The 71,045-nt window shown below is 46.0% G+C and overlaps 2 protein-coding genes, 1 long non-coding RNA gene and 2 pseudogenes across 28 annotated transcripts; 2 read left to right on the top strand and 3 right to left on the bottom strand.

Moving 5' to 3' along the window:
* Positions 1–17,022: 17,022 nt before the first annotated feature.
* LOC123088562 (dihydrolipoyllysine-residue acetyltransferase component 2 of pyruvate dehydrogenase complex, mitochondrial) lies at positions 17,023–22,183 on the bottom strand. Of its 4 annotated transcripts, none has more exons than XM_044510764.1 (19): positions 22,031–22,183; positions 21,406–21,487; positions 20,656–20,756; positions 20,480–20,562; positions 20,332–20,372; positions 20,111–20,166; positions 19,915–19,989; positions 19,740–19,832; positions 19,399–19,635; positions 19,248–19,320; positions 18,886–18,971; positions 18,715–18,800; positions 18,467–18,542; positions 18,220–18,287; positions 18,067–18,133; positions 17,891–17,986; positions 17,707–17,809; positions 17,511–17,606; positions 17,023–17,402 (listed from the first exon to the last, which is right to left on the bottom strand). In XM_044510764.1, the coding sequence occupies exons 1-19, from the start codon at positions 22,058–22,060 to the stop codon at positions 17,332–17,334; spliced, it is 1,620 nt and encodes a 539-aa protein (XP_044366699.1). In that variant the 5' UTR covers positions 22,061–22,183; the 3' UTR covers positions 17,023–17,331. The 4 variants fall into 4 exon arrangements, with proteins under 4 accessions (XP_044366699.1, XP_044366700.1, XP_044366701.1 ...); XM_044510765.1 differs by having other exon boundaries at positions 18,886–18,962; XM_044510766.1 differs by having other exon boundaries at positions 19,299–19,320.
* A 1,317-nt stretch (positions 22,184–23,500) lies between these two features.
* Positions 23,501–24,196, bottom strand: LOC123083589 (uncharacterized; annotated as a pseudogene).
* Positions 24,197–42,657: 18,461 nt separating this feature from the next.
* Positions 42,658–48,943, top strand: LOC123088560 (protein arginine N-methyltransferase 7). The gene is made up of 14 exons (XM_044510763.1): positions 42,658–43,062; positions 43,222–43,444; positions 43,871–43,996; positions 44,100–44,264; positions 44,335–44,453; positions 44,539–44,639; positions 45,498–45,757; positions 46,258–46,494; positions 46,597–46,670; positions 47,509–47,602; positions 47,690–47,839; positions 47,924–47,998; positions 48,482–48,578; positions 48,706–48,943. Exons 1-14 carry the CDS (start codon positions 42,740–42,742, stop codon positions 48,843–48,845), a joined length of 2,184 nt encoding a protein of 727 aa, XP_044366698.1. The 5' UTR covers positions 42,658–42,739; the 3' UTR covers positions 48,846–48,943.
* Positions 48,944–49,315: 372 nt separating this feature from the next.
* Positions 49,316–55,877, top strand: LOC123088559 (uncharacterized). 23 transcript variants are annotated; one of them, XR_006441948.1, is made up of 13 exons: positions 49,321–49,841; positions 49,975–50,143; positions 50,261–50,382; positions 50,541–50,614; positions 50,975–51,026; positions 51,247–51,383; positions 51,484–51,576; positions 51,767–51,863; positions 52,219–52,311; positions 52,413–53,318; positions 53,416–53,581; positions 54,222–54,491; positions 55,052–55,877. It is a non-coding gene; the product is annotated as an uncharacterized lncRNA (long non-coding RNA). The 23 variants fall into 23 exon arrangements; XR_006441944.1 differs by having other exon boundaries at positions 49,323–49,914; positions 50,121–50,143; XR_006441945.1 differs by lacking the exon at positions 50,975–51,026 and having other exon boundaries at positions 49,320–49,841; positions 51,083–51,383.
* Positions 55,878–58,522: 2,645 nt separating this feature from the next.
* Positions 58,523–67,055, bottom strand: LOC123084564 (dual specificity protein kinase zak2-like; annotated as a pseudogene).
* Between the last annotated feature and the right edge of the window lie 3,990 nt (positions 67,056–71,045).

The following is a 71,045-nucleotide window of genomic DNA, read 5'->3' as shown; positions in this document are numbered from 1 at the left end:
CCGGCTCCCGGAGGTGTCGGTGGCCGAAACCGTTCGCCGTTGGCCGTCGCCTGGGTATCTCTCCGCCATGGTTTCTCTCGTCGGATGGTGGGGAAGTGGTGGGAGAGCTCGCCGGCGGGGAGAAGGCTTTTCGCTGGAGGGAGAGGGGGAGGCTGTGGCGGTCACCGGCAGGGAGGGGCGCCTTTTATAGCCGAAGCGGGATGGCAGGGGCGGCATGCAGGCGGGACGCGCGTCGGCGCCGCCTTCACTGCGCCGCCTGTGAGGCATCAATGGAGGCTGACCAGCGCGGCAGCGCGGCAGCCTTCGCATTGATTCCCGCGGGAACCGAGGCGATGAGGTCGACGAAGCGGCCGTCTCGCTGACTCGGCGGGCCCGCGCGAAGAACCGAGGCGATGAGGTCGATGAAGCGTTCTGGGGGCGCGGCTGAAGATGCTCTAAGAAGAAGGATGTGAGACGCCAAGTTTTTAAATCCATGAAATAAATTCCGCCTCACAGGATTCGAACTTGCACACAACAATGCTCTTGCCACTGGGCTAGGTGCCCATCCACGATAAATAGGTTAAACATCTTGTGCCGAGTATGATCTGTTTGTTTGCTCTGTGTTTCCAGCCCTCATTGCCAAAAAAATGAGGTGTGGTTATTGTAGTCTTTATTTATGACAGCCTACACAAAAAACTGCTCTCATCATCTTCATTTAAAGCAGAGAAAAAGGACTACTACAGCAGCATGGTCGCCAGGTTCTCAAGATAGCCATGCCTTGAGAAATTCCGCACCCATGGCACCTAGCCTAGTGGGTGTAGCGGGAAACTAGTTGCTGCACCCAAGTTTGGTGCACGAACGCAATGAACAATAAAATCAAAATAAATAAAAAACAATTCAACAAATTTGAACGCTTGGTGTGTCTTTCGTCGGGGCCACGATCGACCTCCCCGGTGGTCCGAAGCGCAGGTCACCTCGTTCACACCCGAACAGCACCTGCTACTATGTCGGTTGAACGCAGGTACTTCTCACAGCAATATGCATGCATGGGCTCAACGCCCGAGGTACGTCGGGGGGAGGGGGGCCTTGGCCCCCCGGTCAAAACAAATTTCCTATCTATGCTTGTATATGCTATACTAGCAGCACACGAGGTCGATGACATTCACCTTCAACCGGTTGATGGCACCTTCCCAGTTTAGCAATGCCATATTGTGATGAAATTAACAATATGGGGACCGAACCTAATGTGTCAGGAGCTTGCATTGATGGATTTTCTGAAACTGGTTGATTTTCTGATCAGTTATAGTGAACACAATCCTCTCCCATTATATCCAATCAATAAACTAACATGAAACCGATGACGGCTGCGGGGTAGCGCCAAGGGCAACGTAGAGGATCACGTGAGGCACATTCTCGAACTTGAGGTCGAACCGAGTCTCGGCAGCGGTAGGTGAGAGCTCGGTGTGGACTGTGTTGGGTATGGCTGGAAGGCACCCCGGCGCACGTCGGCGCTGACGGCCAGGAGGAGGAGGAAGAAGAATAGGGTTGGCTTAGCTGCCAATGCCATGGCGTGGGGTGGCGCCGGAGGTTTTGTGTTACGATCAAGGTGTAGATCAAAATGACTGAGAATGGACGATCTCTATTACGGTCGAGAATGCACGTATTTATAGGCATCAAACTTCCATGTAGTAGCTCTCCCATTACATTGTGGCCTCTGATTGCAAACAGGTTGTAGAAGACATTGCTAAAGGGAGTCAGGGAGTATATGAAGTCATCATCACAGAAATCAGATTAAGATCACCTACTACTTGTAAATTTACTTTTGAAAGGCGTGAGGCAAATGTTGAAGCTCATAAGCTAGCTAAACATGCATTGTCTTTACTGCCAGGCCAGCCACATGATCAAATTTGTATCCCACATCTTTTGGACTTTGAGTAATAAAAGGTCTTTTTCCTCAAAAGAAAAAAAGCTCTCCCATTGCTTTTCTTGACACTATTTGTTTTGAGGTTGCTTGTTTGCAATTCCTTGGTCTCTGAAACACATGGTTCCTTATTTGGAATAAAAGAAACAACTAACGTCGTTGTATTAAAAGGAAGACTAATTACCGTGCCTCAGCTTTAAGCAAGCATCATAAATTTCCCCTTAGTTCTTAAGTGTTTCAAGTATCTTAAACACGCATTTACAAAGAGTTGACAAAAAGATTGGGTTCAAAAGATCAAATTACGATGAACGTGTAGATGATGAGGAGAGTGAGGTTTTGGACTTGCAGGCCGAAGCGTAGCTGCAGCAGCGGCAGGTGGGGGCTCGGGATCGATGGGGTTGGGCGTGGCTGGAAGGGAACACGCACTAGTAGAAAAGGGGGCAATGGTCCAGGCCGGGTCAGCCCATTAGTCCCGGTTCAATCCAGAACCGGGACCAATGGGGGCATTGGACCCGGTTCGTGAGCCCCGGGGGCCGGCCGGGCCACGTGGGCCATTGGTCCCGGTTCGTCTGGACCTTTTGGTCCCGGTTGGCGGGACGAACCGGGACCAATGTGCCTTGGTCCGGGCCCATCACCATTGGTCCCGGTTGGTGGCCTGAACCGGGACCAAAGGCTTCCCTTTAGTCCCGGTTCAAGCCACGAACCGGGACCAATTAATTGCCTATATATACGCCCTCGAGCAGAGCACTCTCACTGCTCTGTTTTTCGTGGCCGGCGAGGAGAGAGCTTTGTGGTGCTCTAGCTCACCTTCTATGCACACGAGGTGTTCGATGGAATGCCCGAGCCACACTACTTAAGCTTTCTCCTCTCCAAGCTCGACCTCCAAGCTCCATTTTCCTCAATATTTGTCTAGGTTTAGCGGTCCGTCACGTCCCGTCCCCGTCTTCACCGCCGTCGATCGCCCGCGCCGATCTCGTCGCCGGCACCACCGTGGTGAGCCTCTTGTTCTTATCTTCTTTCTGAAAGGAAAAAAATTCTTACTTGTATGTTTATATAGATACTTGTATAATTTTCTTACTTTTATTATTGCATCTTATATAGTGCGATGGTTTTGGTATCCGCCCCCGTCGGCCCTCGTCCTGTCTATGATTCGGATGTGGTATATATTATCTTTTCATAACTATTGGTTCATCTATTGTTTATGACAATTATGCCGACCAACGTGACATAGATTTTATTTATCTAGGAGGTTGTTGAACCGGAAATTCCAACCGACCCTATTGTCGAGAGGTTAAATTTAGTTGAAGAAGAAAACAATTTCTTGAAGGAAAAAATTAGAAAAATTGAGGAGGAGAAGATGATATTGGAGTTGCATGTTGCGGATGTCGTGGATGATCACAAGATCAAGATGGATGCAATGCGCTTGAAGATTAGAAAGATTAGAAAATATGCCATTCATACCGAGGCTTGGTATCATTATGCCGTTGGATCAGTTGTTACATTGGTTGCGATTATGATCGCATTTGTTTTCGCATTGAAATGTTTTACATAGTTTCAATGTATGGTTTAATTAATTTAGATGCTCTGCAGAGCTTTATGTTGTTAGATGAGAACTATGTATGTACTTTGGTTTTAATGTGATGATGAACTTCTATTAATTTGGTCACTTAATTATCTATTCATGATGTTCTGTAATGATTTTTGACACACTTAATTATATATAATGCACGCAGATGAACCGGCAATGGATGTACGGTTCAAGACACACCTCCGAGTACATTAAGGGCGTGCATGAATTTCTCGAAGTGGCTGAGGCAAACAAGCAGAATGGTTTTATGTGTTGTCCATGCCCTATATGTGGGAATACGAAGTCTTACTCTGACCGGAAAATCCTTCACACCCACCTGCTTTACAAGGGTTTCATGCCACACTATAATGTTTGGACGAGGCACGGAGAAATAGGGGTTATGATGGAAGACGGCGAAGAAGAAAAGTACGATGACAACTATGTGCCCCCTGAATACGGTGATGCTACTGAAGATCAAGAGGAACCAGACGATGTGCACGATGATGCTGCAACAGGCGAAGCTGCTGAAGATCAAGAGGAACCAGACGATGTGCCCGATGATGATGATCTCCGCCGGGTCATTGTCGATGCAAGGACGCAATGCGAAAGTCAAAAGGAGAAGCTGAAGTTCGATCGCATGTTAGAGGACCACAAAAAAGGGTTGTACCCCAATTGCGAAGATGGCAACACAAAGCTCGGTACCGTACTGGAATTGCTGCAGTGGAAGGCAGAGAATGCTGTGCCTGACAAAGGATTTGAGAAGCTACTGAAAATATTGAAGAAGAAGCTTCCAAAGGATAACGAATTGCCCGACAGTACATACGCAGCAAAGAAGGTCGTATGCCCTCTAGGATTGGAGGTGCAGAAGATACATGCATGCCCTAATGACTGCATCCTCTACCGCGGTGCGTACAAGGATCTGAACGCATGCCCGGTATGCGGTGCATTACGGTATAAGATCAGACGAGATGACCCTGGTGATGTTGACGGCGAGCCCCCCAGGAAGAGGGTTCCTGCGAAGGTGATGTGGTATGCTCCTATAATACCACGGTTGAAACGTCTGTTCAGAAACGGAGAGCATGCCAAGTTGATGCGATGGCACAGTGAGGACCGTAAGAAAGACGGGAAGTTGAGAGCACCCGCTGACGGGTCGCAGTGGAGAAAAATCGAGAGAAAGTACTGGGATGAGTTTGCAAGTGACCCAAGGAACGTATGGTTTGCTTTAAGTGCGGATGGCATTAATCCTTTCGGGGAGCAGAGCAGCAATCACAGCACCTGGCCCGTGACTCTATGTATGTATAACCTTCCTCCTTGGATGTGCATGAAGCGGAAGTTCATTATGATGCCAGTTCTCATCCAAGGCCCTAAGCAACCCGGCAACGACATTGATGTGTACCTAAGGCCATTAGTTGAAGAACTTTTACAGCTGTGGAATGGAAACGGTGTACGTACGTGGGATGAGCACAAACAGGAGGAATTTCACCTAAAGGCGTTGCTGTTCGTGACCATCAACGATTGGCCCGCTCTCAGTAACCTTTCAGGACAGACAAACAAGGGATACCACGCATGCACGCACTGTTTACTTGACACCGATAGTATATACCTGGGAAGCTGCAGGAAGAATGTGTACCTGGGCCATCGTCGATTTCTTCCGACCAACCATCAATGTCGAAAGAAAGGCAAGCATTTCAAAGGCGAGGCAGATCACCGGAGGAAGCCCGCCATGCGTACCGGTGATCACGTACTTGCTATGGTCAATGATTTACACGTAATCTTTGGAAAGGGTCCCGGCGGACTAGCTGTTCCGAGTGACGCTGGGGGACACGCACCCATGTGGAAGAAGAAATCTATATTTTGGGACCTACCCTACTGGAAAGACCTAGAGGTCCGCTCTTCGATCGACGTGATGCACGTGACGAAGAACCTTTGCGTGAACCTGCTAGGCTTCTTGGGCGTGTATGGGAAGACAAAAGATACAGCTGAGGCACGGGAGGACCTGCAACGTTTGCACGAAAAAGACGGCATGCCTCCAAAGCAGTATGAAGGTCCTGCCAGCTATGCTCTTACCAAAGAAGAGAAGGAAATCTTCTTTGAATGCCTGCTTAGTATGAAGGTCCCGACTGGCTTCTCGTCGAATATAAAAGGAATAATAAATATGTCAGAGAAAAAGTTTCAGAACCTAAAGTCTCATGACTGCCACGTGATTATGACGCAACTGCTTCCGGTTGCATTGAGGGGGCTTCTACCGGAAAACGTCCGATTAGCCATTGTGAAGCTATGTGCATTCCTCAATGCAATCTCTCAGAAGGTGATCGATCCAGAAATCATACCAAGGCTAAGGAGTGATGTGGTGCAATGTCTTGTCAGTTTCGAGCTGGTGTTCCCACCATCCTTCTTCAATATCATGACGCACGTCCTAGTTCATCTAGTTGACGAGATTGTCATTCTGGGCCCCGTATTTCTACACAATATGTACCCCTTTGAGAGGTTCATGGGAGTCCTAAAGAAATATGTCCGTAACCGCGCTAGGCCAGAAGGAAGCATCTCCATGGGCCATCAAACAGAGGATGTCATCGGGTTTTGTGTTGACTTCATTCCTGGCCTTAAGAAGATAGGTCTCCCTCAATCGCGGTATGAGGGGAGACTGACTGGAAAAGGCACGCTTGGAAGGGACTCAATAATATGCAGGGACGGATATTCTTGGTCTCAAGCACGCTACACAGTTCTACAGAACTCTACCTTGGTGACCCCGTATGTCGATGAACACAAGAACAGTCTGCGCTCCAAACACCCGGAGCAGTGCGACGACTGGATTACATGTGAACATCAGGACTTTCAGCAGTTGGTTGGAAGCACGTCTCAGAGGTGACAACACTGTTTGTGATGAGCTGTACTTGTTGTCCAGGGGACCATCTTCGACTGTTACGATTTGGAAAGGATACGAGATAAATGGGAATACATTTTACACGATTGACCAAGATCAAAAGAGCACCAACCAAAACAGCGGTGTCCGCTTTGATGCAACAACCGAGAGGGGAAAGGACACATATTATGGTTACATAGTGGACATATGGGAACTTGACTACGGACATGATTTTAAGGTCCCTTTGTTTAAGTGCAAATGGGTCAATCTGTCAGGAGGCGGGGTACAGGTAGACCCACAGTACGGAATGACAACAGTGGATCTGAAAAATCTTGGGTACACTGACGAACCGTTCGTCCTAGCCAATGATGTGGCACAGGTTATCTATGTGAAGGACATGTCTACCAGACCGAGAAAAAGAAAAGATAAGGAAGCGAATACATCATACGATGAGCCAAAGCGCCACATAGTTCTTTCAGGAAAAAGGGACATCATGGGAGTGGAGGGAAAGACAGACATGTCTGAAGATTATGAAAAGTTTCATGAAATTCCTCCCTTCAAAGTCAAGGCTGACCCCAGCATCCTGATAAGCGATGAAGATTATCCATGGTTACGGCGCAATAAGCAAATGACACAAGTGAAGAAAAAGGTGAAGACTTTCTCCCGCAACTATTATGATGATACCATGCCAACTTTGTAACACACGAGTATGATACCATTGTCCGTTTTGTACATGCACATGCTATATGTGGGTGAATTTATGATACCATGCCAACTTTCAACTTTTTCATAGTTCATTTGAAATGCTTTAATGTCTTATGGTTCGGCCCTCGTAATAATTAAAAATAGCAACAATAAGTATTTTGTTGTAAGTAGAAACAAAATAAAATAAATAAAGCAAGAAAGAAAACAAAAAAACAAAAAAGTGTTTTCAAATTTGAAAACTAATGGCACTAACAGAAAGTTTATAATTTTTCTAAACTAAAAGCAAAAAGAATTAAAAATAAAGCAAAAAACAAAAGAAAATAAATAATGCAGAAAACAAAACAAAAAACAATTAAAAATAGCAACAATAAGTATTTTGTTGTAAGTAGAAACAAAATAAAATAAATAAAGCAAGAAAGAAAACAAAAAACAAAAAAGTGTTTTCAAATTTGAAAACTAATGGCACTAACAGAAAGTTTATAATTTTTCTAAAACTAAAAGCAAAAGGAATTAAAAAATAAAGCAAAAAACAAAAGAAAATAAATAATGCAGAAAACAAAACAAAAAAACAATTAAAAATAGCAACAATAAGTATTTGTTGTAAGTACAAACAAAATAAAATAAATAAAGCAAGAAAGAAAACAAAAAAACAAAAAAGTGTTTTCAAATTTGAAAACTAATGGCACTAACAGAAAGTTTATAATTTTTCTAAAACTAAAAGCAAAAATAATTAAAAAATAAAGCAAAAAACAAAAGAAAATAAATAATGCAGAAAACAAAACAAAAAAACTGGAAAATAATTAAAATAGCAACAATAAGTATTTTGTTGTAAGTACAAACAAAATAAAAAAATAAAGCAAGAAAGAAAACAAAAAAATGCCTCCTACTGGGCCCCCACGGCCTGAATACGACTAGAAACCCTACCATGGGCCAGGATTCAGGCCCGCAGTAGGCCCAGAAGGCCCATCAGGAAAAGCAGTAGCAATTAGGCCCGCAAGCCTACGGTGGAGACGAGCTCGAGAGGGGTGCTGCAGTGGGGCTTATAAACCACTGCGCGCCCCTCTCAACAAGCGAGGTGGGACTAAACTTTGGCCCCGACGCGGGCAACACAGGGTCCTTTGGTCCCGGTTGGTGGCACTAACCGGGACTAAAGGGGGGGCATTAGTCCCGGTTGGTGCCACCAACAGGGACCAAAGGTCGCCGCTTCCTGCCCTTTGGGCTGCTGAAAAGAGACCTTTGGTCCCTGTTGGTGGTAGCAACCGGGACTAAAGGGGGCATTAGTCCCGGTTGGTCTCACGAACCGGGACCAATGTTGTTGCTATATATACAGCACTTAGGAAAATTGGACGAACACATCGCCAGTTGCCTCCAGCCCGCCCGACGACGCCGAGCTCATCGACGACGCCGAGCTCATCGACGCCGCCAGGCTGCCCAGATCGACGTCGTCCGTGCGCCCCCGTCGTCGCCCCTGCCCCGTCGCCGCCAGGCGCTGCCCCGACGCCGCCCGTCGGCCGCCCCCGTCGACGCCGTCGTCGTCTCCCGCGCCCGTCGTCGCCGTCCCCGTCGCCGTCGTTGCCGGCCACGCCCCTGCCTCGGCCCGCCGTGCTCGTCGCCGACGCCCTCACCGCCGCCGCCGTCGCCCTCGCCGGCCGCCCCGTTGTGAGCCGCCGCGCCGTCGAGGCTTTGTGTTCAGTGCTTTTTTTCATACATAGATGTGTATTTTTTTGTTCATTGCATTTTTTTCATATATATAATTAATGTATAGATGTATGTGGTAGCTATATGATGAATGGATGTGGCTATGTATGTATGAATTTAATGTTCATAGCATTTTTTTTGTTTATATATGTTTTTTCATATATGTATTAATTTTTTATTTAGGTTGTTAGTAGATAGGTTAGTGCATTTTAATTAGGTTAGTGTAGAGGAAAAGGTAAAATAAGGAAAAGGAAGAAAAGAGGAAGAAGGAAGAAGGAAGAAGAAGAAGAAAAAGAATGAGAGGAAAAAGGAAAATAAGAAGAGAAGAAAGGAGAAGAAGAGGAGAGGAAAAGAAGAGGAGAAATAAATAAGAAGAAGAAAAAGAAGAGGAGAAGAAGAAAGGAATAGAGGAGAAGAAGAAAAAATAGAAAAAAAATTCTATTTTTTCTTCTTGTCCTCTATTCCTTTCTTCTTTTTCTTCCTTCTTCCTTCTTCCTCTTTTCTTCCTTTTCCTTAATTATTTTCCTTTCTCGAGGGAGAAGAAGAAAAAGAAGAGGAGAAGAAGAAAGAAAAGAATAGAGGAGAAATAAATAAGAAGAACAAAAAAGAAGAAAAGGAAGAGGAGAAGAAGAAAGGAATAGAGGAGAAGAAGAAAAAAAATAGAAAAATTCTATTTTTTTTCTTCTTCTCCTCTATTCCTTTCTTCTTCTCCTCTTTTTTTTCTTCTTTTTTTTCTTTGATCTTCTCATCTATTCCTTTCTTCTTCTCCTCTTTTTATTTCTTCTTCGTTTTCTTATGTTTTATCGGGTCTGTCGCCGTCAGGCTGCTCGCCTTCGCCCTCGCCGCCCGCTCGAGATAACTTCGACATGAGGGGCGGTCGATATATATACCCCCTCTCGACCGTGATAACCTATACAACGGCAGCGCCCCCCTCGGCCCTCTCGCTCGACCAAAACTCTCGAGGCCACCCAAATTTACCAAACCCTTGAAGCATGTGTCGAGGCGATCCCAAACCCTAGAGAAGCAGCGTCGAGGCCACTAACATGATTCATTATTGTGATTAGCTAGCTAGTTCTACGTTTGCCACTAATATATATCCATCTGTACCATGTTTGAATAATAATTGACATGTTGTAAATATTTGCAAAAACTATGGAGCACTACCGAGACGAAGCAACAAAAGCGATGTTGGGGGAGATGATCGCAGAAGGAACTGATGTCATTGCATCATTGTTTTGGTATATATACACACATTAATTACTCTCATCTTTCTTCCTTTTAATTTCTAGCCCTCCGGATCGAGCACAACTTTGGTAAGGAGACGAGGCCCGAAGAAAAAGTTGAGCTCGGATGAAAGGTTTGAGATCATAGAAATCGCGCCCGACGGCGAACCGATTGAACCCATCCGGACAAAGAACGCATTTTCTGCTCAGTGCGGGGTTCTTGTTAGGGACAAGATCCCGATCAGCATCCAGCAATGGTATAAGCCTAAGGACGACCCTGAGGTGTCTTATGTCAATGATATGCAGAAAGAAGATCTTTGGACTCAGCTGAAGGCAAATTTCACCCTACCGCCAGAGGAGGATCCGGAGAAGCCAGTTAAAGAGCAATTAATCACGTCTTGTGCTCTTAAGAAGATGGCAACCCTATTCAGGAGGTGGAGGAAAGAGTTGAACCATTTTGTCGAAAAAAAAGACACCAGAATTCATCGGCAAATATGAGAAGATCAAAGATCACTGGCCCGCATTTGTGGCCCACAAGACATCGGAAAAGAGTAAGAAGATGTCGGCGATGAACAAGCAAAATACTGCGAAGAAGACGCTTCACCATCGCACGGGGTCAGGTGGCTACCTCAAAGCCCGGCCTAAGTGGTCCAAGGAGGAGAATGATCTGCTTGAAAAAGGGATCGAACCAGAGACAATGAGATGGCCAGACCGTTGCCGGACTTGGTTCTTCGGGGCTGGCGGAACCTTGGACCCTGTATCAGGGATGTGCCGTTGGACAAACGAGCAACTAGAAATACCAGTCAAGAACCTTCGACACTATATCAATGCAGCGCAGAAAGGGACGTTCGTACCAGACAGGGAGAAGGACGAGCTCACAATGGCCCTTGGGAATCCTGAGCACCCTGGACGGACACGAGGCACACCAGGCTCCATTCCGTGGAAGGTTGGTTTTTCGGACGCAGGGGGTTACAAAACCCACGAGAGGAGGAAGAAACTGGAGCAGGGCCAACTGCAGGCGCTGCACGAAAGGGTAATGGGGCTAGAGGAACGAGAAGCAGCAAATCGCAACAAATGACCTGCCGAAGCTTCCCCCGAAGCTACCCCGCCATCTCAGCGGAGAAGCAGCGTAGCTTCCACCGAGCTGCTTCAGCTGGAGCATGTCTTGACGGCTCCTGCCAGCTATCCCGTGGATGCTATCACGGAGTCTCAACATTGCCACATTATGGCGCGATGGATGAATTTGAAGGTCAAGGCGGCTGTTGGCTCTGTTTATCCTACTGGATCCGGAGCAACTTATCACTGCCGGCCGATTCCAGAAGGATATGCTAAGGTGATGGTGGATGAAATAACGGAGGGATTTGAGGACCTCGTGCTTGACCACCCTACCGGTGAAGGGGAGACTAGGATGGGTTCTGCTCTGAAGACTCCATGCCTATGGCGAAAGGAGATCATCAACCTTCCGAACTGGACGCCTCCACCTCCTCCTCCTCCTCCAGCGAGTCAGGGCACTCCGCCTCCTCCACCGCCTCCTCCTCCGGCGAGTGACGGTCAGGGCACGCGTGGCGGCACTCCGCCTCCTTCTCCGCCTGTGCCAGCGCTCCCGAGCAGCCAGCAGCCTCCTCCTTCTCCGCCTCGCCAGCAAGGGCGGAAGAGACCCGCCGCCGCCCCGGCAGCTCCGGCGCGTCGTACTCCTTCTCCTCTGCCTCGTAAGCAAGCACGAAAGAAGAAAGATGCCGCAGCCGCTCCGTCTGCTCCGGCGTCTAGCAGCACAACCAGAGGCGGGAGGCAATACAGTTATGGTCCACCTCTCAAGCCTCTAGAGAAGTTACCGTACGAGAGGACCGAGGAGGAAAACGATAGGATTGTGCATACCCACATGAAGGAGTTCTTTGAAGGGGTGAAAGCAAAGAGACATCCACCTCCGGAGGAGAAGGTAGATCTGGTGAAAGCAAAGCGCACTATCGATGCCCTGAGGAAACCACCAAAGTCTCCGCCGAGAACCAACTATGAGCGCATTACTGAACAGACATATCTCCAAGCCCAGCAGTCGGGAACTACTGCCAGTGCTAAAAGGTTAAAAGAACGAGCAAAGGGGAAAAAAATTGCCCAGCTCGGCGAACAAGCACAGCAATCGTGCCCCCCGCTCAATGTGTCTAATGCTCCGGGGACGGTGGCCGGTTATGGCAATCTTGCAGATTACCTGCCTGACGATCAACTTCCTGATTTCTTGGAGGTGGACGAACACATATACGAGTACGGGAAGCCTCTCGTCAAAGATGAAAAATCTCTGACAACAATGATGCGAAGATTCCATAATTGGTACATAGAAACCTGCAGAGAGTCTGGGGGTACGAATGCTTTGTATCTGAATATTAAAGAGGAGCACGACCTCGTTGCAAATGATCTGTTGACTGTTCCATTTGATGAGTTCTTCACGTTCTTCAATCAAAAGGCCCTCGATAAACTAATGGTCTTTTGCTACTATCTGTAAGTACTATTTCTGTCATTAAGTCTCTATATATAGCTCGGCTCTTTCATTTCATGTATTTATAATTAATTATCCTCGATATATTATGCAGATTGAAGATCGTCGAGTGCAAAAAACAAGAAATTTATGATATTGGGTTCATTAACACAAATATCATAGATGAATTTCTGGTTAAAAAGGACGTCAAAGAGGCCGAGGACAACTTGCTACGATCGTTGATCAAAAATCAAAACAAAGATACCATACTCTTTCCTTACAACGGCAAGTGAGTGTTACTGTCGTGTGCATATTTGGTTTCCCTTATTACTCGAGCGAGGTTATAGTAATGTAATTGATGAGTTATGCATGCGTGCGCAGGTATCACTATATTCTTCTGGAGATTAAGCTTGAGCGGGGACTAGTAACCGTCTTAGACTCGAGACGGAAAGATCCCAAAACCTATGCGGACATGACTGAATTGCTCAACAAGTAAGTTCAATCGATCATTATCGCACCATATCGGCAACTTTTTGTTCATTTCCTGATATCTCAAGTGATAATAATTATTTTCTTTGTCTTGCAGGGTTTGGAAACAGTTCACCGCAGAAGATCCGGGACTGCCGAAGGAGCTGCGATATACATACCCGAAAGTAAGTACTACTGGCTAGCTAGTTGCGCGCATCTCCCGTTGATTCTATAGCTATACTTTCATCAATGCCATTTATAATGCTGCATTATCAGTTTGATTGACCTCTATTTCTCGTAAAGTGCTTGTAGCAGGAAGAAGGGAATGATTTCTGTGGATACTACATGTGCAAGTTCATCCACAACGCGACTTTGAAAAACAAGCGGGGCTACTCTCAAAGACAATATGAAGTGCGTAAGCAATAATATTCACAATTTCATTTTATTACACCATCATTTTTATTGAGTTTCATTCATATATATGTATTAATTAACCCCCTTCTTTAAATTAGACGTGGCAGATGCGAAATGAACTCCTAGAACCAGATCGCATGAAAGCAATTCAAGAGGAATTGGCGGGATTCTTTCTTGACCACGTCATCAATAAAGCTGGAGAATACCATGTGCAAATTGATTTCAATTGCTAGGGGATTGTAATTAAGAGATCTTATACATATTGTACATGTATGTAGCCAGTAGCGTCGGATACATGATATACGAAAACTTGTTGTTCGACCAATCTCTCGGAGAAGGAGAGGTCGATCGATCACTTCTCTCGGTATGCATGATGAACTTCTGTACTCAATGGTTCTCTCGATCACTTATATATATATAGTACGTAGCGTCGACCAAGCACAAACATAAGAGAGGACACTTCTCTCTATTAATTAGCTAGCTAACACAATATAACACCTAAATTAACCCCCCAAAACCCCCAACCCCCAACCCCCCCCCCTTTCAAAAAAAACAAAAACCCCAGCCACTGGAATGCTGACGCGTGGATGCCTTTTGGTCCCGGTTGGTACCACCAACCGGGACCAAAGTCCTCCTGACTGGGCTCGGCGCACAGGGCCACGTGGAGGCACATTGATCCCGGTTTGTGTTTGAACCAGGACTAATGGGTGGAGGTATTAGTAACGACCCATTAGTCCCGGTTCATAACCGGGACTAAAGGCTCTTACGAACCGGGACTATTAGGTGTTTTTCTACTAGTGACAGGTGTCAGTAGCCAGGACTAGGAGAAGGATGGTGGTGCGGTTCAGCTTATTGGCTGCATTGGCAGAGAATAGGGTGGCAAGGAGTGTTACAAATACGATCGACGGATCGAGGTGCTGGGTGTGCACGTATTTATAAGCACTGTCCAATTACTCTCTTCATCCCATAATATAAGATATTTTTGCAAGCTCGGAGTAGTAGATGACTAAGCAAGATTAGAGTTACAGTACAAAAGGTAGCATGAGGCGGACATGTGTAAATCTACGCGATTAAGCAAGATAATGTGACAGCACTTTTTGGCTATTTCTATTGGGAGCTCATCCACTAGTGTGTCGCCTGCCTGTGGCTTTGATCTAAAGAAATTCGCTTAAGGCAAAATTTAATTCCTTGGGAGGTTCATCCGTCCCAAATCAGGCGATGATGTACAAGTTGCTATTCAAACAACAGTTCGGTCTAAAGAAATTCGGTGACTCACTCATGAGTAGTAATGACGAACGCGCACAAGTTGAAAATATGAGAACACAATCTTGGACAAACACAACAAGAGATACACCCATATACACAACATGCAGATAACAATTGACATGTAAGAACGAACAAACCAGACGACCCACCCTCGATCAATCTTCGACATAACCCTTTTCACCACTGGGAAAAAGGCAATCTGACATCAGGCATAATCCTTTTAACCATTAGAAAAAAATCGAATGAGAAAAATGTGGGTCAGTGGCTTATGGAAGATGCACGATCGCTGCACACAAAGACTATATCTCGCTTATAGCGAGTCTTCTTGCGGTCTCGTCTGAAGCGTTGCGGGCCGGCCCATTCGCTCGTACTTAAAAGAAATTCAGCAGAGAGAGAAAGAACAAGCGGGCATCAATCCCAGGATCTCCTGGGTGCAGTGCCGCTCTCTAGCCACTGAGACACCGGCGTGTTCGTGCTTAGTTAGTAGCGCGCGACCAAATTACAAGAAAAAGAGCCGGTTTTTCACTGCTTTCCGGGTTTCTTTTTCCTTGTTTTTTCACCAGATTTTCTACCTTTTTTATGTTGTTACTGGTTTTTTCCCTTTTATTTCTGTTTTCTTTGTTTTACCTTGGTTTTTTTCGTTTCTTTCTCGCTTTTCAGTAGCTTCTTTCCTATATTTCATTTTTCTTCAGTTTTGATTGTTTCTTTTCTCGTGTTTCATCGGTTTCTTTTTGTTCTGTCGAATTTTCACTATTTTATAATATATATTTTTCTAATATATGTTTAATATTTTTAAAGTATAAGATTAATAATTATTGAATAAATGGTCAATATTTTTTCTACACACATTTAACATTTTTCAAATGCTTGATTAACATTTTACAAATACCATATTAGCATTTTTAATGCATGGTTAACATTTTTATATACACATTTAATATATATTTTAAATGCTTGATTAAAAAAATTCAAATATAAGATTAATTTTTTAATACATGGTCAACATTTTTCCTATGTGCATTAACTTTTTTTTCAAATGCATGATTAACTTTTTTAAATACAAGATTAACTTTTTTTAATACATGGTTAACATTTTTCTATACGCATTTAACATTTTTCAAATACTTGAATTTTTTTCATTGTAATACATGTCTCATTAATAAGATAAAGATTCACTTACAAGTCACATAAACATCGACATTATAGGACTGAAAAGATAGAATAATCCTATGCAAAAAACCAGCGCCTGTCCCTCTTCACTAAGGAAAAGGAGACAGACCACCTCTTCATCCGAGCTTGATCCGGCTCCATCGCTGATCAACAGCTTTACGGACCTTCAAAGTAGTTTGCCTGAAGCAAAACCAAGAATCAGACCGGGGCAACGTGCCCCCGGACAGGCCATCGAACTTCAGAACTGACACCCCCACACGACTACGATGTCGGAGGAGGAAACCAGAATTATCAGCCTCCAACAATAGACCCAACACAAGATGCACCATCTTCCAGCTGTTACTTGCGTAGACAACCGTCTGCGCATACGAATGACAACCTCCATACTCCACCATGACGTCGGAGACAACGCCGTAGCAAGGGGGACATAGAAGAAGGAGAAACACACCTGATGGAGTCGCCGATGCCGCCTCGCCGACACCATCCATGAACCATAACGCCACCGATATGAAGGATCGGCAAACACACGATGCCATCAACTCCAAGACGTCGCCATGAAGGGCACTGCCGGTGTGGGAGTGAAGTTGAGGTAGATTTATTCGTTCCGGCGCCGCTCCCGCCGCCCCAACGGTGCACCATGACCTAGGGGCCAGCGCCCTCGCCCAAATTAATATTTTCGGAATACATGGTCAACATTTTCCTATACACATTTAATATTTTTTCAAATGCTTAATTAATATATTTTTTGAATACAGGGTCAATATTTTTCCAATACACATTTAACATTTTCCACATGCTTGATTAACATTTTTAAACAATTATTCAACATGTTTTCAAATGCTTGATTAACATTAAAAAAATGATCGATTTGTTTCATACACATTGTTTTGTATACATTTGTTTTACGTAATAAACATTTTGTCTATGAATATTTAACATTTTTCAAATGGTTGGTTAACATTTTTAAAATGTTTTACGTAGTGTGATTTATGTAATACATTTATTTATAATATTTGGAAGTATTAAAAAAGTAAAACAAAAAGGAAAAACAAAAAATGTGAAAACAAAACAAAACAAAAAACAAGGCTGCTGTTCCCGCGCGCCTGGGCCGTCCCAAGTCCGGCCACCGTTCAGGGAGGGTTCCCTCGGTCTCGCATGAAGCGAGACAAGGGCGCCCCATCGCTACACGCTTTTACCAGGGACGCTGAGTTAACTGGGCCTTATTTCATCCTCACATTGCCCGTTTATAGGAGAAAAAGTACAACATAAACGACAGAAAACTATAAAAAAAATCCAGGAACTGGCACCTTGCAACAATACAATACACAATCTTCTTAAAATCGGATTACACGGCGCAAAAGTAGGCGACAAATTTCCACCGGTCAAGTAACGCAGGAAAAAAAAGGTGTATCGGCCATTTGCCGATAAATAGGTTAAACATCCCGTGCCGTCTATGATCTGTTTGTTTGCTCTTGGTTCCCAGCCCTCATTGCCAAAAAATGAGGCGTGGTTATTGTGGTGTTTATTTGTGAGAGCCTACACAGAAAAACTGCTCTCATCATCATCATTTACAGCAGAGAAAAAGAAATCCTACAGCAGCATGGTCGTCGGGTCCTCGAGGTAGCCCTTGAATGCCTTGAGCCATTCCGCACCCATGGCACCTGCAAAACGGGAGAGTGGTCGGTAATCAACGACAAACCTTCGTCATAGATGCATGCACAGGGAGAAGCATCGTCCACTGGTTCAGAATTGGCAGGAAAAAGAAGTACCGTCGATGACCCGGTGGTCGCAGCTTAGCGTGGCTGACATGAAGGACCCGATTTCGTACTGGCCCTCAGCCGCCCCAGGGATCACCCTCTTCTCAGCTGCTCCGGAAAAAATTCCAATCGCGTGGTAAGTAACAGAGTAAGTAGCATAACCGAGGGGTTTCGGTATGGATCCCCAACTATTAGGCAGCATATTTACCAGAGCCGATAGCCAAGATTGCCGATTGGGGAGGGTTTACGATGGCGCAGAATTGCTTGATTCCGAAAGGGCCTCCCAGATTAGAGACAGTGAAAGTGCCACCCTGCAAAGCGCAGCATCAAAATTATCAAGGACGAATACTATTGAATACTCTTGCATTCTAGATATATATTCCGGTGTATACCTCATAATCTTCTGGTTTTAGACTGTTATCCTTTGCTCTTGAAGCCAACTGCTTCACCTCATCAGCAATAGTGGCCAAGCCTTTCTTGTCCGCGTCCTGTATAAACAATACAGGTCAAAGGAGCACATGATATGAAGAATAGCACGGTGAACTCAGTACCGAGTCGAGCAACCCACCCTAACTACTGGAACGAACAAACCATGCTCAGTCTGTACAGCAACATTAATGTTCACGTTGTGATACCTGCATGGGAAACAGATGAAATACATCATGTTCTGAATAATAAAAATGAAGCTCTAATCTTAATTGACCTACTGTCCATATCTTACTGGCGAATAAAATCGTTCATCCAGGAACTATTACAGGCAGGAACCTTACGAAGAGCCAATGCTGCAGCCTGCATATTAAACAGCAACCAATTCAATACTGTAGTGTAGAGGTACATGAAGCAACTGAGAATTGTGTGAAGAACCCAAGATAAACTTATTCAGATAACATTTTTTATCGCTCAAGTAAACACATTGCTTGCCTAAAGATAAAAAGGAGCATCAGAAACCACCATACGTCAAAACTTACCTTAATAACAAGATCATTAATAGATATCTTCTTCCCACCAGATGCATCCTGCATCGGGTTCAACTCACTCCGCAATCTAGAATAAAACAAAATAATGGATGGATGTTCCATGTCAGAAGCAAAATAATGATGCAGGCAAAAGATAGGGCTGATTACCCTAAACAATGATTGAGCAAATTATCCATCTAGTTCACGGAAAATGGGTAATGTGTCAGATAAATTATTAAATGTACGAACGATGTCCATACTTGATAAGTTTGTCAACACGGCTATCAACTGTCAGATAGTAGTGAGGGATAGTCTGCTTAGATTGCAGCAAGCGGTTTGCAGTAACCTGAGGAAAACAAAATTAGATGCTGTCAATTGCAGTACAGCACACCATAAGCGACACGTACATTTGAAGAAGGCATTGATTTTACCTTCCGTATTTGTGTATTTGGAAGATCCACATAACCTAGTCCTGGAGCTGCTGCAGCTTCCTTCTTCGAACCCTTGGCTGCAGAAGCTTCATCAAGCATAAGCATAACAGTATCAGTTGACTGAACCCTTCTACTTGCATAACTGAATGGATACATTTTTATGCAGATTAAAACACTTTAAATACACCTTTTCTACCATCCACTAATTATCCTACAAATGAGAGTGGCGGTGAGTAAAAAAATGGTGGCGGAGAAAAGGTGAGAAATTCCATGACTAACACAGTTCATGACTAATCATGCTCAGTTTTTGGACTTCTTTTGTTCGCACTGGCAAGGACAAAAATAGACAGAAGAGAGCATACACAAGTAATCCTCAATGTCTGCCTTCAAAATACGCCCATCTGGACCAGTACCTTTTAAGCTTGAAAGCGGTACCTGTTTGGGACACAATTCTGAAGGTCAAAAACTGCATTTCTTATGGACAGTCAGGATATCTGAAATGTAAGGGCTTACATTGTTGTCTTCTGCCAACTTTCTGGCAACGGGACTGGAGAATAAGCGATCCCCTGACTGAGAAGATTCTTCAGTCTTTGTAGCTGTTGGCTCGGGGGCCTTGGAAACCTCTTTCTTCTCTTCTTTTGGTTCCACGGGCTCAGATTGGGGTTTTGATTCAGCTGAAGGAGAAGACGAAGCCTTGTAATCCTTAAATTTCTCAATATCACCCTCCTCTTCCACAGTTATGGCAATAATCTAGTTCACAAAAAAAAACTTGTGGTCATTAGTCCAACAACTATGTTAAGAGACGGTGGCAAAAAGAAGCGTCTCCTATGCATCAGGATATAGCATATATGTACCTCGCCAACTTTAATCTCTTTTGCGCCATCTCCACAAACAATCTTAGCAAGATAGCCTTCCTCCATGCATTCCATCTCCACGGTAGCTTTATCCTAGTCAACACACATGTCCTTGACAATTAGCTAGCGGGCACAGGTTGTGCCCAGGGTGTACATGACAGGAAACAAAACTTACGGTTTCCACTTCACAAAGAACTTCACCAGGTGAAACTTTGCCTCCTTCCTTCTTCACCCACCTTGCAATATTTCCCTACAGACCATTAAAAAAAAATTTACACCACAAAGACAATCGAAGAAACACATGCACGTTGGTCATGCTTTATGTTTTATCTGTCAGTACTTTACATTTATTTCCAATTTCAGTAATTTACCTCGGTCATAGTAGGGGAAAGAGAAGGCATCCCGATTGCCTCATGCGGTGGCAAATCTGAAATGGTATATTACTTTGTTAAAAATGTTATATGAAGATATCAACTTCTCTGTATCATCTTATAACTCAAATCTGGAAACAATTTTAATACACAGATAGCTTGACAAGAGAGAGAGAGAGAGAGAGAGAGAGAGAGAGAGACAGAGAGAGAGAGAGAGATACCTGCCCCACTTGAAAAATGTCTGGCCGAAACTACCTGTCCACTGAAAAATAGCAACAGGCATTGAAAACATGGTTACAGCTATGCTGAACTAGCATAGAATATATGGAGGTGGAAATTCAGGAAAAAGACATAAACGAGAGTGCATACCATGAGAACAAGCTATTGACCCCAGTAGCAGCAATTGGCATCCGTTTGGAGCTGTAGCTTCCCCTTGCCTCTCGTGATGATACCTGCGAAAATAATAGATGGGACAGCCCACCAAAGTCAGAATACACAACTAGGCTCCAATTAAATAAGTAGGATCATAATCACAACTGCATAACCTTGAAGGTATGGAGATCTTTTTCAGACTGCCTGTGTAGGAAAATGCTCGACCTTCCAACCTTTTTCCCGTACTCCCCATGAACACTAGAACTTGAGACAGCTGCAGCAGGGCAAGACCGATTATTTTTAATGATAAGCAAGCCAGTAAGTGTGGAAATTGTCCTTCCACACACTGAAACCAAAACAGTATGTGTTGCAAAGGTCCATACTTGGAGATAAACGATATACACTCGAGTTTCCTTTCAGAAGAACTAGCGGTTATTCAGAAAACAACACAGTTAACTGTATTTTCATTGCTGACATCTCAGTTGCTTAAACATAAGAGGACGACATGAGCATTCACTTCATATTGAATTTAAAGGCTAGAAGGTCTGTTAAGCAGTAACTCCGTTTTAGAGGTGTGGGTGCTGCCTCTTTCAAATCTTAGGAAGAAAATTTCATCAGATTGCACCCCACTACTGTCAGAGGGAGAGCTTGTCATGGCTGATATACCATACAAGGATAATTAAACCCCGAACCTACTCCAGCACCTAATATGGTAGTAGGCTGGTAGGGTCCTGAACCATAAGCATAAATCAGCTGCATCCTTGTGCTGACAAAACATTGGGACTTCCATGCCATGGGTGCTTGGCTGACAAAACATTGAAACATACATTGGGCCTTGGGCAGGACACTCACTAGTTTCAGTTTTCTCAAAAACAGCTTAGCTTATCAAGATGCCGCGGGAATACAGACAGAGGAGCACGTACCGTCTTCTTTTGCAGCGGCGACAGAGAAGTGCCGGGCGATGCTCCCGCGCTCGCAGTCGAGGACGCCGTGCACCCTTCGCAGCTGCACAAGCGAAACATGGGCAACCATGAGCACATGAAAACGAGCCAGGGATTCACAGTTTCAAGGAAAAATCACACGATTACATCCTTCGCATCAATCAAAACCTATTGTCTACATACATCTGACGCTTCCCTCCCCGGTGCTAAAAAATTCAGAACGCCGCCGTGGCCAGATTAATCTGCCCCAGCCGACCCTGTTGACCCGCAGCCACGCATCTCTACTCAGAACAACCTGTCCGCATTAATTGTCCACAACCCAGGCCGCTAAGGTGGGAATGCATGAGCGGGGGTTGTGATCATCAATCTGCCATCGGCAGCCGCAGGGGGGGCAGCCAGCGAGCGAGCCCGCGGCCGCGGCCATCGTCGCCGCCCGATTCCAGCCGTCGTCCCCGAGGCAGGACCCGATCCGATCTGATCGGGCGGGAGCCATGGGGGATTGGTGGGCCGGGGCAGACAGACCACCGGGCCACGAATTGTTCCGGCAAACTGGTGGGGCGCTGCGGCGACGGCGCGGGGATGGAGGGGGAGAGGGGGCGGGGGGTACCTTGCGGGAGTGGCGGAGGAGGAGCGCCATGGCGGCGCCGGCGGCGGTGGGGATCGGGATCGGCGGGGAGAGATGCGCAGATGGAATCGAGCGTGGAGGAGGCGGTTGGTGCGCGGTCAGGAGGCTCCTTTTTCTCTGGCTTGTTTATGTTATTTGTTTATTTATATATTTATAAAGGGTGCATTTTGTTATTTCGCCACCTGGAATAAAATGATATGCTTGCTGCTATTAATGGCATTTGCCACCTGGAGGGAGTATCGTTTTATCATCGAAGTGCCGCCATTTTTTGTGCAAATGAAGCATTTGCGTGTCGATATTCTTTTAGGAATGTTTGACCGGTCTATAGGTTACTTGATTTTACAACTCAACCAACGAACGGGTTCGCTTGAGGTCGTTTTCTAGTAACGGTTACAGAGGCTAATACGTGTTTTTCTTCGGTGATTGATGTCGACGTGACCCAAGAGAGCTTGAAGCAGACTTCTCTTCTCTTATCTTGATAACTGCATCATTCATGTCTGATAGTACCAAATGACTAAATAAAACACCTTAAAATGCCATGGAAGAAGGAAGCAAAGCGTTGACCCACACAACACGTGGACACTAGCTACAAGGAAATGGAAGCTTTAATTATGCCCTATGGTGCATCGGTGTACACGAGAAGCCAAAAGTGTTTGTTTTCTCAATCATCTTCCAGTCGATTTGCGCTTCGGTTAAGCTTAAACACAATACATGTTCTTGGACCATATAAGCAACATCAACGTCACATCCTGTGCAATATTTTCTTGTCAAAGCGGTAGCACAAGCCGTTCCAACGTGATGAGTGTTTATTTCTTACCTGCATCAGTCCGTGATGAGTTTGGTGCGGCAGTACTGCTGGTGTGGATAATGGTAAAAAGAAAACAACGTGGTTAAGTTGGGACAAGATGAGGTTGCATAAATGCAAAAGGTGGGACGAAATTTAGTGATATGAGAGCTTTTAACCAAGCATGGCTGCCTAAGCAATCTTGGCGCTTTGCCAGATAGCCCTGCATGCTTGTGTGCTCACTTACGTCCGGTAAAAAATTATTCTAGTGTTAATCTCTTGTGTATTGTATTTTCAAAAGAAAAAAATTGTTGTGTGGAAGGGTATAGTCCATGGTCTTGATCTTGTTAACAAAAGGAGTCATTTGGCGAGGGGGGGTTGTTTAATTTGGAGGTATCTGTGGATTCCATGAAGGCCCTTGCTCAGACCGATTACACCGAAGCATAATTATTGTTTTAATTGGAGGGCGGACTTTTTGGATTATCATGGTGCTTGAAACGTTCAACGGCTAAATGAATATTTCTGGCTAATGGATGTTTGTGAAATTATGAAAATTAGCACATCACGCCCCCCCCCCCTCCCCCGCGTCGCCCTCCCCACGGGCGACTCGGGAGGCGACGCAGCCCTCAAGAGCTCCCTCCCCTCCTCCTCCCCCTCCCCCTGCCGCCGCCGGTGCTCCCCGCCGGGCAAAGCCCTGGTGGATCCGGCGGCGGCGGGACTTCGCTCCCAGGCGGCCTCCCCCCTTGAGCGTGGGGCTCGACGAGGCTGACGGAGCTGCGCTTCTCCGAACCTAGGGTTTCGCGACGGCGGCCCCAGATCCAGAGGGTCGGGCCTCTGGACTGGCGTGGCGAGCATGCGGGCGGCGCGGCGCGACCCTTTGGGGGCGCGGCTGCGGCTGCTTGGCTGTGCCCTGGCGGATCCGGGTGGCGGAGGCTGCGGGCCGGCGCGGCAGCGGCCATGGTCGGCGGCGGCAAGGTGCAGGTGGCTGGTTTCCGCGACGGCGCCACTAGCCCTGCTCGACGCGTCCCGTGCGATGGCTGGCCTTGTCTGGCAGCCATCCAGCAGCTGCTGCACTGCGCTGGCCGGTGCTTCCCTACATCGACAGTGACAATACGTGGTTTCCCTCTCGGTGCTGGTGGTCCTCTCTAGCGATCTGCTTCCCCATCTCCTGTTTGCTCTGCTTCGGCGGTTTTGGGGTTCTGGTCTTGGGCCGGGCGAAATCCCTGCGCGGCGTTGGCCTGCGCTGACAACGGCGACACCTGAGGGTGCCGTTACCTCCATGGAGGCGCTGTCATGGCCCAGACTGGACCCTCTCCTCGGGCACCGGGGGAAACCCTTGGTCCAGTTCCATGGACAAGGCAGCGACGGCGTCTCAGCGTTGTTCCTTTCTTGAAAGCGCTGCTTGGGTCGCACTTGGAGTCCCCTATGCGTCAGCTGGAGATGGTGGCCTCCCCGGTCTTTCCGGCGAGGTTTGCTGGTAATGCGATGCTGTGATGAGGGCTGCAGCATGGAGCGTGGGCGTCCGGGGCGCAATGTATGCCGGCGCCGGCACGTCCAAGACGATGGCTTCGCTAGTTCTGGCTGGGTCCTGCCATCCACCTGCCGTCTCCTAGGCACATATGGGTGGAAGGTTCGTTGGCCCGGTCAGCCCTGGAGATGCAGTCTTCTTCGGAGGCGCCTGGCAACGGCTGTGACGCGGCCTTGAGGCTCTGTGTCTAGCTACCTTGCCATTCATGGTTGGAGGCTGGACAAGGCTAGACCTTTCGTTGTTGCGGTCTGTAGTTGGTAGCACCTCCTCACCTGCTTGTCTGGTGAGGACGATGGTGTGTGTGCGTGTGTCCCTCCTCCCGGGAGGTTGTACCTGTACTGCTGTTCTCTTCCTGTTCAATGAAATGAAACGCAAACTCTTTTGGGTTTTCTAGAAAAAAAAATTAGCACATCACCATGCTTGGCAACCGGAAAAAGAGTGAAATTTATTTTTTCAAGAGCGTCTATCGGTTTGCTACTTTTGATCATGATGCATCTTTCTTTGGAGGAGCATCTAGTTCTGTCCCTCAAGGTGATAGGTCTATCTGGAATCTCATTTGCAGAGCATGAGCTCCACAAAAAATGAAGACAACGGCATGGAAGGCTGCCACGGGCACACTAGCTATTGTCGCGTGTAAACTTCATCGCCACCTAGCTGTCGGGGACACTTGTGTTCTTTGAAGTATGGAGGATGAATCCAATTTTCATGCACCGATGGCGTGCGCCCATGCATGATTGATCTAGGATCATATGCAAACCATATGGCTGCTCCCATGTATGAGCAACTTGTTGACAATGGAAAACAAAGGCTTTTTAACGTTTTACTGGTTTGTTCGGAGCCTATTTGACATATGGTAATTATGCTCATATGTTGCATTTAGCAATTTGCAAAATGACTTGGTCCCTGATAAGGAAATCCCACCTATCAGCGCAATAACGATTTTTTGAACAAATATTATAATTTATAAATCAATCAATTGATGATGCTCAGAAGTATGCAATTGAGTTAAAGGGTACACGATGCCAGCTTATGAGTTTTGGAGGCCGTCGATGCCGAACCCTTCTACACATTCGCCGACCATTTGATGGCTTGCATCGCCGGTGGGTATGGTGGCCTTGTCGGTGGACGGTGTTAGACTATGTATAACTTCTGTACCTATGTACGTATTGTAACACAACCATTATATATAATGAGATAAGCCACCCCTAGAGGGTTGTGCTGGTTCCCAAAACTTATTGTCTTACATGGTATCACGCTGGGTTACGATCGCTTCCGCTTCTAAACCCTAATACCCGCACCGCCGCCGCAGCCGCCGCCGCCTTCACCGCCGCCGTCGCGCCACCGATCGCGCCGCCGCCATGTCGAGCGTCGCCACCACCGGTTCCACTGCTGCGGGCTTCCTCCCGGCCTCTCTTGCGGCTCTGCTCAACCTCCCGCTCGATGCCGTCTCCGTTCCGGCTCCGATCGGGACAAGGAGCATCGGCTCCGTCTTCTCCACGCCGCCGGCGCCCTCGCTCGGGCGTGACATCGTGGTCCACACCGCGGCGCCGCCGTCCGCTGCGGATTCCGCAGGCGTCGTCCCGCCGCTCCTGCCGCGAGCGGATCACACCGCCCCGCTGGCGGGGTTGGCGGCGTCCGCCCCGGCCGCGGGCCTTGCGGCGTCCGCACCGGCCGCGAGCTTTGCGGCGCCCGCCCTGGCTGCGGTCCCGCCTCCTCCCGCATCGGGTTCGGTGCCTCCGGCTGCCTCCATGGTGTTTGCACCCCAGGCAGCCTCTTTGATGGGATCGTCTTCGCCGCTGCCGTTTCACTTCGGTCATCTCATCACCATCAAGCTCTCCGCAGACAACTACATCTTCTGGCGTGCGCAGGTTCTCCCGCTCTTGGGGAGTCACTACCTGCTAGGCTACGTCGACGGATCGCTTCCCTGCCCACCCGCGCTGGTAGACAGCGTGCACGGTCCGGTCTACCATCCGGCCCATCGCGTCTGGACAGGGCAGGACCAGGCGAACCTCTCCTCCATCCAGGGGTCGCTCTCGCCGGCAGTTGCCGGCCTTGTTGTCTTCGCGAAGACGTCTCATGAGGCCTGGACCATCCTTGAGCGCACCTTTGCAGCGCAGTCCCAGGCTCGTGTCTCTGCACTCCGTCGTCAGCTTTGTGACGCCCGGGTAATTAAGCTACAATAAACCCCTGCTAATGAAGCCACGTCACCTCGGTTACTGTTGTTAATCTTGTGTTAGTTCAAAACGGTTCAAATTCAAATTTAAACTTAAAGGCAAACAACAAAGGTTTTCAAAAGTTAAAACTAAAATGTTCGAGAGGTGACATATAATGCATAGGTAATTATGGTGATGAAACCACATTTTTATAAAATGTTTAAATGCTCAAGGGTAAATAAAACAGCAGCAAAAGAAATTAAGTAAATGCCTTTTGTATTTTGTAAAGTATTAAACTATTTTATGTAGCTGTCCAAACTAATGTGGCAGTGGTATCTTTAACATACCATATTTAGGTGTTGGTCTCACATTTTACAAAATTGAAATAATTTAATAAAACCGAAAAGATTAAATAAAAGAAAAGGGAAAAAGGAAAAAAAAAAGGAAAAAAAAAAGGAGCAACCCCCCCCCCACTGGGCCTCGGTCCAGCAGGCCATCGGGCCCCCAGGCCGGCCCACTCGCCCCATGCATAACCCCCCACTCCCCACTCGGCCGAACCCTAGCACCTCACTCCCCCCCCACGTCGCTCGATCCCCACCCTCTCCCTCCAGCGCCGCCAGGGGAGAGCCCCACGCACTCCCCCCCCGATTCCCCCTCTGCCTTCCCCCTCGATCGGGATCGAGATCGGGGGCTCGATCCGACCGCGCCGCCTGTTCACCCCGTCGCCTCCCCGACCTAGAGGCGGCGCCTCGCCACCTCGACGTCGTCGACCAGGACCACGCCGCCCCGTCCGCGACCGCTCCGTCGCCGGATGTCGGTGCCTGCCTCGTCCCCTTCACCCGCGCCGCCGCCTGGACCTCACCGGAGCCTCCCACCGGACCTCGTCGTCTCCTCCCTGAGCCCCACTGCCTTGTCCCTACATCAGCGGTGAGGCCCCCGGCCTCCTCTCCCCTCCTCCTCCCCGCGCTGCGCCTGAACGGCGCCCGGCGCGCGCCTAGCTCCCTCCCGGCCCCAACCGCGACCACCCACGGCCGCCGCGTCCGCCACACTCATGGCCGCTCGCCGCCCCACTCCGACCTTCCCCGTGTGCGCCCGCAGGCGCCACCCCCCTCTCGCGCCTGCCCTTGCTGGCGCCGCCCGCGGCAGCCAACCGCCGGCGCCCAACCAACCGCGGCCCCTGCTACCTTCGCCGCGGCCGGCGCCCTCCCCTGTCCGGCGCCCGGTTGGGTTCGGCCATGTCCTGGCGCCCCGCACCCGATCCATCGCCCGCGCCCGTTTGGCCCTATGGGCAACTGCCCAGTGGGCCCCCCCCCTCACACCCCTGTTAAAAAAAAAATAAAAAAAAGAATACTTAATTAATTAATTAATTAATTAATTAACTTAATTAATGTTGCTTAATTAACCAATTAACTATCTAATTAGCCTAAGTAAACATGTTAGTTAACTAGACAGTCAATGACAGGGGGCCCCACCCCTGTTGACCAGTCAAAGTTTGACTGGTCAACTGGGTTCCCCTGGTCCCACTTGTCAGCCTGTGTACAATTTTTGTGTACACTGTGCTGGGTACATCTAGCAATTTAACATTAATTTCGAATTAAAATAAATTAGAAAATGAATTAAAACTTTGAAAATTAATATAAAATAATCCGTAACTCGGATGGAAAAACTTTGTACATGAAAGTTGCTCAGAACGACGAGACGAATCCGGATACGCAATCCGTTCGTCCGCCACACCCCCCTAACCTATCGAACCCGCAACTTTCCCCCTCCGGCTCCTCTGCCCGAAAACACGAAACACCGGGAATACTTTCCCGGATATTTTCCACCCTTCACCGGTATCACCTACTACCGCGTTAGGGCACACCGAACACCGCGTATTGCCTTGTTATATTTTGTGATGCTTTGTTTGCTCTGTATTCATTATTTCTTCCCCCTCTTCTCTCCGGTAGACTACGAGACCGACGCTGCTGCTGACCAGTTCGACTACAGAGTTGACGACCCCTCTCTCTTGCCAGAGCAACCAGGCAAGCCCCCCCCCCCTTGATCACCAGATATCGCCTACTCTTCTCTATACTGCTTGCATTAGAGTAGCGTAGCATGTTACTGCTTTCCGTTAATCCTATTCTGATGCATAGCCTGTCATTGCTGCTACAGTCATTGATACCTTACCCGCAATCCTAAATGCTTAGTATAGGATGCTAGTGTTCCATTAGTGGCCCTACACTCTTATCCGTCTGCCATGCTATACTACTGGGCTGTGATCACTTCGGGAGGTGATCACGGGCATATACTATATACTTTACACTGTTACGTTACCTGTGATACTGTTCGGAGTTGGGGGCTGAAAGGACAGGTGGCTCCATCCCGGTAGAGGTGGGCCTGGGTTCCCGACGGCCCTCGACTTTTACTTTGTGGCGGAGCGACAGGGCAGGTTGAGACCACCTAGGAGACAGGTGGGCCTGGCCCTGTTCGGCGTTCGCGGATACTTAACACGCTTAACGAGATCTTGGTATTTGATCTGAGTCGGCTACGAGCCTATACGCACTAACCATCTACGTGGGAGTAGTTATGGGTATCCCGACGTCGTGGTATCAGCCGAAGCACTTCAGACGTCAGCGACGGAGCGGCGCGCGCCGAATTGGACTGGAACGCCACTAGGCTAGGTCTGCTTTCGGCCGCCCTCGCAACGTGCAGGTGTGCTATGGGCGATGGGCCCAGACCCCTGTGCGCTTAGGTTTAGACCGGCATGCTGGCCTCTCTGTTGTGCCTAGGTGGGGCTGCGACGTGTTGATCTTCCGAGGCCGGGCATGACCCAGGAAAGTGTGTCCGGCCAAATGGGATCGAGCGTGTTGGGTTATGTGGTGCACCCCTGCAGGGAAGTTAATCTATTCGAATAGCCGTGATCTTCGGTAACAGGACGACTTGGAGTTGTACCTTGACCTTATGACAACTAGAACCGGATACTTAATAAAACACACCCTTCCAAGTGCCAGATACAACCGGTGGTCGCTCTCCCTCAGGGATACGAGGGGAGGATCGCCGGGTAGGATTATGCTATGCGATGCTACTGGAGATGCTACTTGGAGATGCTACTTGGAGGACTTCAATCTACTCTCTTCTACATGCTGTAAGGCGGAGGCTGCCAGAAGCGTAGTCTTCGACAGGATTAGCTATCCCCCTTTTATTCTGGCATTCTGCAGTTCAGTCCACTGATATGGCCTCCTTACACATATACCCATGCATATGTAGTGTAGTTCCTTGCTTGCGAGTACTTTGGATGAGTACTCACGGTTGCTTTCTCCCCCTTTTTCCCCTTTCCTTTCTTTCTGGTTGTCGCAACCAGATGCTGGAGTTCAGGAGCCAGACGCCACCGTCGACGACGACCCCTACTACACCGGAGGTGCCCCTACTACGTGCAGCCCGCTGACGACGTCCAGGAGTAGTTAGGAGGATCCCAGGCAGGAGGCCTGCGCCTCTTTCGATCTGTATCCCAGTTTGTGCTAGCCTTCTTAAGGCAAACTTGTTTAACTTATGTCTGTACTCAGATATTGTTGCTTCCGCTGACTCGTCTATGATCGAGCACTTGTATTCGAGCCCTCGAGGCCCCTGGCTTGTATTATGATGCTTGTATGACTTATTTATGTTTTAGAGTTGTGTTGTGATATCTTCCCGTGAGTCCCTGATCTTGATCGTACACGTTTGCGTGCATGATTAGTGTACGATTGAATCGGGGGCGTCACAAGTTGGTATCAGAGCCGACTGCCTGTAGGAATCCCCCTTTCCAACTCCTTGGCCGAAGTCGAGTCTAGTCGTTGAAAAACTTTTACTAACATGGTTGTGTGGCCCATGGGCCCACGTCGCCATCGGGAGGTATTAGGATCTTTTATTCCTCGACCTTTACTCTGGGATTCTGAACCCTCTTCTATTCGGGTTAAACGATTTTTACTAAAAACTAACTTTAGGTTCTCGAAAATACTTTCTCCCGGAGAGCCCCTTCAGTCCAGATGGTCACCGACTGCACCAGAAGATTTCGGAGATACTCTTTGATATTCTCTCGAGACTTTGTGCCCATCACTTTTGCTATTTCCGACCACCGATAAATCCTTATGGATAACTACTTACACTTGCCATTCTTACGATCATTCCCCATTGTTCTTGTTATTACAAGATACCCGAAGTTTTCTCTATTGTTCCGAGAATACTTCGTGCCTACTGCCTAGCAGTTCTTTGCCACATGAATACCCCTTCAAATAAATCGCCGTCCTTGTCAAGTATCCGCTCATCCCCAGTTGTTCATGAGTTTCACAAAAGTCTTCAAAATACTATTCGATCTTCCGAAAATCCTCTAGAGCCTTTGGCTCTTGAAATTCTTGCCTGCTTGCATTATGGTTAATCCCATAAGTCTCGTAGTCTTATTGACATTCCTTGTCATTATCATTTTGAGTCTGTTGACTCAATATGTTTGCGAATACACGCAATCATTATTGATCCTTATAAATTACCTTTCCGGCTGAGCTTCCATTCTTTTAACTGGAATTGGTTCTCGACCAATCCAATTGTCGTTGATTGTACCCTAAGGCTATTCAACTTATCCATCCCTAAACAGAGCATTGCTTCTGATCCCTTGATTTGGAAATCATAATTCCTTTGCATTTGACAATTGAGTTAGTCAGTTGTTTCTATAATCTGATCTCCTTGCATTCTTCTTCCTCTAGTTGAGTACCGATACTCGTATCAGATCCTTTGTGGACCATCAAGTCCTTTGTTGGATTGTTATCCGACAGTGTCCTTCGCATTTGAACACTTTGTGAGTTCTTCCCCTTATACATGATGCCCTTGTTAAGTTGTATCCTCTGCTTGGCCAACCATGCTCTGCTTTCGGGCTTGTGTTATTTACTCTAGAAACTTGTGGTATATGTTTCTAAGAAGCCCCTATGGGTTGAACATATGCCTTCTCTAAACCGTGTGAACCCGAAAGTTTTCACGAGTCATACTTATCTGGTATTGCACCAAGTAAAGCTTTCAACAACTAATGTCATCTTCGAAATACGAGAAGTGAATGAAAGGTTGTGCATTGAAGAAGTGGGAGTCGACCTTGAACTTTGCGTTCATGCCCATGGACACGATGTACATCTTCTCATCGAAGTTTCTTTTAAAATCAATTATTCCCTTGGTATAAGTTCATCTTATATCTGAGATCTGGCCTTTTTGCAATCGTGGTTCTGACCATGTTCTCCTTTAAATATCATGTCCTGTGCAAGTTTAAGCACTTGTCTTCTATAGAGCAATACCCCAGTTCAACTTCTAGTTTGATCTGTCGTCGAGTATTACCACCTGGTATCTCGAGATTATCTTGGAACTGCATAATTTCTTATGAGTTCTTCATCAAGTACTACATACTCACCGATTACAATTTTTCATGGGCTCGGAGTTATTGAACACTCAAAGACACCGATAACTGAACCGAGTCCGCTCTACGGTTCAACAACTCTTCAGTAAGCTTCTATAAGTACGAGTTTGTACCCGATCACGCCATTCCTAGCCTGTTTGGCTATATCATTGTCGTGACGATTCTAACGGTGCTACCTGGTCCTTATTCTCAGAGCACCAATTTTCGAAGATGAACTAACCTTACGTCGATTTTCCTCGTCATACCCTTTCACCTTAAACAACAAGCTTGAGTTCGAGTTTGTGTCGTAACTGTGGTTCCAATAACCTCTTGCTTCATCATTCCTTTGACTTGATGTCGTCGCTGGTTGACTACATCTGCATGAAATCTCTCGACAATTGTGTCGTGATCATCATCAACCTTATGAGCTCTTCCAGGAATTCAATTGAATTCATGATGGGTAATACCATCCTTGCCCCTCGATGATTCCTGTTCCCATCGACCACTTTATTGCCTTCCGTTCAACACAACTTGTTCGTGTTTTGTGTAAACCTTGAGATCACTGCTACCCAGCAGTTGATCTTCCTTACCTCGGAAGTATTACCATCTCTTTTTGTCAAGAATGTGGTGAGAATTTCACCACCTCTTAATAATTCTTGATATCATAATACTTCTTGCCATCTTCGTTCATTCCTTGGTCCCCGTATTGTTTTCAACCAGAATACCGACAATGGAGCTATGACGTGTGAATTCCAAACTTCTAGCAACCCTATTGCTTTGAAGTGAATGGGCGATAGTTCATTCTAAGTCCTTCGCTAATTGAATCACCATTCTGACATTGGTCGTGCAACCCAATCCACATTTCGGGCGCACCTTTCGACCAATGTTTAATTGAGTATGTTTTCCTCGAGCATACTTCCTTATATCATTTGATCTGACAAATGTTATCTCCTTGTTCACATAATTGTGGAAATCCATCTTGTCGGAAATCTCGATGGATTATCGCCGAGCCCATCAGCCACCTCCTCCTCTCCTTGGGTTAATGATGAACTATTGTTTCAGGAACCCACTCCCATAGTTCATTTCCTGAGAATCCTGAAATGTCATTTCGTCTAATTGTGTTGCACCTTTTATTCTCAGACATCCTGAGTCTGAGGTATCATTACACCAATCGGATCTGAAGCTCGGTCAGGTATGATGGTTGGGACAACTTTCCAAGAGTTATGTTGTTGGCCCTTTGATGACCTGGTAACAGGATGTCATGCCTAGCACCCCCCCCCCCTGGCTGGAGGACCTATCATTATAATTTCTTTTGCAAGGACAACCATTCTTCCTGGAGGAAATGGTAAGACCTATTTTATAAGTTGTTCCTCGTGGATCCTTTTTGTTTTCAAAGTTTGATCTTCCTGTTGACCATGTCAATGCTATCTCGAAGCATGTCTGTGGTACTCCGATTTTCGACAAGAACATTTGAAGCCCAATGCTAGATGTTTCTTGCTCAATTATCCAGACACCGTTGTATGGGTAATACCATGAAATCCCTTACCCTTACCTTAATGGTTTTCTACTTTCTATCCTGTCATGTACATCATGCTCCGCTTGCCCTTGGAAAGGATATACCCCTAAAATAGGTGTTTAAACACATTCCCCTTTCCATTGAGTTGTTAATCTGATAAACACCTTTTCCTTTCCATTGTTTTGTCTAAACTTTCTGGTGATCATTATGAACTAAGCAGTATTAATCCCCTGCTTATGTTAACACCTCAGAGTGCAATTCTGTCAGTAAGGCCCTGTTACTTTTGTTGATGACATTCCGGTAGCCACCGATGGACGGGAACCTTGCCTATTGGTGCGCCTCGTTCAACGAGCAGGAAAATGGTTCTCTTCGTCCCTCGCCCTTGGTACCGACGTGGTTGCTGACATATAACTGACAGGCTAACCTCTGACACTTGCACGATCGTGCAAGACATCACCGCCTTCCTACTTTTAACCCACATGGTGGGCCCATAACCCACAGTTCCACAGGATCGAAACCTGACTCTCCTGTACAACCTGATGTCAAAGTTATTCCTCATGCTTGACTTTGTATGTAATTCACGGGCCACTTGCCTGTTGATCTATTCTGGTATCAGACACAAAACTTATTCCCATTGCTCTGAACCCCTTTCGCACTCTGCTTCAGGCAATGAATGATTGCCTATCCGCTTGAAACTTCTTATTACACCGTCTTACATTGCTCGCGATGTGTGTCATTTGTTCAACTCGAGGGATACTCATGTGTTCATTCTTGGGATACCCCCAGATGAATTTCCCTTATAACATCCTATCATTGTAGAGCTGCCCCTTACCTATTCGTAAGTACGTTGGAGTTCCCGAAGAAAAGGACGACTTCGTCGTGATGACCTGAAGCAGAGAAATAAAGACGTCAATGTAATGGATCGACCTCTTCGAGAAGAGCAACCAAAGATGAGAAGATTCGTTAGGATTTCGTAACCAGACCTTTCCCCCTAGTCGCCCTCTTAAATCTCGGGACGAGATTTCTTGTAGTGGAGGAGAATTGTGACGCCCGGGTAATTAAGCTACAATAAACCCCTGCTAATGAAGCCACGTCACCTCGGTTACTGTTGTTAATCTTGTGTTAGTTCAAAACGGTTCAAATTCAAACTTAAACTTAAAGGCAAACAACAAAGGTTTTCAAAAGTTAAAACTAAAATGTTCGAGAGGTGACATATAATGCATAGGTAATTATGGTGATGAAACCACATTTTTATAAAATGTTTAAATGCTCAAGGGTAAATAAAACAGCAGCAAAAGAAATTAAGTAAATGCCTTTTGTATTTTGTAAAGTATTAAACTATTTTATGTAGCTGTCCAAACTAATGTGGCAGTGGTATCTTTAACATACCATATTTAGGTGTTGGTCTCACATTTTACAAAATTGAAATAATTTAATAAAACCGAAAAGATTAAATAAAAGAAAAGGGAAAAAGAAAAAAAAGGAAGAAAAAAAAGGAGCAACCCCCCCCCCCACTGGGCCTCGGTCCAGCAGGCCATCGGGCCCCCAGGCCGGCCCACTCGCCCCGTGCATAACCCCCCACTCCCCACTCGGCCGAACCCTAGCACCCCACTCCCCCCCCCCACGTCGCTCGATCCCCATCCTCCCCCTCCAGCGCCGCCAGGGGAGAGCCCCACGCACTCCCCCCCCCCGATTCCCCCTCTGCCTTCCCCCTCGATCGGGATCGAGATCGGGGGCTCGATCCGACCGCGCCGCCTGTTCACCCCGTCGCCCGCCGACGCCCGTCGCCTCCCCGACCTAGAGGCGGCGCCTCGCCACCTCGACGTCGTCGACCAGGACCACGCCGCCCCGTCCGCGACCGCTCCGTCGCCGGATGTCGGTGCCTGCCTCGTCCCCTTCACCCGCGCCGCCGCCTGGACCTCACCGGAGCCTCCCACCGGACCTCGTCGTCTCCTCCCTGAGCCCCACTGCCTTGTCCCTACATCAGCGGTGAGGCCCCCGGCCTCCTCTCCCCTCCTCCTCCCCGCGCTGCGCCTGAACGGCGCCCGGCGCGCGCCTAGCTCCCTCCCGGCCCCAACCGCGACCACCCACGGCCGCCGCGTCCGCCACACTCATGGCCGCTCGCCGCCCCACTCCGACCTTCCCCGTGTGCGCCCGCAGGCGCCACCCCCCTCTCGCGCCTGCCCTTGCTGGCGCCGCCCGCGGCAGCCAACCGCCGGCGCCCAACCAACCGCGGCCCCTGCTACCTTCGCCGCGGCCGGCGCCCTCCCCTGTCCGGCGCCCGGTTGGGTTCGGCCATGTCCTGGCGCCCCGCACCCGAGCCATCGCCCGCGCCCGTTTGGCCCTATGGGAAACTGCCCAGTGGCCACCCCCCCTCACACCCCTGTTAAAAAAATAAAATAAAAAAAAAGAATACTTAATTAATTAACTTAATTAATGTTGCTTAATTAACCAATTAACTATCTAATTAGCCTAAGTAAACATGTTAGTTAACTAGACAGTCAATGACAGGGGGCCCCACCCCTGTTGACCAGTCAAAGTTTGACTGGTCAACTGGGTTCCCCTGGTCCCACTTGTCAGCCTGTGTACAATTTTTGTGTACACTGTGCTGGGTACATCTAGCAATTTAACATTAATTTCGAATTAAAATAAATTAGAAAATGAATTTAAACTTTGAAAATTAATATAAAATAATCCGTAACTCGGATGGAAAAACTTTGTACATGAAAGTTGCTCAGAACGACGAGACGAATCCGGATACGCAATCCGTTCGTCCGCCACACCCCCCTAACCTATCGAACCCGCAACTTTCCCCCTCCGGCTCCTCTGCCCGAAAACACAAAACACCGGGAATACTTTCCCGGATGTTTTCCCCCCTTCACCGGTATCACCTACTACCGCCTTAGGGCACACCGAACACCGCGTATTGCCTTGTTATATTTTGTGATGCTTTGTTTGCTCTGTATTCATTATTTCTTCCCCCTCTTCTCTCCGGTAGACTACGAGACCGACGCTGCTGCTGACCAGTTCGACTACGGAGTTGACGACCCCTCTCTCTTGCCAGAGCAACCAGGCAAGCCCCCCCCTTGATCACCAGATATCGCCTACTCTTCTCTATACTGCTTGCATTAGAGTAGCGTAGCATGTTACTGCTTTCCGTTAATCCTATTCTGATGCATAGCCTGTCATTGCTGCTACAGTCATTGATACCTTACCCGCAATCCTAAATGCTTAGTATAGGATGCTAGTGTTCCATCAGTGGCCCTACACTCTTGTCCGTCTGCCATGCTATACTACTGGGCTGTGATCACTTCGGGAGGTGATCACGGGCATATACTATATACTTTACACTGTTACGTTACTTGTGATACTGTTCGGAGTTGGGGGCTGAAAGGACAGGTGGCTCCATCCCGGTAGAGGTGGGCCTGGGTTCCCGACGGCCCTCGACTGTTACTTTGTGGTGGAGCGACAGGGCAGGTTGAGACCACCTAGGAGACAGGTGGGCCTGGCCCTGTTCGGCGTTCGCGGATACTTAACACGCTTAACGAGATCTTGGTATTTGATCTGAGTCGGCTACGAGCCTATACGCACTAACCATCTACGTGGGAGTAGTTATGGGTATCCCGACGTCGTGGTATCAGCCGAAGCACTTCAGACGTCAGCGACGGAGCGGCGCGCGCCGAATTGGACTGGAACGCCACTAGGCTAGGTCTGCTTTCGGCCGCCCTCGCAACGTGCAGGTGTGCTATGGGCGATGGGCCCAGACCCCTGTGCGCTTAGGTTTAGACCGGCGTGCTGGCCTCTCTGTTGTGCCTAGGTGGGGCTGCGACGTGTTGATCTTCCGAGGCCGGGCATGACCCAGGAAAGTGTGTCCGGCCAAATGGGATCGAGCGTGTTGGGTTATGTGGTGCACCCCTGCAGGGAAGTTAATCTATTCGAATAGCCGTGATCTTCGGTAACAGGATGACTTGGAGTTGTACCTTGACCTTATGACAACTAGAACCGGATACTTAATAAAACACACCCTTCCAAGTGCCAGATACAACCGGTGGTCGCTCTCCCTCAGGGATACGAGGGGAGGATCGCCGGGTAGGATTATGCTATGCGATGCTACTAGAGATGCTACTTGGAGATGCTACTTGGAGGACTTCAATCTACTCTCTTCTACATGCTGTAAGGCGGAGGCTGCCAGAAGCGTAGTCTTCGACAGGATTAGCTATCCCCCTTTTATTCTGGCATTCTGCAGTTCAGTCCACTGATATGGCCTCCTTACACATATACCCATGCATATGTAGTGTAGTTCCTTGCTTGCGAGTACTTTGGATGAGTACTCACGGTTGCTTTCTCCCCCCTTTTTCCCCTTTCCTTTCTTTCTGGTTGTCGCAACCAGATGCTGGAGTTCAGGAGCCAGACGCCACCGTCGACGACGACCCCTACTACACCGGAGGTGCCCCTACTACGTGCAGCCCGCTGACGACGTCCAGGAGTAGTTAGGAGGATCCCAGGCAGGAGGCCTGCGCCTCTTTCGATCTGTATCCCAGTTTGTGCTAGCCTTCTTAAGGCAAACTTGTTTAACTTATGTCTGTACTCAGATATTGTTGCTTCCGCTGACTCGTCTATGATCGAGCACTTGTATTCGAGCCCTCGAGGCCCCTGGCTTGTATTATGATGCTTGTATGACTTATTTATGTTTTAGAGTTGTGTTGTGATATCTTCCCGTGAGTCCCTGATCTTGATCGTACACGTTTGCGTGCATGATTAGTGTACGATTGAATCGGGGGCGTCACAAGCTTGGAGAGTGTCAGAAGCTTGACTCCACGGCCACTGAGTTCTACAACAAGGTCAAGGGCCTTGCCGACACATTGGCCTCCATTGGACAGCCCCTCACCGACTCCGAGTTCAACTCGTTTATTGTCAATGGTCTTGATGAGGAGTATGATGCCTTAGTCGAGATCATCAACGAGCGGGGTAACTCGACACCCATGTTGGCACACGAGGTTTTCTCTCGGCTTCTTCTCACTGAGCAACGGGTCGAGACTCGCCGCACCAGGGGCACTGGCTCTCTCTCGGCCAACGTCGCCACCAAGGGTGGCCGCTCTTCTTCATCACCCCGGTCTCCCTTGGGGCTGCCACCGTCGCCCGCCTCGGCCCCCCCACCTACTGCGACCTTACCGGGGGCTGGCGGTCCACGTGTGTGTCAGCTTTGTGGCCGCGATGGGCACTGGGCCTCCAAGTGTCATAAGCGCTTCCAGCGAAGCTTCCTTGGTCTTGGCAATGACGGCAAAGATACACGCAACAATGCCCGTCAGGTCGCCATGGCTGATCGTCCCGCACCGCAGAAGCACCAGGGACACACTCAGTCCTACTCCATCGATCCACACTGGTACATGGACTCTGGGGCGACAGAGCATCTGACCAGCGAGATGGGGAAGCTTCACACTCGTGAACCCTATCATGGCTCCGACAAGATCCACACCGCCAATGGAGCAGGTATGCACATCTCTCATATTGGTCAAGCATCTCTTCTCACTAGACATGCCAATAGGAGTCTTCAGCTTCGCAATGTTCTTCGCGTTCCATCTGTGACCCGCAATCTTCTTTCAGTTCCTAAACTCACACGTGATAATAATGTGCTTTGTGAATTTCACCCTTTTGATCTTTTTATTAAGGATCGGGGCACGAGGGACATTCTTCTTAGTGGGCGGTTGTGCCAGGGCCTCTACCGTCTGGAGCATCCTGGCGTCGCTCGCGTTTTCAGTGGAGTTCGGGTCTCTCCGTCACAGTGGCATGCTCGTCTTGGTCACCCGGCCACACCTATTGTCCGTCATATTTTGCGTCGTCATGAGCTTCCTAGTTTGTCTAGTAATAAAGATGTAGCAGTGTGTGATGCTTGTCAGCAGGGGAAGAGTCATCAACTTCCTTTTTCGGAGTCCAGTCGTGAGGTGAAACATCCGTTAGAACTTGTGTTTTCAGATGTATGGGGTCCTGCTCAGACTTCTGTCAGTGGTCATAATTACTATATCAGTTTCGTTGATGCTTATAGTCGCTTTACCTGGCTTTACCTTATTAAACGCAAATCTGATGTGTTTGATATTTTTGTTCAGTTTCAAAAACATGTTGAACGTCTTCTCAAGCACAAAATTGTTCATGTCCAGTCGGACTGGGGGGGCGAGTATCGCAACCTCAACTCCTTCTTTCAGTCGCTTGGGATAGCTCATCGTTTAGCATGTCCACATACACATCAGCAGAATGGTTCAGTCGAACGTAAGCATCGTCATATTGTTGAAGCTGGTCTTACTCTTTTGGCCCATGCATCTGTTCCGTTTCGGTTTTGGAGTGATGCTTTCACCACTGCATGCTTTCTCATCAATCGTACTCCTACTCGTGTTTTAAACATGAAGACTCCCATTGAGGTTCTCCTTAATGAACAACCTGATTATACCTTTCTCAAGGTATTTGGGTGTGCTTGCTGGCCGCATCTTCGTCCATATAACAAGCGCAAGCTTGAGTTTCGTTCTAAGAAGTGTGTTTTCCTTGGCTATAGCTCTCTTCATAAAGGTTACAAATGTCTTCATGTTCCCACTAATCGTGTCTATATATCTCGGGACGTCGTGTTTGATGAGCATGTTTTTCCCTTTGCCAACCTTCCTGTGTCCACTGTCGAACCACCATCCCTGCATTCATCCTCTGTTGCTTCTGACCAATTTGATGATGTTGCATACTCTCCTTTGCTGTTACCTAACCATGGTGCAGGAACCGGACGTGGAGCTCGTTTGGAGCTGTTGGAGGATTCACCATCATCATCGTCGTCTTCTGGTGGGCATGTCGATCGCCCTCTGTTGCATGGCATCGATTCGCGTGCCCATGCATGGTCACCCGACGAGCCCGTCGCGCCGAGCATCTCCACTGCTCGGTCTGCTACGCCAGTGATCGCCGAGTCTCCAGCGGCTCGGCCTTTTTCGCCAGCGGCCGCCGAGTCGCCCGTGGCTCGGCCCGTCACGCCGTCTTCGCCCGCGGCTCGGGTCCTCACGTCGCCTTCATCAGCGGATCGGCCCGCGACACCGGCCGCGCCACGGCCCACTATGCCGAGCTCGCCATCGGCCCGGTCTGGGATGCCGGAGTCGCCAGCTGCTTCGTCTGCTCTGCCGGTTTCGCCGGTGGGCCGGCCTTCTTCGCCGACTGAGTCCGAGGCTACCGTGCCTGGCTCCTCGTCACCGGCTGACTCGTCAACGTCGCCGTCCTCCAGCCCGTTGCAGGCTGCTCCGTCGACCTCGGTGGTTCCTGTGTCTCGACCACATACACGCAGTCGCAGTGGCATTTTCAAACCTAAGGAACGTACGGATGGTACGGTTGCTTGGTTGGCTGCTTGTTTGGCTGCTGCTGTTGCGGATCCATCTTCTGAGCCTCGCTCATATCAGGCTGCCCTGCGCATTCCACATTGGCGAGAGGCTATGGAGCAGGAGTTTCATGCTCTTCTTCGTAACAAGACATGGACTCTCGTTCCTCCACCACCACGGGTAAATGTTATTGACTCAAAATGGGTATTCAAAGTGAAGAAGCATTCGGATGGATCTATTGAGCGTTACAAAGCGCGACTTGTTGCTCGCGGTTTTCGGCAGCGTCATGGTCTTGACTATGAGGACACCTTCAGTCCTGTCGTCAAGCCTACCACTATTCGGCTTCTTCTCTCCATTGCTGTTTCTCGTGGTTGGTCCCTTCGTCAACTTGATGTGCAGAATGCTTTTCTACATGGATTTTTGGAGGAAGAGGTTTATATGAAACAGCCGCCTGGTTTCTCTGATCCTGATCGTCCTGACTATATCTGTCGTCTTTCCAAAGCACTATATGGTTTGAAGCAAGCTCCTCGTGCCTGGCATGCCCGCCTTGCCTCTGCCCTTCGTGCTCATGGGTTTGTGCCGTCCACTGCTGACACTTCATTATTTCTTCTACAGAAGCCAGAAGTCACTATGTATCTTTTGGTATATGTCGATGATATTATCCTTGTCAGCTCTTCTCAGTATGCTGCTGATGCTCTTGTCTGCTCTCTTGGTGCTGATTTTGCGGTCAAAGATCTTGGGAAGCTTCACTACTTTCTTGGAGTTGAGGTCACTTCTCGTGCTACTGGTCTTGTCCTTACGCAGAAGAAGTACTCCTTGGAGTTGTTACAAAAAGCCGGCATGCTGAAGTGCAAACCGACCACCACACCCATGTCGTCTACCGACAAGATAACAGCTGTTGATGGTGAGCTTTTGTCTCCTGCGGATGCCACAGAGTACAGAAGCATTGTTGGTGGACTTCAGTACTTGACGATCACGAGACCAGATATCTCTTATGCTGTTAACAGGGTTTGTCAGTATCTTCAGGCTCCCAGAGATACTCATTGGGCTGCTGTTAAACGCATTCTTCGTTATGTTCAGTTCACCCTGACTTTTGGTATGCATATTCGGCCGACTTCCTCTCGGGTCCTTTCGGCCTTCTCTGATGCAGATTGGGCTGGTAGCCCAGATGACAGGCGATCCACGGGGGGTTATGCAGTATTCTTTGGCTCTAATTTGATCGCCTGGAGTGCTCGGAAACAGGCTACTGTGTCACGTAGCAGTACTGAAGCTGAGTACAAGGCTGTGGCTAATGCTACTGCAGAGATTATTTGGGTGCAGTCTTTGCTTCAGGAGTTGGGTTTGTCTCAACCACAGCCTCCTATTCTTTGGTGTGATAACATCGGTGCTACATACCTTTCTGCAAATCCAGTATTTCATGCCCGAACGAAACACATTGAAGTTGACTATCACTTTGTACGGGAACGTGTATCACAGAAGCAACTTCAGATCAAGTTTATCTCGTCTAAGGATCAACTTGCAGATATCTTCACTAAGCCTTTACCACTGTCACAGTTTGAGGCTTGTAGGCGCAATCTCACCCTTCTCAGTTCTTTAGAAAGTGGCTAAGATTGAGGGAGGGTGTTAGACTATGTATAACTTATGTACCTATGTACGTATTGTAACACAACCATTATATATAATGAGATAAGCCACCCCTAGAGGGTTGTGCTGGTTCCCAAAACTTATTGTCTTACAGACGGGTCATTCTCGGGGGGAGGGGGGGGGGGTGCGGCATCAGATTCGGGGGAAGCACGACAGTGCAATCATGCGAAGTGCCCCCTGAAACAAAACCTTGTATTCAAAACAGGCCCTCAAGGCAGAAATACGCGGGTCCCCAGGCACCATTCCGCGAAAGCGCCACTCCCACTCCCTCCCGACGGCGGCCGAGCTCGCGCCCGCCCGCCCGCAAAACCCTAGCCGCCGCCGGCGGAGCCCCCCGTTCATGCCGGGTTGCCTCGCCGGCCTGGCCACCCCGCCGCCCGCCGCGCTCCTCCTCCTGCTCCGCGGCCGCAGCCGCATGGCCTTCTCCGCGGCCGCGCCGTCCCGCGCCTTCCAGCTCCGCCTCAACCCGCTCACCGGCGACTCCGAGTGGCTCGTCGTCGACGAGGAAGGCGAGGAGGGGGCGGCGCCTCCCCAGACGCAGAGGCAGCTCCTCGCCGCCACCTCCTACCTCGACATGCTCAACGACGCCGCCCGCAACCGCGCCTACCGCCGCGCCATCGACGCCGCCGTCTCCGACCCCTCCGCCCGCGTCCTCGACATCGGGTGAGCGCCCGTCGATGCATTTACACTCATTAGAGCATGTATACTCCTACTTTGGGTCACATTGGGACATTCAGACAAGTTAATTGAGGCCATTAACATTTAATTGGTCCTCTTATTAATTAAGCCACAGAGTGGATGCTAATGCCTATGATGGTTCAGAGCCGGGACGGGGCTGCTCTCTATGATGTCCGCACGAGCTTTGGGGGCTGTTGGAGGCGAGGGCAGGGGCAGCGTGTCGGCGTGTGAATCCTACCTTCCCATGGGCAAGTTGACGCGCAAGGTACTGAGAGCCAACGGGATGGAGAATAAGGTGAAGCTCTTCCATAAGCGGTCAGATGAGCTCGAAGTTGGAGTCGAGCTTGATTCACGAGCTGATGTACTGGTAGGTTTTTGTTTTTAACTTAATTGGCTTTCCTGTTCCACTAAATGAAGCTGCTCCAGTATTATAAATATTTATGCTCAGTCAAATAAGCTAGTGTAGTACTTATACTCGTTGTTATGCTTCAACTGTATCACTACATACTAAATCTGAATTACCAGCATCATTCAGATTTGGTTATTTCAGTTGTCAGTTCATACTTAGCGACAACATAATTGGCACTTTCCTTATTAGGAGCACTTTCATTATTAGGAAGCAGTTATATTGATTGTTTTATTTATTTGATGAATTAACATTTCCTGTGATATTCCTTAGCTATTATTATGCAGTTAGGGATTTATGTGGAGTTGGCACTTCTTTTGCATTAGGCTTGTGCTACTATTGCAGATAAAGTTCATTATAGTTGACAAAACATACTATGTTTCTCAGGTGAGTGAAATTCTTGACTCTGAGCTGTTGGGTGAGGGTCTGATACCTACTCTGCAGCAAGCTCATGATTCGTTATTGGTGAAAAATCCAAAGACAGTCCCATATCGAGCAACTACATACGGGCAGGTCTGTTCCCTCCACTTGTTCGATACGACTTCATCTGGATATCATTTTCTACGGAAGCAATGTTTGATTGGTTTTACTGTTTTTTTTTATTTGGGCATCCTAGTTAGTCGAAAGTCCGTTCTTGTGGAAGATGCATGATTTGCACAGCAATGAAGCAAATGCTGCAGATGGTGTCTGGCTTACTCCTGATGGGATGGAAAATATTGTTTCTGTGAAGCTGCAGCAACATGCAATGCAATGTGACCCATTAGAAGATGAGATACGATTGGTATGCTATGCACAATTATTTGCATGTTCAGGAAATTTGTTGTCCCAGGTCCTAACTTGTTTTGCTTTAGCTGTCAGAACCCTTCAAAGTTTTTGAATTTGACTTTTCGGAACGACCAGAGAGCCAGCGTGAAAACAAGATCACAATTAAAACAACTGGTGATGGCTGTGTTCATGCTATTATATCATGGCAAGTACAGCATCTGGTAGTCTCTTTCGTCACCTTTTATATAGTTAAAAGAGCGCTGAATGAATATTTTGTTCTTCGAATATAGGTGGGTGCTTCAGTTAGATTCTGCTGGGTCAATCTTCTACTCCACAGCTCCCAAATGGGTGAGGCAATCAAGTATCAAGGATCTGCCACAATGTGCCGATGGTTGGTTAAATAATCAAGACTTTTGTCATCTTAAGTAATTCTTTTGCATTATTCAGTGTCATTTTCCATTTCCCTATATTGATGGGCTTATATTGTTGGCACATTTTGGCCAACATTTATCTGCATTTCCCTGATGTATTGGTAATGTTGGACTTGGGCCATGTGGGTATCTAGAATGTTATGGGGAACTGACTGTCTTATATTTTGAAGAAATACCTTTCATCAATACTGCACCTATATAGTACTCCCTCCGTCCCAAAATATTAGATCATTTTTTACACTATGATATTGTCAAAAATGATCTTACATTTTGGGACTGAGGGAGTACCTACACAACAATCAGTACAAAACCTAGAAATTTCTATGTCACCATATGTTTAGCCTACAATTTACTTGAAAATAAAATTCTAAATGTCAACATACCATTAAATTTTAAAGGGGACTGTGCATTTGATCCATGGAACTAAGTATCATATATAAGTTCACAATTGCACTGCAAAGGTTTAAATGGAATCAGTACATCTTTTTTCTGGTATAGTGTATCGCAAATGTTCAGGATAGTGTTCCAATACACATTCATGGATGCTTACCTATGCCTTAACGTGTCTTCTTGGTGTTATGCTAACGATGTTAATAGCATTGCTGCAAGTATTGTTATTTGTTAGTGATGTGATACCTTATTGTTGAAGAAGTAACCGATTTGAGAATATGATGTGTTTAGAACATACGTTCTTCTTAAGCTCACTAGCATTTGACACCACTTGCTTGAACTAGCATATTCGATATGTAGACCTTATAGGAGTCACCCTGTTTCGCATTCTGAAGCTACTTAACGATATCTTCCTTCTATCTTTGTAGACACGAAGGATTGGTGTGATCACTGGAAGCATTGTGTTTGGTTTACACAAGGAAGGGGTGCTCCTGTTATGAAAGATCAAACTCTTTCTCTAAGGGCTAGTCATAACCTCACTAGCATCTCTTATCAGCTGCTAAACCCCAATGATGAAACATGCAATGGAAACTTGAAAGCTGACCATCTAACATTGTTGCCAGAAAGGATAGCACTTTATGGTGATATATATTGGAGATCAGCTTTGATAACAGCAATTAAAAATGCTGTAAGTACTCCAGTTCATTTGATTATAATACTATGTTGTTGCATTGCGCACTTGATTTCAACAAACTTCTGTTTTCCACTGTTAGAAATGGATCAAGATGTTAATTTAAGACCTCAACGTTCTAAAAGAATTCCACATATCGGCTGATGCAAAAATATTCTAATGATCTGCCAACATTTGAAAATGAATTCAGGGTTTTAATAGTTTCTACAGTTTGACAGTTTGGCCATTTGAAAATAGAAGAAAAAACTGTGCTTGCATAATCATATTCAAATTCTCAATTCATAATTGAGCTGGTCCCTCCGTGCATGGACTGAAGGGATTCCTTTCGACAATCTGGAAGCTATATTGTTTCCTTGTTAGTTTCATGGAATCTAGTATCTTTCAGTTGGAGCACATGATCAGTTCCATGGTTTATGCTACCTACATTCTCTTTTTGATACAGATTATCTACATTATTCGAACATCGTCTATTCATATTCAGTGTGTTTTCTGCCCAGCTGAGTGACAGATCTCCGCAAACCTGTATCGTGGCTGATGACAGTATATTCTTGGCTCTCTTAGTTTCTTCTCTCTCACCATCTTCAAAAGTCATTGCCATGTTTCCTGGTCTACGGGACACGGGTGCAACATATCTCCAAGCTGTTGCAAAGGCAAACAATTTCTCCATGGATCAAATTAAAGTGATTGGTAAAAGAGCGGCATCTCTTTCAGCGGATGATTTGGAACATAAAAAGGTTTGCTGCTAGTCTATAGTCTGGCTTCAAAAGTAGTTCAAGGATTCGTACTGTTGTTTTTTTATGAAATTCTCACGATCTTCTATCATTTTATCTCCACAGATTAACTTATTAGTGGGCGAACCATTTTATTGCGGCAGTGAAGGGATGCTTCCATGGCAAAACCTGCGTTTCTGGTTTGTTACTTCAAAATTCTACTCCCTCCGTTCCAAAATAGATGACCCAACTTTGTACTAAAGTTAGTACAAAGTTGAGTTATCTATTTTGGAACGGAGGGAGTAGTACTCATTATCTAGCAAATTAAGCTTCACACCATTACTAACAAATCAGTCAGTTGACGTTGCACATTCAAGTTCAAACACCGTCCATGCTGTGCTCCTTGTTATATTTCTGTTCGTATATTTCCTTCTGATTCTTTGTCTCCATGTTCCTCATCGATTCTTCTGACCTGACAGAAATTATGTAGTTTTGATTGATAGTTAAAATTCACTTTTATACTATAATTTCGTTATTCTCAAGCCCATATTTTAATGAAAATATGGCACCCTATTAAATGTTTCCTTTTATCTGGTACTTTTATTTTGAGAGTTCCTTCTAGTACTAGTATAGGGCAACTGTGGCAACATAGTATTGTAAAAGAAAATAATGCACCCTCAATTTGAACAGAGAAGCAAATGTTTGCTCGTAGACCTTCATGCATCTGTTCACATATGCCTTAACTAACAAGCGAAGAAACAAACTTCTGTATCCTCTTAACTAGGGAAATAGGCTTTATTTTTTAACTGTTGCCACCATTTTAGGTTTGTTGATCCAAGTTTAGGCTGGAAGAGTCATATGGTTGTTTTGAGTAGCTTGTAGGATAAACACACCTATTCATCTAATTTTCATTGAATTCACCAAGTATTAATCATATTTTCGGATCCACATTTTAAATGAGAAGGCCTTTGATGTCTATTGTTCTGTGTTGATGCCGATTGAAGATGCCAATATCTGCGCCTGTTATTTTTGCTTTAGGAATGCAAGAACTCTGTTTGATTCAATGCTATCTGAGGATGCACTCATAATGCCTTGCAAAGGAGTATTAAAGTTATGCGCCATGTCTCTTCCGGTTAGTCTTCCCACGAATTACTCTTTATTTTCTTTTGGGCAAAAGAACAGAGATTTTGTTTTCCTTCTAATAACTATGGTACTGCAGGACTTGTGGAAGAGTCGTCGCAGCCTGAAAGATGTCGAGGGTTTTGACCACTTGGTTGTTAACGAGACTTTAGGAGCCTGCGGCGATCTTCCTGGAGAGCAGCAGGGTCCTTGTCTTCCCTATTATGTATGGCAATGTGGTTATACAAAGGTACAGTAGAACACTGACTCGAGGTTGGATGCATAGATATCATATCTCTTAGACGTGACTAACGATGCATTCAAACTTGACCAGAAATTAAGCAAAGTGTACTCTGTCATGGACTTCAACTTTTCGGAGCCTATTCACTCCTGCTTTGGGAAAACAAAGGTATATCTTGCTGTCTTTTTGGCGGCATGAGCGTCATCAGAGTTTTTCCTTGTAGAGTTGCCTTAATTTCAGAGATTCTTAATTATATCAGGTCCATGCTGTCACCAGTTCTAACTGAATATTAAGATGGGAATACACCAGAGATGTCACTAACTTATATCATACTAGCGCAAAGTTGTTTGCTGGTGTCTGTTGGGACTGATTTTGTTCTGCCTTAACTTTTCTTAGTTTATACTCCCTCCGTAAAGAAATATAAGAGCGTTCACATAACTACTTTAGTGATCTAAACACTCTTTATAGAGGGAGTATATGTAAAAGCCATGTTTGGTCCATCATCCTGCAGTCCCTGTTGCGCACTAAAATACACAACATGAAGCGCCCCTCTGCTGCCTAAAACATTCATGTTTTCTGACTGAATTTCATACCCAGGTATGCACGTAGTTTTCTGACCGGTCTGCTATTCCATTTGATGATCTTGTGTAGATTGAGTTTTCCGATGCTGGAACGTGCCATGGCTTTGCGGTTTGGATCGACTGGGTGCTCGACGAGAAGAACTCTATCGTGATAAGCACAGGACCAGGTAAGCACATGTCTTCGTCTCACTCTTGAGTACGTCAATGCCTGTAAGAATCGTGAGTAAACTGATGGTTGTTTCTCACATTCCCGTACCTGATGGCCCTGTGCTGTTGGTGTTGACCTGACCTCAGATACTCGATACTGGAAGCAAGGGGTGCAGCTCCTGAGCAAACCTGTGGAAGTGAACCCAGCTGACGACTCGGCCGCGCTTGTGGAGGCCTCATTTGATCCTGCCTCTGGCGACATCACGTTTAGTTCATCCTTCTCTTGATGTACATCAAGCTGTAACATCGCGCGCAAGCGACGAGACCCAGTTTTTCTTCCTATTTTTCTGTTTGCTTTGTGTGTGTTGGGGGGGGGGGGGCATTTATTCTTGCACAACATTGAACATTTGCTTAATTTATTTTTAGGGAACATTGCCGTTGCATCTAACATATAAAGCCTCCAACACTACCCGCCGTTTCAGCGCCATCGCAGCTTCAAAATCATCCTGCACGCACGATTGACCTCGCTGGCAGCCGTAACAGTAATTATGGTCGACCTGGTAAACATCCCACCGCTTGTTATTCTGTACGCTGCGTGATTGGACCAGGAGCAGATGACGACTGGGCCAGGCTTGTGCGCGGGCCAGCCTAGCAGCGATATGGTGTGTGCGTCTCTGTGTCCGGGTGAAAGCAGGAGCGATCGATCGTGGGTTGCCAGGGCATCCATCGTGGGTGGACCGAGCCGAGCCCTAGAAAATATCCGGGCTGGCTCCTCTCCTTCCTCTCTCCCTCCGCGCCGCCTCCTCTCCTCTTCGTGCGCGGCGGCGTCTCGTCATCCCCAGCCCCCACCTCCCCAACCCCTTGCTCCCGCACGAACCCTATCAGAGAGAGAGAAGATGAGAGGGAGAGAGAAGGAAGGAGAGGAGAGGCGGGAGAAAGAGAGAGGAAAGAGGAGAGGGAGGTGTGGCAGCTGACAGGAGAGGGTCACCGGCCAGCGTCGGCCTGCGCTGGCGAGGTCGGGCACGACCTGGCGGTTGGCGGCGGCTCGACCCGTTCCTAAATCAGGAGCTGCGAGGAGGCCGGGGCTGGGGCGCGATGCACGGGAGGCTCCACCCCGCCTCCATCTCTACGCGTGCAGCGGCGACCCCGGAGGAGCTCAAGCCACATCCGTGGTCCACGTCGCCGTCGTCGGCAGGAGGAGCGTGGGTCGCAGAGATGGCCGGCTCAGTCCAGCTTTCGCGTTGCCGTCCATCCACCCGAGACACCAGTCCCCGCGTCCTGGCGTACATCCTCTCTCGCTGTCACACACACTGTCTCTTCCGTCCTCTCACGCACGTCCTCGTGGCCGGATATTTGGTAATTTCTTTTCTGAGCATAAATAGATATTGTGCCCCACCTGTTTGTTGTTTTGCCCAGCTGAAAGGTGGATCAAATATGAAATACGTGAACGTTCCATAGTGTGAAAAGCAAGCCATGGTCTTGTTAAAGTTCCGTTGAATTTCTGTGATACCTAAGAAGTATTAATGCTCATATTTTTGCAATTTGCTCTCCACAACTTTCAGTCACTGGTTCTTGAGGAAAGCAGGTAATGCATTTTGTTTGTGTCAACTATACTGAATCTGCAAAGCCTTTTTTATCTTCAGAGAAATTCACACTCTGCATTAGTTGCAAAAGATGCTGATTTTGATCTTAACAATTGCAGGGAACTATGAGACTTGCACAGTTTGGGCAGCGTCAGCACAACAGGCAGAGTTTCTGTTCAAGTAGTAGCAGACCAGCAAAGCGCGGACGAGGAGATCCAGGTCACGGGCCATCCCCATTTAGGTAAGCCTGTCTTTCATGTGCGGTTTTGTTTGATGATTTTTTTGAGGGCTTCTTTGATGAATTACTCATATGTGAGAACATTGTAGGCCATGCACACATCGAGTGAACAGATTCAGTTTTCTTTTTTTATCGCTTAGTAGTGCTCATTGAATCTTCAGGTATGAATATCGTTGCAATTAGCAAGCAACCCTGATGGCAGAAGCTAGCTACATGCCTAGATTGATGCGTTCCGGTACTATTCTATGCAGATTCTTCACTACTAATTGTTTTTCCGTTGTTAGCCGTATTCAATCAATACGGTTTGGTGTACTATTTTTAGCTTCATAGATGTGAGCACGCCTCTTCATTGTTCTTAGAATGTTCAGAAGCGGTGCTCCCTTTAGCCCTCTTCACTGCTTAGCACCAGTTTTCGCTAGAGTAACTTCTTTTTTCCAATCACGAGTTTGCATGTTAGCATGATGTGCTTAATAAGACAGTCCTACACAAGCTCGATGTCTGTTAGATGAATTTTCTTGATGCAGTGGCATGCACTTTAGTGACCTATAATTTTAAGTTCCTAACTATGCTACAAATTTTACCTTTCCTGTTAAAGGTCTGCCACAGAATCAGGTTGTATTTGTGTTCATTGGTGTGGATTTACAACTGTTAGTTCCTAAACTCCCAACTCTGCAATTTATTTGGTCCCTCCATTTTTGTTCAGATCTATGTCAATTATAAGCTCCACAAGAAAATAGCAAACTTTTGTATCGACCGGGTGCATCAGTGACTTGACGGGGATAACAAGACACATAGAAGAATATAAAGCATCAAGGTAGCAACTCGTTGGTTTTTGCTCCCAGCTGATGCATACTACTTTGCTTGCAGCCATCGTCAACCATTGTTGCTGGTATCGTCACTTTTTTAGAACCAAAGAAATATTGCTTTTCAACTCAGATGTGTGTTAGGTGATGTTGCATGCCATTTTTGTTCATCGGCCTGACATGATTTGGATTGGTGCAGAGGTAGGTTTCATCACCTTATGGCATATATATAATTTCAGCTTCATTTGTGCACACCATTAACTTGATGAAATTATCAAATTTCTCATTTTCTTGGTTGTAGGTCGGTGTGAATGAAAAGCTAGCTTCTGAAGACGCAGTCGATTATTATTGCCTATTTTTCTATTGAAAGGTGTTGCTTCTTTTATCTTGACAGGTACATGTGTGTATTATGGATACTTTTACTGTTATGTTTCTTCTTTGTCACGGAGGCTTTGAAATTGTTGTACATATTAGTCTTTTCGCATTTCATTTCACTTTACTATTTAATTTTTTGTTGAAAGAAGAGTTCGTTCAACCATGAACATGCATGATTATATAATTACATGCTTGCACCTCAACGACAGTCGACGTCTGCTGGACCTGCCAGTTCTCAGGTGGAAGGTGGTGACTAGCAGCGCGCACGTGGACAATGATTGGGATGGTGCTATTACCCGTGCACAGGTACCAACTTCTGCACCATCTTTTTCTCCCTAAACTCCCTTGCCTCCCCACTCTTGCTTTGGGTTTGTTATTAATTTTGTTGTTTGAAGAGAGAACGAAAGCATCATTGAAATTGCAGACCCAGGTTACTCACTTCTAAACCATCTCTTTATTCATGGATAAAATATACCTTCAGAAACAACAGATTCCTACAAAATCAGGTGGTGGTTGGTTTTAAAGAATAGCAATGAACAAAATGATCATGGACTGATTTTATTTTTATTCTCTATGGTTACTGGTTATCTTCATTGCGGAATATTGATTGCCATTTGTAATAGTTTAACGAACTAATCTTGTTGCTTGCTAACTTTTGTAGGACTGCCTAATGTCTATTCTGGGAATGGTTATTTCCCTGCTCTTGCAGACAAATCACCTGATTTGAACTGTGTACGAGATAAAGTTATGCAAGGTATTCACATTGAGAAAGCTATGGTATTTGCATATTTACCATAGACAATATAGGTAGAATAGTGTTTGGAATGATAACTGTGACTTACTTGGTCTTTCCAGCTTCTGCGTGCTCGGAGTCCCCGCTCTCATGTTGTTGGAGCAGTGACATACATGTGGCGGCTATCCTCAATAGGGAGTAGCAAATTGGAGGCCAAAGAAGAAAATTTGTTCAATTCTGAAACTAAATTTAGTGAAGGAGGCCGAAGTTCATTACAACGCCAATATGGATCCATCCTATTGCGTTGGGTGAAGGTCTAGATGCAATAAAAATTGCACGTAGCAAACATGTGCTTCCTCTATATCTGTACAATCAGAGTTCTCGCTTTTCTTTGTGTGATCTTTGTTTATCCTTTTTGTTGTTTTTATGTTGCCTACATTCAGTCGACTTCAAGTTAACCTGTCCATTTATTTTTATTCAGATAGTTCAGATGTCTAACGTTTATAGCATACACATCAGTCTAGGGTTAACAATAGTAGAATAAATCTTTCCATATATCATGATTCATATGTGAGTCTCCCTGTCTGAGTATAACCATGAGTTGACATGCTATTATTAACAAGAAGATATAAATCAATTTTGTTGTTTCATCGTTGAAAGATCATTAGTAATTTATCAGAGTCTATTCTGTCGTTTCATGATTTTAACATAAAGTTAGTAGTTTGCCAGTTCTTAAATTCTACCGAGGGACACCCATCTACTTAATAAGAGTATCTTGACACTCCACATTATCTGAAAGGAAAAGCTTATCAGCTGTTAATTTGCTTAATTTATCTTATGCAAGTCAGGGCTTACTTATTTATGACAATTATAAAAAACAATTTTCTTACATGTAGTAACAATAACCTTACTCTTTTATCACCATTCAATGTGTGGCCTCACACTGCAGATGCAATATTCCGGTGTTCTGAAGTCATGGGATGCAACGCTATGCAATCTCTTAACAGTATATTGCACCCAGTTAGCAAGTAAGTTCTTTCTCTTTCTTTTTTATTTCCTGTTTGCATTCAGAATCATTATGTCTAGGCATATGAACCTACATTTTTCTAATGTGTGCTTCTCAAGAATGATCTACATTCGGAACAAACTCTTGGAGACAGTAGATAAATGCAAATGTCCCCCAGCACCAGAGGCGATCCTTTCTATGGAGAAACACCATATACGTACATAATTTTGTGCTTGGATTCTGGAAACGACCAAGGATAAGCAACTCAAGTGAAAGACTGCCTTGGTCAGTCCTGCCATGTTATTCTTCTCAAACATGCTAAAGAAAGATTCGTACGATTGATGGCCGACTAACTTATATAACATGCACACATTACTCTGTTTTTATAATGAGTGTATGTGGATGCATACAAATACTTTAGTAGCAATTTCTATTCTCTATTTCTTTAGTGAGTATATGAGGATGTGTAACAATTCTCTGCTTTTCACGGATCTATGTTGAAGCATGGAAAATGTATATGGTGTGTTCCATTTCTGCTCATCCTGATTTAACCAAACCAACCCCATGTGTATGAGGTTGTTGTGCCTGTCATATTTGGACATGTCCTTATTTGTACTAAATCACTAAACTAAACTTTATAAATAAAATAGCCTCCTCCTCCTTTCCAACAACTGATTTATTATTAGAGCAAGCAACGACGTGTTATCATGCTTGCTTTCTTATGAGCAGTACTTTAGTTTAGATTGACATATACTCTTAGGTATATAGCATCTTTGCCTACCTCTTGCCTATTTCGCATAGATAGATGGTTTGCATTGGACAGGGATTAGATAAGGCCTATGAGTCCTAAGTAAGCGTGATAAGCAAGCAGTACACTTCTATTTACTATTAAGCGGCAACTGAATTTTTGATAATGGCGTTTCAGGGATGATACAATCAATCCAACTGTTACCTTTAGGATGCTTTTTGGATGGACTAATCTGAAGATGCTGGCTAGCTTACACCGCCATCATACAGTCTAGAAGTACAGGGAAAATAAAGGTGCAATGAGCCCAATATATTTTACTTTTTGGCAAAGTTTTGGTGCTTGCCCAAGAAAGTAACACCTATTAAACCTACTAATCCTTTTTCCCAGGCAATTCGCCATCTGGAGAAATACCAACTAATACATTTTTGTACTTTCTTTGTTGCAGAGGTAAAAATACTACTGCTTTTTGAAAGCTTTTTTGTTGCATGTTCCCCTTTCTTAATCTTCTATTTGTTCAAATGTACATACCTGAGCTTATAATCATTATTACACAATGAATCTCACCATTCTATTGTTTTCCTGAAAATTTATACTCACATAGTTCTATTTTCTTATTAGTGATCTTCTGTTTGGCCTTCATTTGGTGTGCATATAGCATGGGATATTATAGGCATATTTTTTCTCTCTATTTGTTCATGCACTAATGCATAAATCTTTTGGTTATGCTCTTATTATTTAGTCTAGAGCTATGCAATAACAACCATGGCTTTAGTGTTCTGGTGAATGCCATATAGAGTGAAGAACCCTTGGCATCTTATCTAAATTCTTTAATCCTATTATGCATGCCCAGATTAAAGGTATAAATACCTTATATCGGTATCTTATTTAGCCTCTTCTGACTATTGACTGTTTGAACTGTTGTAGTAGGACTCAAGCTTTCAAAGTTATTAGGCATGTGGACATGTTTTTGTTTTAGTTTGTACAGTTTTGTGTTCTTTTGGCTTCAGGTTGCTCTTGTAGAGAAAACATAGTAAACTCAGATGATTGGATTAGAAAATACTCTTCAGCATCTGAAACATCTAAAGGCGGTCACTCAACTAAGTATCTTATACAATATACCCAGCTGGATGATTGGAGTAGTACCAGCCGCTATGTATCACTCAGATGATTAGTGCTCCTGCGTTGAACCACTCAGCTAAGTATCAACACTGCCCTCGAGACTTGGCTATTAGCATAGTAGCAACGAGCTCACAAAAAAAATCTACAGATTCATCAAACACCAAGGAGATAGTTCTTACCTGAGCGGCAATAGCGGCTACCATAGTCTTCCTGGAGCATCCCTTCCCATGAAAAGTTACCGGCTTCAGGGAGTGCCAGCACAGCCAAATCACCGGTACGAGCAACAGCGGCACCATTTGCCGGTTCTGCGGCTCCAAGCTACAGCAGTAGCTGCCGGGCCACCAAGAAGCAGATGGAGCCGCAACACCTGCGGCCAAGCTGCGGCGTCAGCCGCCAAGATGGAGCCCGAAATGTCGCCGTCCGCCTCCACCAGGTGCTTTCTCACTTAGGTACGAGTAGAATGGGGAAAGGAACGGGATGAGGACGATGAACTGGTGGTGGATGGAACAAGACCAACAGTCGACCACGTGGTGACCTGTTGTGTTACATGTGTGACGCGTGTGTATAGGTGTCCATAGTGTGGGGTTCTTTGTCCCAATGGCACAGTTGTAATTTTGTTTTTCTTGCTAATTTGTACTGCATGTACTGTCATGATCTACACCGTTTCATGCAATCTACTCCTACTTATCTTAAACTTCCATTTAGCTTGTATCATATAATAATAGAATATAAGTATCTATTAGGTTAATTTTAAGTCAGTCGACTGAATTTGTGAATGGGTCAGTCACTTCTTTTACCCTATAGTACGTGTGGTGTGGTGTGTCCTGTGCGTGTGCGCGCGAGGTAGCTAGCTTCAGCTGGCCGTAGCGCGTGAGCTAGCTAGCTCCAGCTGCGTCCATGCGTGAGCTAGCTCCGCGTCGCATGTGAGCTTGCTAGCTCTGGCTTTGTCAGTGCGTGAGCTGGCTGGCCATGGTTAGTGGCATGATATTGCGTTGCACAAAAGAAAACAATATGTAAAAACACATAAACCAAATAATGATGGAAAATACATATATTTTTAAAAAGGAGGAAAGCCCCGGACCTCAGCATCAAAATGACGCATGCAACCAATTTATTAACCAAAAGTATGTAAACAAAGTTTGAGGTCTAGAACTACTCACAAAAGGAGAACAAGAACAATACAGATAAAAAGATGTCACAACCGGCGGAAAAACAGGCTACAATGACTAAACACATAGCCTTCGTATTACACTTTCAAAACAAAAAAAAACTAAAACAAAATCAAAATAATTAAATTTTCTAAGAAAGAATGAAACGCTTTAAGAAGAAAGAAAATGAAAATGAAAACACTTTCAAAACTTGCACACAATTTGCATTGATATTACACTTTTTGAAATATGCAAAGAATAAGCATATAATAGTGCATTTTTTGCATTCTACTATAATTTCCATAGTGTAACTGAAACAATGTATTTCCTTTAAGAAGAAACACAACAACAAAAACTTACGCATAACTTCGCACCGAAATTGCACTTTATCGTATTATGCAAAAACAATCATATAATCACTAAATTTTGGCACATATTGTATAGTATTTGTTTGTATAAAATTACACTCAGCCGAAAACCCACAAAAACAATAATAAGCAATAAAGGAAAGGTATGGGAAAAATAAAAAACATAAAAACAGAAAACAGAAATAAAAAAGTGAAGCAAAAATACCCTTAAATAGAAACAAAATGATATAAACAACTAAAACAAAATAATGACAAAATTTGCACACAATTTGCACATAATTGTGCTTTGTTATAATATGCAAGATTAAACACATAATAGTGAAATTTTTCGCAAAAACAGAATTATCTAAAGAAAGAATGAATTAGTGACATTGTTATTTGATCCATGGTGTCTCTACTTCTCCAGATCAAAATAATGAATTACTGGTATCGGTATTACCGTTTAAGAAGAAAGAAAAGTAGAAAAAAATGATAACATTTGCACACCGTTTGAATAGAAATTGCGTTTTTTTATAATATGCAAAAATAAGCACAAACAGTGATATTTCACAAATATCCTAAGTAGGAACGAAATAGAGGTATTGGTATTACCCTTGAAAATAAATAAAATGAAATAAAAACTTAAAGAAAGTTAAAATAGTGAAGTTTTCTAAGAAACAATGAATTAATGTCATGGTTTCCCATTAAAGAAGAAATGAACTGGAAATAATAAAACAAATAATGAAATATTTTGCAAACTACTTGCATAGAAGTTGCACATTTTTAGTGTTCATATAATCATGAAAATTTGGCACATATTATATAGTATATTTTGTATACAATTACACTTAGCCAAAAACCCACAAAAAATAAAAATAACCAATAAAGGAAAGAAAATGTGGAAAAGAAAAACCCATAGAAACAGAAAACAGAAATAAATCAAAATAAATCCACAAAATAGAAATAAAACCAACTAACAAAGAAAGTAAAAAAACAAAAGCAAAAGCAATAAAAACAAAAAAGTATTAAAAATCGAGGGAGAGAGATGAGGGCTGGATTGCACAGTTAATGAGCTTCGGCCCAGAAAGAAATCGACTGACCCAATTAAGAGGTCAGTCAAAAAAGAAAGAAGCCCACCCAACAGACAACACAGGTCAGGAAAAAAACACAGCACTAATCTTACAGAAAAATCCAATGGCCACAAATTCGACTGACCCAAAAGTGAAAATTTTAGCTGACTGAAAAGTAGTTAAAATATAATTTTAAATCAGTCACATATACATGGTTTGAATATTTGGCTCACTGTTGATTTTTGCGCCATGGGCACAACGGGTTGTCAATGCACTTTCAAGGATTGTATCTGGTCGCCTACTCAATATAAGCAAGTTGTAAGAGCCCCTTGTTATATAACTTAGCATTAGTATATATGCCTACCAAAACTTCTATGTTTATCATCCTTTTGGATCTTATGTAATCCCCAAGACCATCTTGTGCATTTAACTTTATTTGCTACTTAGACTGTTGTGTGATATGCTTTTGAAACAACCACCATCTATCTATCCGTACTTATTTTCATATGTTTGATTTTGTGTTTATATATTTTAATGCACACTCTTTCAATGCTTGGCTTGCACTCGGTATTTGCGCCATGGGCGCAACGGATCATCTTACAGAAACCAGTATTCATTTATTCAAAGAGCATCGTTATTTCATATTTGTGAGATAACTAAAAAGGTTATTTATCTTTCTGCAAGACATTGGCCATCCTAAATGACTTAGTGCATCATTTCCAATCTAATGTACTTACTACATATAATATATGAGCTATTCATTTCGAACAACAATATATTAACGCACACTCTTATACCGATTGGCTTACACTCGGCCTTTGCGCCATTGGCGCAACGGGTCATCTAGTTCCATTAAACATTAGCGGTGGACAAATCGTCAGCACACAGGCTCTATACAAAGTACAAACCGAGGCAGATGGCCAGGAAATTTTACATTGCCATATGCAACGCGTGCTGCGCAAAGGTTTAGTTTCTTTAAACAGGGCTCCTAGTGGCGAAAGATGATTGGCATGGCCGCACTGATCGAGTGCTTTCTTGAGCTTTTGGAAACATATATAGATACCCTAGCACTCTGATTCCCAAGATCGCAATTTGCTTGATTGACAGAAGAAACTAATATGGAAATCACACTAACAACTCTTGTACAGAAACTATTCTCCCTGCTACCGCCTTTCTTGGCGTGTAGATGAAGGCATCCAGCAGGTGTTGTGGTTTACGTCCTCCTTGTAATGCCTTGCCACCATGAATCTGCCGAATTTGAAGATTTTGCCACATTAATAGAATCCAACAGACTCGTGCCTTCAAGCAATTAATCATGTTCATCTACACCATCGCAAAAAAAAAACATGTTCATCTACAATGCGCCAGTACCTGGACAGAATTTCGCCCATGCGAAAAACATGGAAATCACTGCGACAAAGAGGAACAACCAATATTTGAACTTGAAGTGAGTAGATGATAACAAGGTCTTCAACACATTCAGCTTGTTCGCCCACTGCATCCAGAAAGGAACTGTTAAATAATGTAGGAATCGACAAAATGAATTTAGTTTTTTTACATCAATTGGTTATTGTCATTATTACTTTGAAATTCCTACCTGTGCAAGCGCACGTGTCGATAGTTACAGGTTATGGCAGGGAACATATGAATTAAAGTAGGATGACAAAAGACATACGGCCTGATACCGTGGGAGCAGAGAATATGTACCTGACTAACGGGTGAACTTTTAGCAACACCAATGTTACTTAGTTCATTAACAATCTGGGCTATTGTAGGCCTCCGCATTCGGTCATCTTCCACACATTTCAACGCTATTTCGATGCATGTCCTCACTTCTTCAGATGCATGGGGCGGCATTGTTGCCTCCACCTTCATTCGCCAGTTTTCACGCACCTAGATAATTGAATCATAATAACACCAAAAGAGGGGAACAGGGGTAAGGCATGATAAAATATTTGTGAAAAAATATTTTCTATCATATGAAATCTTTTTCTTACATTCTTAATAAATTCTTTCGGAGGGGTATGTGGAAAACTGAAGTAACCCTCCTTTCCTGCCATTATTTGTATGATTATGACCCCGAGACTAAATACGTCAAACTTCGGACTGATTGCATGTCTGTTGATGTATTCTGGTGGCATGTATCCACTGCATTTTGTCTAATACAATTATTTTTCTGAAAGTTCGAGAAAAGATGCTAATTGATTATTTTGAGTCATTAACTTACCGTGTTCCTTTAATATCTTGGGATTGTGTCATATAGGTTTGTGGTGAATCAAAAAGTCTTGACAAACCGAAATCACCAATTTTTGCCACCATATCCTTATCTAACAAAATATTTTCTGGTTTCAAGTCCAGATGGTAAATGGGAGTATCAGCATTATGAAGGTAATGTAAACCCTCACATATTCCTTTTATTATTTTGTGACATTTGTCCCAATCAAGTTTGCAGGGTTCAGCTGTAGAAGTAAAAAAAAGTATGTTAAATCGCTATGTAAATAACAAGTATAATAGTATTATCAAGTGTGTTTAATCTAAAACATAGTCCAGCATATCACCCGGTTTCCCCTCCTAGATGCTGCAAAAAATAGTTCCATCTTCTCAACCCTATCTCCTTTCTTGTTGGATGCTACTCTCCACCTAACCCAACCATGAATCATGTGTACGGAACTATGGATACAAGGATGAGTAAATAGATCATGCCCCCTCCCCCGGCGCCCTCTTATGTTGTAGGAAATTCAAACATAATTTAGTGCAAGTAGAGCAGAATCATACCAGAAAGTTGATTGTCAAGGTTTCCACCCTGCACATATTCCAAACAAATTGCTCTTTCTACCACGCTAGCAGAAACATGTTTTCCCTCGTACTCAACAAATATATGTGATGCATGGTGGCAGTAGACAACTAACCGTACGATATTTTTGTGTTGGACCCTCATTAGATTATTAAGCTCGTTCTTAAATTGTTCATCATCAATCCACAACATTTGATGAAGTTTCTTAACAGCAACCTCTTCTCCATCCTTCAGCACCCCCTATTAAAAATCTCATTTTTTTATGGCACATTATTTTTGTAGTTAACGGCAGGGCTCATTTGGAAGTTAGAAGATGAAGTAATAACATACCTTGTAAATAATTCCATATCCACCACGGCCAACTATGTTTTGCTTGGAAAATTTATCAGTAATATTTACTAAGAACTCAAATGAAAACTCTTTTGCTCTATATAGCTGATGTATAGATGAGCACTCAACAATATCAATCTTATTCAGTTTCTGTATGATCTCCTTTATAGTAGGCCTCTTTTCTCGACTGAACTCCACACATTTTAGAGCTATTTCGATGCATGTTCTAACTTCACGCGAAGTATGCTTTGATATTGTGCCCTGCATCCTGTTTGCCCAGAATTGATATACCTGCAGAATTGGAACATAATTCCTTGGCATGCATGCCTAGAAGTGTGGTACAACCTAATATTAGTGAAAGTATTACATTTCTTAATATAGAGTTTTTTCTTACAAGCTCAATAAATACTTCGGAAGAAGTATCTACACATTTGGTGTAGCTCTCCTTTCCTGCCATGATTTGCAAGATTATAATGCCCAGACTGAATACATCAAACTTTGGTGTTATTTGCCGTTTACTGATGTATTCCGGCGGCATGTATACTCTGCATAGTACAAAAATAATTTATCCTCACAAAAATTCCATACAAGAATTTGATTACTTCTCATGGTTTGTTAATGTACCTTGTTCCCGTAACTTCTGATGTGTTGGAGGTTTCTATTGAATCAAAGAGCCTAGAGAAGCCAAAACCTCCAATTTTGGGCATCATGTCCTTATCCAGCAAAACTTTTGTAGGTTTCAGTTCCAGATGGTAAATAGGATACTCGAATCCTTTGTGAAGGTAACGTAAACCCTCACACAGTCCCTTAATTATTTCCTAACATGTGTGCCAGACAAGAGCACGTGGTTCATCTATAGAAGTAAACAATAAAATGTGTATTACCATGATGTAAGGTTTAGAGATTATTGCCTACATGCAAAAATGGTAGTGTAAGTAGAGCATAATCATACTAGAAAGATGCTTGTCAAGGCTTCCTCCCTCGAAGTATTCGGAACATAGAGATCTTTCTTTCACTCTAGCAGAAACATGTTTTCCGTTGTGCTCAGCAAGCAGTTGTGTTGTATGATGGCTGTAACCAACTAACCGTATGGTATTTTGATGTTGGACCCTCATAAGATTATTAAACTCATTTTTAAATTCCTCGTCGTCAAGCCCTTGCATGAGATTAAGCTTCTTCAGAGCAATATATTCCCCATTGTCCTGTACTCCCTGGCAGAACATATCTATTAAGTCACTATATGCTAACATACAATATTGTTGATTAAGCATTTTTTTGCACGGATGTTGATTAAGCATTTAATACTATGGTTGATAGAAATTAATGGATCGAGACGATTCTTTGCCTCTTCCACATCGCTGTGGTTGGGAAGTCTATATGGATCAAGATGGTTCTTTGCCTGTAGTAGTAGTAGTAGTAGTAGTAGTAGTAGTAGTAGTAGTAGTAGTAGTAGTAGTAGTAGTAGTAGTAGTAGTAGTAGTAGGGTATGCTTGGGTAGTAAAGAAATGTATTTTCAGTTTTGGCATGAATTGAAGTCTATTAATTATCTAATTAGATGGCTTTTTATTTGGCCTTTGGAACCTACTCCCTCCGTCCTTAAAAAAGTGTGCTTCCAACTTTGTTGAAAAGTCAAACTTATTTATGTTTGATTGTATTTATACAATTATACACCAACATTTATGCCATCAAATTATCAGCATTAGGTTCATGATAAATATATTCTCATCATATACCAATTTGGTTTCATAAATATTGATACATTTTTTGCACAAACTCGGTCAAACATTGAGATAGTTTGACTCTCCAACAAAGTTGAAAGTACACTCTTTCAAGGATGGTGGGAGTAGAAGCTTAGAGGCAGTAAGCGTAGCTGTTGTTATTTGCGCATTTTGGAAGACAATGAATGCCAGCTTGTCCTTTCCGCAATGTCTTTTCTTCTGACCCCACGAGTGCGACAACTCAGGCTTTGCATTGCTAACACAAAAAGAAACTCAGGCTGATCCGGAAGCTGCTTGGCTAGGAAGAGGTGGTGTGTCGCCGTGGCACTGGTGGCAGAGGTTCAGTCTGAGTTGGCCCGATCTGGATCTCGATTTGCGGCGAGCGGCGAGCGGCGTGACCGAATGGTTCTGGTGTTGGCTTCGCCGGCCGGGGTGATCTGGTGGGGGCAGACGCGGATTGGAGGGCCGGTGTTGTGCCCCTCCTCGCCCATGGACTCGTCGTGATGTGCCTGCTCTAGCCGAGATTGGGGTCAGGCAGGGCACGCCGACCAGGTGGGGCTAAATTTCGTGTTCTGATCCTTCTGTGGTATAAATTCGGGATCTGGCCCCTGATTGTTTTTTTTCCTGACATTTGACCATTTTTCCTACCGCCATAGAGTGCGGCGGTAGCAAAAGGGTCAAATGTCGATTTTATTTTTCAAACAGGGGCCAGATCCTGAATTTATACCACAGAAGGGTCAGAACATGAAATTTAGCCCCACCTGGTGGAGTGTCGCAGCGAGGGGGTTGTGGCCGCCGCCTACCTCGCAAGGTGGACACGGCCTGGCGCCGATGGCCACCTCAGCCGGCCTTGTGCCGGGGTCATGCTGCCCGAGGTCTTGCTGCCAAGTTCTTCGCAATATGGGGTCGGATGCCGGGCGGGCAGCTATGACCAGGGGTCAGGACAGCCGGCGTTTGCTTGTCCATTTTTTGATCCGTCACCTGTCTTGGGCCTAGGCCAGCTTTGGCCGAGTGGCTTGGCAGGGACCTGTGATGATTTTCTCGGGCAATGGATTTGTTCTACCTCGACATGATGGAGATTTGTTCTACCTCGACATGATGGTCACTTTACGATGCTTAGGGAGGACAATTCAGCGAAAGCTGCGCAAGATCTTGGCCGTTGCTGGCGATGACGCCGCCTAAGAATGTTGTTTTCCTTCTCGGGGGCGCTGCTTATAGTCCACCCTTCTTAGGCAACCCGACATCCTCCGTGTTGCAGCGTCCTCCCATCCCCGACATCTTCTTTGGTGGTGTGTCATCTGATTTTTCGATACCAAGGCTCCTATTTGGGCTTCTTGCCGCCGGCAATGTACCTCGATGTAACCTTGGCCTCTTTTAGACGGCAATATTCTTGGTGTGCGAGGTCATCCCAGGACCAGGGGGTTGCTGGGATCGGTGTCATGTGGGTAGGCTGCCGGATGTATTCTTTAGTCTAGTTGCATTGGGTGTGTTTGTCGGTTGCCAGTGAGGCTCTCTCGAGTTCATTGGTGGGGCGCCAGCAAATGTCGTGCTTGACCTTGTCAGGCCGCCGCCGCCGCTCTCCTCCTTGAAGGCGTCGTTCATTGTCCCTTCCTTCGTCAAACTGATGGTATCTTATTTCGTGTGGCCCGTCGATTGAAGTGTGCCTAGGAGTGGTGTCCTGGATGGTGAGATGTGTCGAGGCGGGCCGAGAAGACTTGGGCTTATTGCCAGGAACTAGCTAGCTTCCTTAGTTTGCTTAGCTTAGTCCCTGTTTTTAGCTTTATGTGCTTCTCTTGTATAGCATGTATCCCCAGCAGGTTGGTGTGCGTCTGTATGATCCATCTGTAACGGTTGTGGCTTTATTTATGAAGCAGGTTGGAAGCCTTCTTCGGTATATGTAGGCAAAAGTTGAGCAGACCTTGCTTGTGGTATCCGTCTCGTATCGATGAAATTGGGAGCGCCATGCCCATTAAGTTGAAAAAAAATAAAAGCAACTCCAACAGTTCCCCTAAAAAACTTCACATAAAACCAGTTTTTTTGGCTGCCCGTAAGTTTTAGGGGAAGTTTTCTCGGAGCAACTTTTGTCAGATCTCGTAAACTTCTTTTCCTAAATCTTTTTTGATTTATTTTTCATTAAACAAAGTTTTTGTTCTTCTTCTTGTGCCCATCGGTTAGTGGTGGCCACCAGCGGTGGGCGGTGGCGCGGGTGCGTGTTGGCACCAGCGAGGGGCCGCGTGTGGCGGCGTGGCCAGGGGGGCACGAGAGGCGGTGGCAATGTGGCGCAGTGGCGGGGGTGCAATGTGGCAGCGTGGCGGCACGCGACATGGCATCCTTCCGGCACGGTGGCGGCCTGTCGCGGCGACGCGGTGGTTTTCCGGTATAGGCGACGGCGGCGCTCCGGTGAGTTTTCGATGGGGCAGCGGCGTTTGGTAGGCCCGCATGGAGGTTTCATGGCGGTTACCGCCCCGCCAAAAAACTACAGGAAGATCATCTTCCCGTAAATCAGCGGGGAGAAAGAGCCTCTTTTACGGGAGCCTCTAAAGATAAAGCTAGTTTATGGGAACTGTTGGATAGGGTTTTTTGCCCCAACTTTTTCTAAACGACGGTTATTTTACCAATAGGGAAACTGTTGAAGTTGCTCTAAGGGATCAAATTACTTTTCATACAACTGTCCCAGTAGAAATAATCTATTATAAATACTCTCTCCTTTCATGCCGCAGGTGGTGGTCGAGCGCGGCGCAGAGCTTCCCATGCCTGATCTGGAGGTATTGCCCCCTTCCTTTCCATGCATCCCCTCCCAGTCCCCGGTTCGGCTTTGGATCTTGCCGGATCCGCCTCCGGTGTGTTCTGGTGGAGCAGATCGGTGTCTGAAGGAAACCTTGGCCGCCTTGGCTGGCCGGCAGCTGCGACGCCGCCTTTTGGCGCCGCTTTCCTCCTTGGGGGCGCTGTTGAGGACACCATCTCTCCACTCCGACCCTTGTCCGGGTGAAAGCCCAAGATCCGATGCGGATCGGGCTTCGGCGGTGCCCCGTGCACTGTAACCTTCCTCGAGGCGGTGCCAGGGACATTGGGTTCGGAGGGGAGGGTCTGCAGGTGAGGGGTGGGGGTGTGCTGCCTCCCTTTCGGTGGAGTGGTGTTTCTTTCTACATATTCTTGGCGGCGGCTCTTGGCGGCATGGAGCAGCGGAGGCTTGGCGTCAGATGTGTGATGATGGAGACACGCAGGAGGTCGACGCTGTCTAGCGTCGTGGTGGCGTCGGCGGCAGCGAGACCGGGCAAGGTCGATGCAGCAGTACAGCTCTGAAGATGGATTGGTGGCAGGTGGTTGTGGCGGCCTCATACCCGGTAGGCGTCCTGGTTGAGGAGCACGCCGGACTGGTGGGTGCACATACCCGGCAGGTGTCCTGGTTGGGACCTCAGGTCTTTGATGTTAGGTTTGGCTGCGAGGTTTGTTTGGTATTAGGCCCAGACTATCAGCGCCCCTTCGTCAACTAGATAGGAGTAGCAACAGATGTTGCTTAGATGGTGACTTTGGTCTTACTGTTGTACGACTTTGTAAGGTTTTGTGTTAATAATTAATAAAATGGCCGTATGCATCGTCCAGATGCAGAGGCCGAGGGTATTCCTCCTTTTCTAATAATAATAATAATAAATACTCTCTGCTTCCGAATTAATTGTCGGAAAAATTATTCCATTTCTTTGACAAGTAGTTGCAGACGAAGAAGGGAGTATTAGGTAAGGGAAGGTAGCATTTGCAATGAAATCCACCATTTAGTGCCGCTCCCAGGCTCTTTGCAACGCCAAGAAAATACTTTCGTTGAGTTTAGCTGAAGACGATTAATCTTTGTTCTAATTCGCAAGTCACTTGAAAAACAAAAAGATGGAGACAAGTATAGTGGTAATCATATATAGGAGGAGTTACCTTGTAAACTAATCCACGCCGACCACGACCAATTATGCGCTCCCCTGAGAAATTATTTGTGATACGGCTCAAGTGCCCGAATGTGAACTCGCACGGAGGAGTCGCACCGCTTTCGTCCTCCTCCTGGCCGCTGCCGTCTTTCTTCTTGAGCTCCTCCTTGACGGAGAGGAGAGAAGCATGCCCGAACAACCTTCCCACGGCCTGGAGGATGTCAACGCCGTCCCCGATGACCACGATATTCCCATGAATTTCCAAAGAAATCGACTCGACGCCTGAGGCCCGTTGTTGCTCACGTCAGAAACGAATTCACGATGTAAACTGGAAAGAACAGTACTAAAACCTGCAGATGTAGTAGTTATAGTACCGGGGAGAACGGCGACTGCTGTCAACGCTTTCGACCTCTGTCTGTTGTCCTTGAGCTCGACCTTCACCACGAACTTTTGCTGCAATCCTCAAGAGAACAAAACGTCGTACATGAGCAACGGACCGAGGCCTGCAAATCAGCATCTTACTAGCTAGCTACAGATGAGCAAGAGTTTATGAGCTGTAATCTCTCACCTTCATGGCGGGGCGGCAGCCAAACCAGAGCAGCCGGGGAGTATGGCTAGAAAGAATCACGGCGGCAGTGGGCACATCAACCTCGTTTCCGCCCGTCAGGATCCTCCTCAGGGGGCAAATGGATGGCAAACTAGAATGGAGATCTTTTTTTGAATGCGAATGGAGAAATTGATCCCCAACTGCTAGCAAAGCGATCTGTGGCCCTCACAGCGGCCGCGTCCCACAGCCGTCAATCAGAGGGAGATTACGCAGCGGACCACACAGGCGTGGGGATCACCAGCTTGTCCTTTCAACCTCCTTTCTTCTCATCCACTACTTTTCCCCCTCTCCCCATCCAGTCTTTTCCGGTCAATCTCGGAACAGGAGGTGAGAGCATCTACAGCGGCAAGTACCAAATTCCAACGCTATAAATTTCAACAAAAAAAAAAGAAAATAAGTTTCATCATGTTTTACGAGGGCTCAGGAGAGGGGGATACGTCACCGTCGTCATCATCAACCATCCTCCATCAACAATTTCATGATGCTCACCACCAGAGTGAGTAGTCCCTTTGTAGGCTTGCTGGACGGTGATGGAATTCGATGAGATTTATCATGTAACCGAGTTAATTTATTAGGGCTTGATCCCTAGTATCTCCTATGTTCTGAGATTAATGTTACTATGACTTTGCTATGCTTAATGCTTGTCGCTAGGGTCTGAGTGTCATGATTTCAGATCTGAACCATCTATATTTTCATTAATATATTTGAGCTCTTGATCCTATTTGTTAGTTATATGCACTTGTTATCGTTCTGATCCGTAGACCCAAAGTGACAATAGTTGGGATACTCTTCGGAGATGACTGTGATTTAAGGAGTTCATGTATTCACCATGTGTTAATGCTTTGTTCCGGTTCTCTATTAAAAAGAGACATTACTATTGCTTAGTTTTCTTATGAACCCCGCTGTCACAGGAAGGTAGGACAAAAGATGTCAAGCGAGTTCTTATTCCCGTATGACTATATATGGAACACATGCCTACATTATATTAATAAATTTGAGCTATATGTATGGCTCTAGGTTGTCACTGTTATATGATGAATATCACATAAAACAAATATTCATCACTGATCCAATGTCTACGCTTTTCTCATATTGATCTTTACTAAGTTACTTGCATTGATGTTGCTGTTACAATCACTATAAAACTACAACTGTTACCGTTATTATTGCCATTGTTACTAAAGCTATCATACTAACATATTACTATGCTACTAAACACTTTGCTGCAGATATTCGGTTTTTCAGGCGTGGTTGAATTGACAACTCAACTACTAATACTCATAAATATTTTTTGGCTCTCCTTGTGTCAAATCAATAAATTTGGGTGAAATACTACCCTCGAAGAATGTGGCGATCCCCAATACTTGTGGGTTATCAGGGCATGTCCGCCACGTCGTGCTAACATCTAGGTCCCACGCGCAACGGTCCAGCGGGCATCTCCTCCGGTGGGGGTGTGAACACCGCGTGGCGCCGCTCTAGCTCGCCGCCCGAGGTCCAAGACCTGGCTGTTTAAGCCGGACGGTGCACACCCAGCCCTAGCCACATTCGTTCCCTTCCTTTCCACGCCGCCAATCCGATCTCATCCATCCACTTCTCACTGCCATCCACTTCCACTTCCGATCTCCCTCTCGTCGTTCGTCTCCGCCACTCGCAGAAGAAGACGATCTATGCTATGCTTACGCCGGAGCCCATGGAGGAGCCGGTGCTGGTTGATGACTTCACCATGGCGGACGCCATGACGGAGTACGAGGTTGCCCACCCGCAGAGATGGTGGAGCAGACCTCCGTTGAGACCATTCAAGATGAGGCCGCCATGGAGGCGAACCGACGCTTCATCCGGCAGGAACAGGCGGAGACCGATGCGCTTTTCGTCGAAATGGAGACGAAGTAGGAGGGGTGGGTGGTTGCGACCGCCATCAATGTATGCGAAGCCCAGCACGAAGATCGTGGACATCTCCAATGAGGACAACGAGTAGGATATATAGTGTAGGGTAGTTGATCTACATAGTACGTAGATCATTCTTTTACATGCCATATGTATGGTTTTAAGATTTGAACTATAAAATATGCGGATGTAGAGAACGAAATTTAATGGCTGCCAAGTTAGTGCCTGCGGACGTGTCCGGATACATCCACGGACGTTTAAGGGCCCCGATTTGCTATGCCTTGGTGTAGATGCTCAGAGTCAGCGTCGCAACCTTTTTCTTGGTGGCATGACATACCAAAAAAATGTACATGGAGTCACGACATAGATCTTTTTTGGGAGCATCAAAACATCAGGTGCCTGGAAAAAATGTTTGCCCCAGTCACTTTGTTTCATGGCCGTCTAATCTGCATCCAACCGCTCACAGATCACCTACTTCCTCTCAACTAACTTCTTCCTTGAGCCACAACCTGATCCATCAACCACCGACCTACGCCGTCCTATCCGCTTGCCTCCACCCTCCACGACCGGTGGGAGCTACCGCGCACCGCTTCCGATCTCCCTCTCGTCGTCCGTCTGCGCCACTGGCAGAACAAGACGATCTACGCTATGCTTATGCCGGAGCCCATGGAGAAGGAGGACGAGGAGGAGGAGCCGGTGCCGGTTGATGACTTCGCCATGGCGGACGCCATGACAGAGTACGAGGTCACCCACCGGCAGAGATGGTGGAGCAGACCGCCATTGAGACCATTCAAGATGAGGCCGCCGTGGAGGCGAACCGACGCTTCATCTGGCAGGAACAGGCGGAGACCGATACGCTTTTCGTCGAAATGGAGACGAAGTAGGAGGGGTGGGTGGTTGCGACTGCCAAAAATGTACGCGAAGCCCAGCACGAAGATCGTGGACATCTCCGATGAGGACAACGAGTAGGATATATAGTGTAGGGTAGTTGATCTACGTAGTACGTAGATCATTCTTTTGCATGCTATATGTATGGTTTTAAGATTTGAACTGTAAGATATGCGGATGTAGAGAATGGAATTTAAGGGCTGTCAAGTCAATGCCCGTGGACGTGTCCGGATGCATCCATAGACGTTTAAGGGCCCCGATTTGCTATGCCTTGCTGTAGATGCTCAGAGTCAGCGTCACAACCTTTTTTCTTGGTGGCATGACATACCAAAAAAATATACATGTAGTCACGATATAGAGCTTTTTTGGGAGCATCTAAACGTCAGGTGCCTGAAAAAAATGTTTGCATCAGTCACTTTGTTTCATCTCCGTCTAATCTGCATCCAACCGCTCACAAATCACCTACTTCCTCTCAACTGTCTTCTTCCTTGAGCCACAACCTGATCGATCAACCACCGGCCTACGCCGTCCTATCCGCCTGCCTCCACCCTTCATGACCGGTGGGAGCTACCGGGCCGGGTCATGCCCGCCCGGCTGGTCACGGCGCCAGGCATTGCTTGAAACGGCCGCCGAATCTATGCGCCTGCTGTAACTCGGGCTCCGGCTTGGGCGAGGGGTCGAGTGAATCATGTATCGGCTATAAGAGTACGCCTCCTGCTGTGCCAAAGTCGTCTGAAGAAGTTCTCTGGCCCTTCGTGTTTCCACCGCCGTCGGAGAGTCGCCATCCACCGGGAGAGCCGCCAATCGTGCCGCCGCAACGATCATGTTCTCCAGAGGGTTAGAATAATGACCCGGTGATGTTGGTATATAGGGAGGTGGAGTAGTATTTGGACGAGGGGGTTCCGTCACACGTGGCTGAACCGGCATCCCAGCACCGGGCGTTGCAACCCGGTTTACCTCCGATGGGTTACTGGGCCCTGCACCGGGTGTACGGAAGAGGTTTTGAGAATCATAAACCGGAGGCAGACGGGATTGAGTCTTCTGGTACCTTCTCCTCATGACCTCACTTGATGCATTCTGATCCATCGTGAGCTAGAAAGCCTGCAACTGAATCCGCTGAGCTTGAGCATCCAGAGCCGCCTGCTCTGCGGTCATCCTGACGTCTTCTGCCGCCAGGTCTTCCTT

Source organism: Triticum aestivum, chromosome 4A (assembly GCF_018294505.1).
Source record: "Triticum aestivum cultivar Chinese Spring chromosome 4A, IWGSC CS RefSeq v2.1, whole genome shotgun sequence".
In the NCBI taxonomy this organism is placed as follows: Eukaryota; Viridiplantae; Streptophyta; class Magnoliopsida; order Poales; family Poaceae; genus Triticum; species Triticum aestivum.
Note: the sequence above shows the minus strand (reverse complement) of the source record. Positions and strands in the feature narration are given on the sequence as shown.

Coding starts and splice junctions, on each gene's coding strand:
- LOC123088560 (XM_044510763.1), top strand. CDS start 42,740: ATGCCGGGTTGCCTCGCCGGCCTGGCCACCCCGCCGCCCGCCGCGCTC. Junction 43,063..43,221: donor GCCCGCGTCCTCGACATCGG/GTGAGCGCCCGT, acceptor ATGATGGTTCAG/AGCCGGGACGGGGCTGCTCT. Junction 44,640..45,497: donor TCTGCCACAATGTGCCGATG/GTTGGTTAAATA, acceptor CTATCTTTGTAG/ACACGAAGGATTGGTGTGAT.
- LOC123088562 (XM_044510764.1), bottom strand. CDS start 22,060: ATGGCGCTCCTCCTCCGCCACTCCCGCAAG. Junction 19,636..19,739: donor AAGAGATTAAAGTTGGCGAG/GTACATATATGC, acceptor TTTGTGAACTAG/ATTATTGCCATAACTGTGGA. Junction 18,801..18,885: donor CAAATACACAAATACGGAAG/GTAAAATCAATG, acceptor TGTTTTCCTCAG/GTTACTGCAAACCGCTTGCT.